This window comes from Salvelinus alpinus, chromosome 14 (genome assembly GCF_045679555.1).
Source record: "Salvelinus alpinus chromosome 14, SLU_Salpinus.1, whole genome shotgun sequence".
Lineage (NCBI taxonomy): Eukaryota > Metazoa > Chordata > Actinopteri > Salmoniformes > Salmonidae > Salvelinus > Salvelinus alpinus.
This window is the reverse complement of record NC_092099.1, coordinates 20656054-20727036: the sequence shown is the minus strand read 5'-3', so window position 1 is coordinate 20727036 and position 70983 is coordinate 20656054. Positions and strand designations below refer to the sequence as shown.

Sequence of the window (70983 nt, the reverse complement as noted above, 5' to 3'; positions counted from 1 at the left end):
ACATGTGTGATTTAATGAAAGTTTGATTTTATATAATTTTTTTAATTTGGCGCTCTACATTTCCCTGGCTATTGGCCAAGTGGGACGCTACCGTCCCGCTATCCCAGAGAGGTTTTAAACAACATGAATTACAAATTCATTCTCCTAACACTAGCTAGCTGGCTAATGTTAGCTAGTCAGATAACTTGCTAAATAGCGAATTTTGTAAATTAACTTTATGACAAAAAAATATGCACAAACGTTTGTCTCTAAATTAACTAACATATTCCTCTCAATTGTACATTTTTTGCTTGACTCGTTATGACGTTATAACAACTTACATCTGGTTCCACCGTAATGTTTTGTCAGCCATCTTTGTTGAAGAACGCCAAAAGGCAAGGGTGGCTCGCGTCAAAATTCGTCATTGGAGCCACTCGATATGATTGGTCATATAAAAACCTTGGGACCGAAATGCATAATGAGTGCTCTAACTCCCCCTTGTGATGGTCTGGAGCAATGAATCCATGACCCTGGGTACCTCTAAGTCCTGCAGTGCAAGCTCGCAACTTTTAAAGGAGGAACCACTGTACACACACATACGCACAACCCTAGAACATGAAAAACAAGTTTATCACCATGCGCCCACCCCTGACCATACGGTGTGAGGAACCAGTGAAACACAACTCTTCCACACCACCCCCTGATTACTGAAAACTTACAGGGTAACGGAGGTGTTCCTAGACCTTTGACTGGCCGTGCTGTAAGCCACCATCACCGTCTTGCTGATCCGCCCATGCTTGTGGAGCGTCACCAAGAGATTGTTCCGGAACTTCTGCCTGATGAAGGTATACAGCACAGGGTTGACAGCGCAGTGCATGAACGCCATCACCTCGGTGACATACAGTACCACACTCACCCTGTTCCGGAACTCACATGTCTCCTCGTCCAACTTGTCCACCGGCATGCTGATGTTGCGCGGCAGCCAGCATGCCACGAATGCCAGCACGACGGCCAGGATGACGCGCATGGCCTTGTGCTTCTGGCCGCCGTTCCGCACGCCACGGAACAGCGTCGCTGCAGTGCAGCTGTAGCAGACGACCATGGCCAACAGTGGCAGGAAGAAGCCCAGCACGTGGCGAATCACCCGCACACCCACCTGCCACCGGTCGCTGCACGCCGCGGACAGGTTCTCAAACTGTTGTTCTGCCCCTGAACAAGGCAGTTAACCCACTATTCCTAGGTCATCATTGTAAATAAGAATTTGTTCTTAACTGCCCTGCCTAGTTAAATAAAGGTTCAAATAAAAAAACAGATGGTCTGTTAATTGAGATCCTCTGGTTGGACAGCCTCCCGTTGGGAGCGCCACTGTCAACGAGAGAAGCCGCGCCCCCAGCCACACGTCTCCGCACACCAACCCCACCAGGTTAATATAGCTCGCCATCTTGTAGCAGGAAATGAGAATGTACAAATAGAAGTATTGTACATAGCCGCATGCTGTTTCACTTGCTAACAGTTGCAACATGTAATACTAGTAATACTACTACTGTTAGGCCTATATGTATTTTATATGGCTCTGTCTGTTTGTGTGACCTGGTGTTGTCATTTATGTCAACGTTGTCTGTAAATGTTTATTATAAATGTTGATTTGCTCAAGACCTGAATAATTGAACTCACATGTTGTATTGGACTGGGCTTCTTACTTAAGTCAAAAACCTCAAAACATGACCAAAGATTCAAAACAATGATAAGAAGTTATTGTTTCTGGCACGAGAACTGTCTCAAGAGGAGGAACTGGCAACCAATTCAACTTGTATTGTACAACAACTTCTCATCTGACATATGTCACAACACATCTTACTCTGTTCACAGACCCTACACATCATATTCTGTTCACTGACCCCAAACTCTGTGAACCTGGTTGATTTAAAAAACAGTTTATTGTCTGTCTACAGTTTTATCTACAGGGAGAACTCATTGCTGAATATGTGCTATGCTAAGGAGATTCTTATCTGACCACTGAAACTGAAATATTTGGTAATGATATGGCAAGATGTGTTTGTGTAACAGAGTAAGTCCCACTCAGCACCCCTCCCCTTTCCTCACTTTTAGAAAAACATGTTCATGTTTATAGTCATGAATAACTCCAGTTCAATCATTACAGGCTTAACTGAATGACAACAGAGACAGAATTCAATGTGACATTTTATTCAATAGTTAGGAGTAGGCCTCGTCTCTCAAGAATCCTCCTCAGAGCCAGATGCTGATGACAAGTTGCCCTATGCTGGGAGCTCTGTCAGAGTGACCATCGGGTTCTTGGTCACCTCCCTGACCAAAGCCCTTCACCCACAATTGCTCAATTTGGCCGGACGGCCAGCTCTAATAAGAGTCTTGGTGGTTCCAAACTTCTTCCTTTTAAGGATGATGGAGGCCACTGTGTTCTTGGGGACCTTCAATGCTGCAGAAATGTGTTGATACCCTTCCCCAGATCTGTGCCTCACCACAATCCTGTCTCAGAACTCTACGGACAATTACTTCGACCTCATGGCTTCGTTTTTTGCTCTGACATGCACTGTCAACAGTGGGACCTTATATAGACATAGAGGGGTCAGACATTTTCATGAGAAGACCAATTTTTCGGGATATCTCCTGGTCTAACAAACACCGCTGTAGCTTTGCCACCTTCCACCGCAGATACGGAAGGCAGATATACACTATATATACAAAAGTATGTGGACACCCCTTCAAATGAGTGGATTTAGCTATTTCAGGCACACCCGTTGCTGAAAGGTGGATAAAATCAAGCACACATTCATACAATCTCCATAGACAAACATTGGCAGTAGAATGGCCTTACTTAAAGCTAAATGACTTTCAATGTCACCTTTCCAATAAGTCAGTTCTTCAAATTTCTGCCCTGCTAGAGTTGCCCCAGTCAACTGTAAGTGCTGTTATTGTGAAGTGGAAATGTCCAGGAGTAACAACGGCTCAGCCGTGTGGTAGGCCACACAAGCTCACAGAGTGGGACAGTCGAGTGCTGAAGCGAGTAGCATGTAAAAATCATATGTCCTTGGTTGCAACACTCACTACCGAGTTCCAAACTGCCTCTGGAAGCAACGTTGGCCCAGGAACTGTTCGTCAGCAGCTTCATAAAATGGGTTTCCATGGCCGAGCAGCCGCACACAAGCCTAAGATCACCATGCGCAATGCCAAGCGTTGGCTGGAGTGGTGTAAAGCTTGAATTACGATTCACCATCTGGCAGTCCGACGAACGAATCTGGAGCTGTGTTGGAATACTCATACTAACCGCACTAACCGTACTATTTGTGACGTAATTGAGTATGTAGTGTGCTTATTGGTCAAAGTATGGATATAGTTAGTATGCCAAAAGTTCCCAGATGTTGTACTAAATTCACCAAAATACGAAGTATACAAGCAGTGGGCACTATTTCCGTGCTTTTAGGGCCCATAATGCAATTCTTCATAAAATGGGTGTGATTTGAAGAAAATGGCGTTAAATATGCAGGCGAAGTGGATAAAAATGCATTGCTTTAACTAATTATGGCAAATGTTTAGAAAATGTTGAGCAATGTAATAAAGTAATGACTTTTCAAATAAGTTGCGTTACACGTTATGTTGGCTGACAATTTGTTAGCTACGCTATCCTTACGAACAGCATAGCATTACAGTAAGTTAGTTAGTTACCATCCTAACGTTAGTTGACTCCTAATATATCAAACTTGCCAGGCAGTATATTAACTATACGCTAACTAACTAACTACCCAACATTTATTGATTTGATTATTCACGTCATTCTTAGCTACGTGGTATAGTCGTTGTGAGTTCTCAATGAACATTGTTAATTCTGGCTATCTACTCCAATTGCAGAGCACTCTCGTGTGCCAGAGCGCAGAATAACTGATGGATTTATGAATGCTCAACACCCGTTGAATATGTCCGGTGTCAGAAAAAACAAGCATCATTAAATTGTTGCCAGGAGCACAGTTACAGTCACCAACGCTGTGGATACCATGAAAACAGCCTAACCAGCTCTGCTAGGGCAAGTAAAATGGTCAGAGTGAAGTGTTCTCTCATTTGTGTCTGGAAGTAGATAGCAAGTTAGCCAGTTAGCTTGGGTGCTTGACTGCTGTTTTGAGGTCAGAATGCTTGGATCAACCCTACTCCTCGGCCAGAGCATTCAGTGTGCGCTCTGAACGCTCCAAGAGCGAATTTACAAATTAACAATCTGACAATGCTCTGGATTTACCAATGCCCAGAGCGCATTTTGGCACTCCAGATTGAATTTATGAACACACCCGAAATTGTACAATTTCTAGCTAGTCATTTGTATTGCTAACAAGCTAGCAAGAGGTTGCATAGCAACAGCATCAACTTCTGGTAGCCAGGAAAAGCTCAAGTACGCTCAACTGAAACAATACCCATTCGTTTACAGTATACTAAAATGAACTAATAGTATATAGTATGTAGTATACACTCCTCTTAAGGATCCGCCCCTTTTTTTCCATTTTCGCCTAAAATGACATACCCAAATCTAACTGCCTGTAGCTCAGGACCTGAAGCAAGGATACACAATTTCTTGATACCATTTGAAAGGAAACACTTTGGAGTTTGTGGAAATGAATGTAGGAGAATATAACACATTAGATCTGGTAAAATATAATACCTAGAAAAACCACCATGCGTTTTTTTGTATCATCATCTTTGAAATGCAAGAGAAAGGCCATAATGTATTATTCCAGCCCAGGCACAATTTAGATTTTGGCCACTAGATGGCAGCAGTGTATGTGCAAAGTTTTAGACTTATCCAATGAAACATTGTATTCTGTTCAAATGTTGTATCAAGACTGCCCAAATGTGCCTAATTAGTTTATTAACACATTTTCCTAAATTTTCCTCCTCAAACAATAGCATGGTGTTTTTTCACTGTAATAGCTACTGTAAATTGGACAGTGCAGTTAGATTAACAAGAATTTAAGCTTTCTGCCAATATCAGATATGTCTATGTCCTGGGAAATGTTCTTGCTACTTACAATCTCATGCCAATCGCATTAGCCTGCGTTAGCTCAACCGTACGGCGGGGCCCCCACTGATCCTGTAGAGGTATGTAGTATGCATTATGTTAGAATGTGTGTTTGAACACAGCTAGGGTTTAGCGGATGCCAGAAAAATGCTACCTGCCCGAATGCATAGTGCCAACTGTAAAGTTTGGTGAAGGAGGAATTATGGTCTGCAAATTCTCCAAAATTACATTGGAGGCGGCTTATGGAAGAGAAATGAACATTAAATTATCTGGCAACAGCTCTGGTGGACATTACTGCAGTCAGTATGCCAATTGTACGTTCCTTTAAATCTTGAGACACCTGTGGCATTGTGTTGTGTGACAGAACTGCACATTGTAGAGTGGCCTTTTATTGTCCCCAGCACAAATCAAATTGAATTTGTCACATGTGCCGAATACAACACCTTACCGTGAAATGCTTACTTACAAGCCCTTAACCAACAATACAGTTCAAGAAATAGAGTTGATAAAATATTTACTAAATAAACTAAAGTTTAAAAAATGTAATCAATCAAAAAGCAACACAATAAATGTACATAACAATAACAAGGCTATATACAGGGTGCCGCTACCAAGTCAATGTGCGGGGGTACAGGATAGTCCAGGTCATTTGTAAAGTGACTATGCATAGATAATAAACAGTGAGTGGCAGCAGTGTAAAAACAAGATAGTCCGGGTGGCCATTTGATTAGTTGTTCAGTAGTCTTATGGCTTGGGGGTACAAGCTGTTAAGGAGGTTTTTGGTCCTAGACTTGGCGCTCCGGTACAGCTTTCCATGTGGTAGCAGAGAGAACAGTCTATGACTTGGGTGACTGGAGTCTTTGACAATTTTTTGGGCCTTCTCTGACACCGCCTAGTATATACTGTAGGTCCTGGATGTCAGAAAGCCCTGCTTTTTCGGCCCTCCTTTACCTATAGTCCACGATCAGCTCCTTTGTCTTGCTCATATTGAGAGAGGTACACCTGTGATACAGTATGCACCTGTGTAATGATCACGCTGTTTAATCAGCTTCTTGATATACCACACCTGTCAGGTGGATGGATTATCTTGGCAAATGAGAAATGCTCACTAACGGGGATGAAAACAAATTTGTGCCCAAATTTGAGAGAAATATGTTTTTTTGTGCATATCAAAACATTTCTGGGATATTTTATTTCAGAGCATGAAACATGGGATTAACACTTTACATGTTGCATTTATATTTTTGCTCTGTATATTTTTGGGAGACCAAATTGCTGTCGCGCAGATGGTGGAGTACACATTGGGAGAGGTGGGAACAGCCAGAGTTACCAGAAGCGGTATGGTATTGGTTTATTGTGTATCAGAAGAACAAAAGGAATGTGCATTGTGGCTCTGAAAATTATGGGAGTATGAAGTGGAAAGCTTTGACTTTCTGAGCAGGACACAGATAAAATGTGTCTTCCCTGGTGTCTCGGTGGAAATTGAGGCTCAACGTCTTAATTAAACACTGCATACCAGGAGTAGAGGAGGCATGTTGCTTGAACTGTATGACGGATGGAAGGAGGAAGGCTGTGCTATTGCTATTTGATGAACAGTTTCTCCATACACATGTACATTTGGGGTATATGAGATACGCGGTGAGTTTTTGTGAACAGACCATTGCAATGTTGGCCAAGTGGCAAGTGTGTGCAGACTGAGTATACTGTAGGGAAAGGGGGATCCCTAGTCAGTTGTACAACTGAATGTATTCAACTGAAATGTGTCTTCCGCATTTAACCCAAAACCCTTTGAATCAGAAAGGTGCGGGGGGGCTGCCTTCATCGACATCCACGGGGAACAGTGGGTTAGCTGCCTTGCTTAGGGGCAGAACGACATATTTTTACCTTGTCAGCTCGGGGATTCAAACCAGCAACCTTCCTATTACTGGCCCAACGATCTAACCACTAGGATACCTACCTGTATATGTTGTTGAAGAGTCAGTGGATACACGGTCCTGCAGTTCAAATCAAATTATATTGGTCACGTACACATATTTAGAAGATGTTATTACGGATGTAATGAAATGCTTGTGTTCCAGTTGTGCCCTGTAAGGGTAAATGAGGTTGAAATAGCAAGAATCAGGGCTGCCCAGCAGGTCTTTTACAATATGTGGAGGCAGTGCAAATGTTTGAAAGAGTTAGTGGAAATGAGTAAGAAATGGCAATGGATGCCCTGCAGCCTACAGAAAATGTTATTAACCAGTTAAGGAATTTTAAAAAAACAACTAAGGTACATTTTGTTGCGTTTTTGCTCGGGTGATAGACAGTACATGCCAAACAAACAAGAAATCGATGAAACTGGATATAATTGCGAATGCAGTTTAAAGGTTTTTGGATCTCCAGGGCTTCATAGCCAAAACATTGCAGGGAACACTGTTTGAAGAAGTATGGGTAGCTGCAGCCCAATGTGGTGACAGTAGTAAAGGCAAGTGGGTGTATGGAAAGCGAATCGGCTAATTGGGCAGCTTTGTTGCCCACTCAAGACCTGTTTTACGTGGCTGATTGGGCTGCACCACGAGTCGATAAGCCGGCGACCAGTGCACCCGTTTCCACTAGACAGCATAGACACAAGTCAAAGCATAGACACAAGTCAAAGCATAGACACAAGTCAAAGCATAGACACAAGTCAAAGCATAGACACAAGGTAAAGCATAGACACAAGTCAAAGTGCCTGCCAACTTGAGATGCATTCTACTGGGTATCACAGTTGTCTTTCCAGCCTGGCTGTAGCTAACGTGGCAATTTTTTTCCCCTTCCATTATTTTATTTCACGTAGGATAGCAGCCTATACAACAAATAACGGCCTCACACTCTAGTACAGTAGGTGGCTGTGTATGCACTTTGAAGTTGGTTGCGATTCACCAATACAAATTTTAAGGAGAAGAAAATCCATACGTGAGTGATTGCCGTGAAAGAAACAAAGGCTGCGGTTCAAACTCATAAAAGACACACCCTCGTCCACTTACCCTCGCCTAATGCCCTTGTGGGAATCCCCGTCACCATCTTGGAATGCGGTCCAAACGATTAGCCAAGCAAGGGAAGTTTGCAACGTAAGCCCCTCAGCCCTCATTGCGAGTGTACAATTATGTTCACTCCGGGGCCTGAAACTCCCCATAATTCAATTCGCGACGATTGTACATCCGCTAAGAAAAGTCCACCAAAACTTAAAAGCAACATCAATGGAGAAGTCAACATACAAGTGTAAGTAAAAACAAATGTAAAAAGGTTAAAAAAATTATGCTACTAATGCAGATGATGGCACAAATACGTCTTGTAAAAGTAATGATGTTTTTGTTTGGTAAGCTTTTGGAAATTGTAGAAATAAAAAATGTTCCTTCTTCACAAGTTCCAGCTAGGCAGGCTAACGTTATTTAGCTATTTACTTTGCTATTAATGATTATATAGTTCATGTAAGTAGACATGCACTCATAATTGACTGTAGCGCATATAAAGCACCCACAAGCTACCGGTGGCTGAAAACACAATCATAGCGGGATGAACTTGACGAATTTCCAGGCAAGGACGGTCCACATAAAAATTATTCCTTCCTCCCTCCCTTGCCCCTTTTACTGCAAGTGTATATTCGTCAGACGTCATCAGAAGTGTCCTCTTAATTTGAGGGCTGAGGGGATAGGGTGTGTCTTTTAAGTGTTTGGACTGCAGCCAAAGTGTTAAACCAAGCGGGCTTGGTGACTAATTTGTTAAATTATAGTTTGTTAACTAGCTTATCATTATTATACAATTTTGTCAAGAAAGGTTGATGTTTTGTTTGTTTTTGTTTTGGAGCATGAAATCCGGTGGAGGTGGTTGAGCAACACTGAGCTGTGATTGGAGCAGAGATGGATGGAAAGGTAGGGGGGTTAGGACTTGAGGAGGACAGGATGGAGTGGAAATATGTGGAGTTAGAAAAGTGAGAGTAAAGCTTAAGAAGAAGCTCTCTTGTTGGAGGAGAGTAGTGATGAGGAAGGTTCGGTTCGCAGTGTTGTACTGAGAGAAGTGGAGCTCAAGATATTGGAGAAATTTAAGGACGAGGGTGGAGTCACGGCGGTGAATGAGATCGCATTGACTAGGGATTTGGACAGTAAAGTAGGAGAGGTTGTGTCTGCTAAAATTCTTCATGATGGAAGTTTGGTGATGGTGTGTATCAATGCTTAACAGTATGAGAAAGCACTCAAACTCAAGCAGGTATGTAAACATATGGTTGATAGTAGCATGCCGGATCAAACTGGATGGCAGTGGCTGAAGGGAGTTATTACAGGAGTTCCAGAAATTGATAACATGAAATAAATAAAAGACTACTTGAAGGGGCAAAGTGTCTTCAGATGACACGAGATAGGAAGAAGGTGGATAGCCTGTCAGTGCTACTAAACTTTGAGGATCTGGTATAGCCAGAAAAAGTTAAGCTTGGGTATAGGAGTTACTATGTGCAAGCTTATGTTCCGAAACCATTGCGTTGCTATAACTGTCAAAGGTCTGAAAAGGCAAAAGGACATTTGCGAAGTGTGGGGGAGAACATGCATATTGTGGAGACGGGGTCCAGTTAAAGTGCTGTAACTGTGGGGGTGTCCATAGTGTGGCATATGGGTGGTTGTGCAGTGATGAAAAGACAGGTGGAAGTGCAGCAAGTGAGGAGTGAGCGTAAAATCTCATATGCAGAAGCAGTTAATGTAACTCACACAGAAACACCCGGGGCACCTAGAAGAGCAGGTACTCCAGGGCAGATCGGGATGCCGGTTGGGGGCGTGATGTAGGGAACAGAATGGGGGAGAACACAAGACTGGTAGTAGACATGAGGAAGGTTGTTACATTTGTGACGGCAGCAATCAATTGCTCAGAAAAACGACAATCTAGTACTAAGAAGATACAGATCATAGTGGAGCAAGCAGTGAATTGTCTTGGGATCACAGGACTGATATGGGAAAATGTACAGGATGACCTCAATAAGATTGAGAATCAGTCCTGTCAGAAATAATGTATTGATTCATAATGGTGTTAATCCTTCAATGGAATGCGAGAAGTTTGATGGCTAATGGGAAAGCGTTCAAACAGTTTCTTGAGGAGTTACCAGACAAACCTAATGTAATATGTCTCCAGTAGACATGGCTTAAACCTACTCTAGATGTGGTTATACAAAGTTATGTTGCAGTCCATAGCGATACAGTGGCAGGGGGAGGGTGTGCTATCTTTATAAAGCAGGGGATCTCATATAGGAGTGTGGGAGACGGTGTTGAGCACGAGTATGTAGTGGTAGAGATGTGGTTGGGGGAATATGGTAATAGTGAAGTTTTACAACCTGTGTAAGACACTAGAGTTGATGGCCCTTGGGAATGTACAGTAGAAGATCAAGATAGGAGATGTGTAATGTGTTGTGGGGATTTTAATGCTCATAGTACGCTCTGGGAAGGGTTACAGACTGATGTAAATGGACAAGTGTTGGAGGAACTACTTGATGAAAAAGGGCTTGTGAATCTTAATGAAGATTAAGAACCAGGATTGGCCCAGTAACTGGGGGAACCAGGATTGGCCCAGTAACTGGAAATTAATGAATCTGCTCTGGATCTTACAATGATCACAAGTTCAAGGGCAGACAGATGTAGTTGGGAGGTTTTGGAGGAATCTACATGGGGTAGTGATCACTATACTATCATGTGTACTGTAGGATTGAGGGTGCAAGATTCAGTAAGAAATGGATTGAGGAGATTGATATTTGGGAAAGCAGAATGGGGTCAGTTTCAGGAGTTGAGTGTATGTGATCCAACTGTTAAACTGAGTGTTTCATAAAAATGTACACACATAATGTCTGAGGGACATAAACTGCACTCTGTTCGTGGAACGACCCATAGACCATTACAGCAGATTGATCCAATTGTGCAATTGAGGCAGGAAGTGAGAGGATGCAGTGGTCATTGAGGAATGAGGATGCAAGTAAACAAGGAGAAAAGATGGCAACATTTCAATGGAACACAGTTAGAGTCATGTTGGTGTGCTTTTGCAATACAGATCGCGGTCATAAATGGAGTCATTTTGCTCACATAACCACTTCTGTTTTGATAGATAAGACATTCATTATCAGATCATCACTTGACAAAGATCACAATTTTCCTGCTCATCTCAACTTGTTTTTTAGACATTGACAAAGTTCAGAACACCCTTATTTGAGCTGGTGGATCCTAATATAAGTTAAAATATGTTTTTAAATGTGTGCATCTTATTTATGAGTACAATAGCATTTTCTCTATTGTTGCAAGGGGAACACAAATACATCACACGTCTGTTGACAAATAAAAGTTGGAAGATGAAGATTTAATACACATTAGGCCTTGACATGTATGTTGCTTATACTTAGCAAGCATTGAAGCAACAATGCAACAATGCGGCAGGGTAGCCTAGTGGACTAGTAACCGAAAGGTTGCAAGATCAAATCCCTGAGCTGACCAGGTAAAAATCTGTCGTTCTGCCCCTGAACAAGGCAGTTAACCCACTGTCATTGGAAATAACAATTTGTTCTTATTAACTGACTTGCCTAGTTAAATAAAGGTAAAAATGAGAAAAAAACATTGGATTGGACCTAGGAAGTGAGAGATGCAGTGGTCATTGAGGAATGAGGATGCAAGTAAACAGAGCAAAAATATGGCAACATTTCAATGGAACACATTTAGAGTCATGTTGGTGTGCTTTTGCAATACAGATTGAGTCATTTCGCTCACGTAACTATTTCCCTCTGTTTCGGTAGATAAGACTTTCATTATCAGATCATCACTTGACAAATATCACAATGTTCCGGCTCTTCTCAAATAGTTATTTGTGGCATTGACAAAGAAAAGGTTGCAAGATGAAGATTTAATACACATTAGGCCTTGACATGTATGTTGTTTATACTTAGCAAGCATTGAAGCATCACATGAAAAACATTGGATTGGACCTATACAATAGAATCATCCATGCCCCCACCCTCTACCCCAGACCCCCCCCCCCCCCCCCCACACACACACACACACACACACACACACACACACACACACACACACACACACACACACCACAACATGAAGAAAAAGTTTCTCGCCATGCCCGCACCCCTGACCATACTGTGTGAGAAACCAGTAAAACTCACCCCTTCCACACCACCCCCTGATTACTGAAACCTTACAGGGTAACAGAGGTGTTCCTAGACCTTTGACTGGCCGTGCTGTTGACTGAGCCACTGCGGTACGCCACCATCAACCTCTTGCTGATCAGCCCATGCTTGTGGAGCACCACCAAGAGCTGGTTCCGGAACTTCTGCCCGATGAAGGCATATAGCACGGGGTTGACGGCGCAGTGCAGGAACGCCATCACCTCAGTCACATACAGCGCCACGCTCACCTTGTTCTGGAACTCACACGTCTCCTCGCCCAGCGAGCCGCTCCGCATCAGCGTGTCTACCAGCACGCTGATGTTGCGCGGCAGCCAGCATGCCACGAACGCCAGCACCACGGCCAGGATGACGCGCATGGCCTTGTGCTTCTGGCCGCCGTTGCGCACGCCACGGAACAGCGTCGCTGCAGTGCAGCTGTAGCAGACGACCATGACCGACAGTGGCAGGAAGAAGCCCAGCAGATGGCGAATCACCCGCACACCCACCCGCCACCGGTCGCTGCTCGCCGCAGTCAGGTTCTCAAAGCAGATGATCTGGCCTTCAAGATCCTCGGGTTGGATAGCCTCCCGTTGGAGTGCCACGGGCAACGAAAGTAGCCCCGCCCCCAGCCACACGGCTCCGCACACCAACCCCACCAGGTGGCGCCGCTGGGCCAGTGCCTGCGTGGCCTTCACGATAGCCAGGTAGCGGTCCACACTAATGCACGCTAACAGGAAAACCCCACAATAAAAGGCAGCATCCTGGAGGCCAGACAGGAACTTGCAGAGGAAGGTACCGAAAATCCAGTGGGAGTAGACATAGACGGCCCAGAAGGGGAGGGTCGAGGAGAAGAGGAGGTCAGCCATTGCTAGGTGCATCAGATAGACGTCTGTGGTGGTCCGGCCCCTGGCCATGCAGCATACCACGTAGATGACTACACTGTTACCCAGCACACTGAGGATGAACACAGCGATGTAGGTGATCATTAGACCAACACTGCTCAAGCCCAAGATAGAGACGTTACAAGGGACCCCCAGCTCGTCTATGGGAGGATAAGTGAAGTTGAGGAATTCAACGAAGAGAGAAAGGTCAACATCCATTTCTGGCATTTCCATGGGCTGCATGAAAAGAAAAAAAAAGTATATTGTAAACCCCACCAAAAATCCCTGTGTATTACATTTTGTGTTTAGCTATGTAGTTAGTGTTGCGTGTCTTTTTAGAATGACTAATTGTGCAATGAACTAGAGCTGGCCGATTTTGGACATCCATAACGCGATAAATTGCCTGAATTAATGCAATATGGATAAATAGAACAATACATTTATAGCATTAATGTGCACCACAGTTTTTTTAATCATTTAACTACCACTACTAGTTTGATGGTTGTAGCCATCAATTGTCCCATTAACAATCACCCTTATTAGCAAACTTATTTCATTTGAATTGTCCCAGCTCTACAATGTACTTGTTGTGTTATATGTTCAACTTACATACATTTGGCATAACCACAGGTGAAAAATATTATTTAATTGGAATGAAATTCAGGTTGAAATGAAATTAGTCTGACCCAGTTCAATAACTAATAAAGTAAAATCCTTACCTGGCTATACCTGTCCTCTTGACAGCTCAGAAAAGCAGCAGAAAACACTATCAGCAAGCAGAAGAGTGTCTGTCTCAGCGTCTCAGCACTTTTTTCTCTGAAACTAAAGCCTTTTCCTGTCTGTTACTCTCACACTAGACTTGAGTTCCTATTGTGTATACCTCAACGAACAGTTTGAGATCAACAGATCAACGCTTACTACACCAGAATAACTGCTTTGCTTCAGGAAAAGTGAGTGGCCATCGAACAGCAGTGCAATGTCATTCTGTAGGCTACATCACCCAATGCCATGACACATGGGAAGTAGACAGATCCACATAAGGTTTAGGCAAGCTACAGAGCTTATGATAGTGTGCCAAGGAGGTTGAGTAAAGAACTTCAGGTTGAGTAAGGGATGGCCTTTTCCAGTTTTTTCCATCATTCTGTCCCTTTCAATTTCAATCACTCAATGATCATTTCGATGCAGATTTCAGAATGCAGTGTCTATAATACGGTCACCTCATTGGTGATTAAATCTAAAAAAAAGTTACACAAGGTCATATAAAACTTGTAATATAAGAGCTGACATTACTCCTCACTTTACATGTGTAACAGTACTCTTCTTGCGTTGTGTACAATCAATCATCGACACGAACTTGTAGCACCAGTCATGGAGATTTATTCTGACAGAAACAGCACAAAATTGCACGTCATGCAATGCACGGCTCACCATCCAACTCTGCACTCACGCACGTTGGTTTGGTGCTTGTTCACTGGGCAATGTAGTTACCAAAATAATACAACAAATACAATATAATATTTGAACAATGTAACTGATAGAAACAGCACAAAATTGCACGTCATGCAATGCACGGCTCACCATCCAACTCTGCACTCACGCACTGTACAAAATATACGAACCCCCCCACCAGACACAGTAAGTTGCTAGCTAGTATTAGCTGGAATTCTCTACAACAAAATGCATAACAAATATGCACCAAAAAACGCTAAATTGTATGTGTGGTGTTCTAATAACATTTGCAAACAAATTTTTATAAATTGTACATTTAAATCATCACTTGGGAGTATAAAAATCACTTTTGACGTACAGTGCTTTGCAACCAACAACTTACCGCTGGTTTGGTGCTTGTTCACTGGGACGATTCTAACTGAAACATCCTCCCTCGTAAGCAAGCTACGCAAACCAGCCAATACGATGCCATGTTGAGGAGGTGAAGGCAAGACGAAACTAAAACCAAAAACCTATTGGCTTAACAATAAAGTGGCAAGGGCAATCAATATAACCCTGTTACACATAGAGTTGCACATAGGTTCTAAACAATATACTTCTATCTGATATACTTCAACATTGTGCTCTACTGCAGGGGGGTTAAAGTGGGACCCTGGGGTCCGTGGAGGTACTGCAGGGGGTCCGCAGCCAGATCTCAAAATATTATTTTATTTTTGTTACATTTCATTTTTAAAATAATATTACCAACAAAAGATTAAACAAATTCTGGCCAAGGAATCTGGTGGATTAAGTTTAGAGGGTGTAATGCAATACAATGTAATAAAGGTCCGACTCCGACAAAATGGCCAGAATTGGATCTCGCCAGCCACTGGCCCGACCAGTAACCTCACTGGCCCGACTAACCTCACTGGCCCGACCAGTAACCTCACTGGCCCGACCAGTAACCTCACTGGCCCGACCAGCATTTTTGCATTCCAGTTCAACATTTACCTGCTCTGTTGCAATCCACCAAAAGTCATGCTATCTGTACTACTATTGCGTCAAATCAGCCTCAAGTCCGTTGTGCAAGAGATGGTCGAGAGAGTAGAGGATGTGGCGCTTTAGAAGACAGGCCAAACTTGAGGGTGTGACACTTTGGGCAGAACATCAATGCCGCAGTTCCAAAAAATGAATGTCTGATGAAAAAATATAGAATCGTAAGCTAAGAAACATGGTACAAATGTGTAAAAAATTGTCCACTAACAGTATTCACATGAAGTGGCGAACCATCATTCATGTTTAGCGAACCACTTTTCTTGTCTTTAAAAAAAATGTAAAAAAAATGTGTGCATGTTATTTTGGCATTAATACAGGTCACATATCAGTTTTTAAACAATGTAAAAAAATATATATATATATATTTGAGAAAATAAAGCTGCATACAAACCATTTTGTTTCTTGAGTAAGGCAGCTCCAAAATACAGGTGTTTCAGCGAAAATACGGAGCGTAGGGGTTGGTAATGTTCTCTAGTTGTGCCATGATTGCCTCAGTGTTTTGTCACTCATGGGGGCACTACGTCACCGAAAAACTTACAGGTAGAGCTTGAAAATTCAAGCCTTTTGGGTGCTGCCATAGAGTTACATTAGAAGTGCCCATCCAAGAAGGCTCAAGGTCATTGGCAAACAATAAAATGATGTCAAATCATGTTATATCTACCGTAGCTTTGAGTGGACTGATCATGTCAACATTATACTTTCAAAATCTTAGCTAGCAAGCTAGCCGTCATCATCATGAATCAAGTCGACAATCTACTGGAAAGTAATTTTCAATTATGAAGAGAAATTATAGATAAAACATATCAGTGCTCATCGGCCATTGGACATAAACATTACACAACAAGTTAGAATTCAACAAGTGGTTTGGAATGAATCAGTGGCTAACCGCAAGCGTTGCAAAGCAATCACTAGCCTGCTATTCAGTGGAGTGTGTGTGTGGTCCAAGTCTGGGTATAAGGGTCTGTTTTCCAAGCTTAAAAGAATAAACATTCAATATTATGGGCCAGAAAAGGTTGAATACATTGGCCATGCTGTCGATCCAACATGACTTCTGATGGAATTTCAAGTCGGGAACTCGGGCCTCTTTCTAGAGCTCCGACCTGAAGATCACTGACGTCATGATTCGACTTTGTTTTTTTTCCGAGTTCCCAGTTGTCTGAAAGCACCATAAATCCAGAGAATGACAGACTTTGATGACAAAATTTGCCCAAGAAGAACCGCTGAGCCACCTTCCTCTTCAAGTGAGCACAGAACAACAAGGTGAGTCCAAAAATGTATTGTATGCTGCTGCATAAATGATGTAATATGCCAGGGAGATATGTATAATGTAGCTAAGAAAGTAATACCAAGTGTATGCTGTGTAGTAAGCTGTTAGTAGCCCATGTGCCTCACTCTAATAATTTGGTCCCTTTCCTCCTCCTAACTTAGCCTACTGTTCTGACTTGGTGGTGAACATGTAGCCTATAGCCTGTTTTAGAGAAATGTCGTCATTGAATATTGTTATCAATGTCTGCTTATTTGCCCCCTTGATTTATCTTACGCTTCTGACTTGGTGTACAGGGAGATTTTACTGTAAGAATGGCCTATGTTCTGAATTCTGTCGCTGTACATTTCAAAAGTGCTGAACAAATAGGTATGGGTCAATGATGTACAGTGCATTCGGAAAGTACTCAGACCCCTTGACTTTTTCAAAATTTTCTTACGTTACAGTCTTATTTTAAAATTGATTATATTGTTTTCCCCCCTCATCAATCTACACACAAAACTCCATAATGACAAAGCAAAAACATTTGAAAAGGGAAAATAATTAAATTTGAAATACTTTTTATATTCCCTTGAGTGTTACCTATACACTTTAAAAAAATGTTTTTTATATGATTAAATTGATCTACTAAAAAAAAGTCATTCGGTGCGACCATGAATAAAATAAAAAATATTCTGACCAATATTTCAAGCAAAGAGTAAAATATGAATATATACAGCAAAAAGTTTGGACACACCTACTCATTCCAGGGTTTTTCTTTATTTTCACTATTTTCTACACATGCAAAAAACTAGATGACGACTAGTTAACAGTTGTCATTTTGCGAATCAATACTAGAGACTATTGGTAAAATATAATTGAGTGAGGTTATTAAAACTTCTTAGGGATTGCCCCCTTTTTTTCAATTTTCGCCTAAAATGACCTACCCAAATCTATCTGCCTGTAGCTCAGGCCCTGAAGCAAGGATATGCATATTCTTGGTACCATTTGAAAGGAAACACATTGAAGTTCGTGAAAATGTGAATTGAATGTAGGAGAATATAACACATTAGATCTGGTAGAAGAAAATACAAAAAAAAAACTCTGGTGTCCACAAGATGGCAGCAGTGTATGTGCAAAGTTTCAGATGGATAACTTCAAGTATGAGCAAACTACAAGACATCTAGTGTGAAGTCACCCAGGTACATTTGGGCAAATCGTGAAGGAGACATTTACATACATTAGATTTTTCTGCAAGAATATTGACAAATCTGTATACTTGGACTTTGATTTAGCTTTTCCAGTATTAGTAAACATATTATAAGTTCATTTGCAAAACACCCAGTTTTCATAACTTCATAACTCTCCATATTCTTATAATTTTTGTCCAAAAGGAAAAGGCTTGCTGTCGCACAAGGTTAGCAGCTACATTTTGCGACATATACAGGTTTACCGTAAAGCCCAGCTCATTGGCTATCTAGCTAGCTTTGTTTGACCCCGATTGGTGCTTATTTTACAAAGATACAGTTGATCAAGTGAAGACCGCCCGCGTCATCGGCATGCCATGAAGGCGTCGCTCTCTGACCAATTTTGGTGTCCTATAGGATATACTACACCCCTAATGATATAGTGAAGTCTGGTTACGTTCTAGGATCTCTGAGGAATAAATACGAATGTGATTTGACTAGTTGAAACAACGTTTAGGGTTAGATTTTCACAGCTTAGTTTCTTTGCAAATTGAACGAGTTGAAATTCAAAATTGATTGTGTATGCTATATGGCCCTTTTTAGGATATGAAAAATGATTTGATCCAACAAAACGACACTTCATGTTATCTCTTGGACTCTTTGGATGAAAAATCAGAGCAATATTTCAGATTGTAAGTACACATTTCACCTTCAGAGTTGAATTTATCAAACCTATCGCGGTGAAAAAAGTGTTTTGTTGTTAGAAGCTATCGTCAAAAAATAGCATGGCATTTCTTCGCAGTAGTAGCTACTGTAAATTGGAGAGTGCAGTTAGATTAACAAGTATTTAATCTTTCAGCCGATATAAGACACTTATATGTACCGACATTTGTTGTTTCTCTAAAATCTGCGATCGTGACACAATGCGCTGCATGATTTACAACTGTCCCGCTGACGGGATGCCTATCCCTAGCTAACCCGTTACTCTTCTCTTAATACATGTTAGATACATGAGAGAAATAGTAGCTAGCTCGATATATACACTATATACACTCGATATATACACTATATATACACTATGGTTTTATTTGGCCCCCAAAGTTTTCTGAGGCAGTTTAAAATATATATTTTTTGTTGTTGTACATAAAAGACTGGAAAAACACCAGAAAATCAGCTCCAATTGATTTTTATTTAAGAATCTATTAACGTATTCCCATGCATAATAGACACCTGATCGTATATAAATGTAAACAAGGTTTGAATTATTTTTTTATTCAATAATATTTGTTCTGGCTTCTTCCAGTCAATTTGCAGTCTACAAATTATTTGTAATTGCATTCCGGCCCCCCAACCATCCCCTCAAGAAAATATTGGCACGCAGCTGAATCTAGTTGATGATCCCTGGGATAAAGGGAATGGATGACTCCCCTTTTCTCTGTATGTTTTTGTTCTCTTCACCAGGATAGTGAGATGGGGGGGTCCAGGCACCAAAAGAAAAGTACTATCCGGTGAAACACTTCAGTTTTCGCTGTGCTGTGGTTTTTGGTTCGTTAACTTAACCATTTATTTTTCTAAGCTGTGCTCACATTCTATACATGGTGCATTTCTTTATAATTTGTTCTATGAGGGGGTAGGCATGCTCAACATGGCCTTCCATGATGCAATCAAAGGCACTAGATCTAAATAAGAGGACTCTTAGTCCTTACACAATGCCAGTTTTTGCCCAGAGGCTGCTAAGGTTTTTGTCAACGATGTCCTCCATTTCTATAAGATGATGACGTACTTGGTTATGGTGGCTTTTAGTCTTGCGGCATGCCTACTTTGCATTTGCCTGTTTTTTTTGTGATTTTGACAGCTTCTTTTCCAGGAGCTGCATTCTCTTATTAACATAACATCTGTATGAGATTAACTTTGTGATATTTTTGTTTCAATGTGTGTGCAATTAATCACTGTGTGTGCATCTTTAATTGCTATGCACTTTGTGGTTGGCTTACTTATTTTTCTACTAAATCTGTTGCAGATTGAGGGGGTGGATTCATGCAATTTAATCTGGTAGGTACTGCCTCGGAGGAAAGTGTCTTCCGGAAAAGTATCATATGACTGAAATGTATTTTTATTGACAAAGATGGTCAATAATCAGAATAAAACACTCTTCAAAGTGCTCCTCGCACACAGCGTAACCCCCTTTCTTCAGGTCCTCAAAGGACTTCTGCAGACTGATGTCACTACGCCTGATGTTTCTCAGCCACCTGTTCCTCCTGAGTAATTACAAAAGTGTGTTAGGTTTAATCTCACATTTTATTGAATTCAGCTGGATGTTGGTCTATGCTTCAGGTCTCCTGTTTTATAGTTCATTTAGTAGTGTCGTGGTTTCTATAACATCTGTGGTAGAACATTGTAGTTTGTAGATAATAGTTTATGGTTATTGTCAGGACCCGGTGCGAGAAACAGTCACTAAATCGGCAGAACCCAGAAGATGAGGCAGACACAGCAGTACTAGAGATGGTGGTTTAATAAAAAATAGATATCTTCCAAAATACAAAGAAAATCCACAAAGTGGTAAAAACAGCAAGGGAAAAACAAACCTCAAAAGACTAATCCAAAATACAAAAGAACAAAACCAGAGAACCTCTGGAAAATCCAACAAGAGAAAAATATATGTTCATAACAAGGCTTGGGCTGGGGCTGGGTGCTAACATACAAACACTGAGCAAGGAACTGAGGAACACACAGGGATTAAATACTAACAAGGGAACGACATACAGGTGCAAACAATAATTAGAGCAAGGGAAAAACAAAAGGTACAAAAAAGGTGCAATGGGGACATCTAGTGACAAAAAAACCAGAACAGTCCTGGCCAAAACCTGACAGTTATGTCCTCTATCCCTGTTATTCACCCTGATTGTTTTTAATAGTACTCTACAGTTAATTTAAAAAGCAGCCAAGTTGTTTTTTCTCTCTGTATGTGTAAGAGGAGTGTGACGTAGACTCCAGAAGTCATAAGAAAGGCAGCCTTTCTTGCTACTCCTGTGACCAGTACCCAAATGAGGACCTTACATTCTTACTGATCGTGTCCTGCTATAGTTAGTAGTGTATATGGACTCATTCCTTAATTCTGCAGACATCTGGGGTCTACGCCACACTCCTCTTCAATCAAAATGGACACTCCTCTCTGTGAGACACCACCTTAATAAACATTGCCTGATTAGCAACATCCCCAATAACAGAGAACATATTATAGAATAAAGACCCACACTTGATCCTGTCCTATGAAACATTACAATAAAGACCCACACTTGATCCTGTCCTATGAAACATTACAATAAAGACCCACACTTTATCCTGTCCTATGAAACATTACAATAAAGACCCACACTTTATCCTGTCCTATGAAACATTACAATAAAGACCCACACTTTATCCTGTCCTATGAAACATTACAATAAAGACCCACACTTTATCCTGTCCTATGAAACATTACAATAAAGACCCACACTTTATCCTGTCCTATGAAACATTACAATAAAGACCCACACTTTATCCTGTCCTATGAAACATTACAATAAAGACCCACACTTTATCCTGTCCTATGAAACATTACAATAAAGACCCACACTTGATCCTGTCCTATGAAACATTACAATAAAGACCCACACGTTATCCTGTCCTATGAAACATTACAATAAAGACCCACACTTTATCCTGTCCTATGAAACATTACAATAAAGACCCACACTTTATCCTGTCCTATGAAACATTACAATAAAGACCCACACTTTATCCTATGAAACATTTTCAGCTGCTGCCCTCTTAAACCAGGCAGATGTGTTGAAGCTCTGCTCTAATACTACACATGGTGTATGTCTTTTTGTACCATTATCCTGTTGAGGGGGTGCATGCACAATGTGATCAAATGCTCTACTTTCATGGTTTTGATATGTTCTATATGTTTCACCATGTTAACAGGCATTTAATAACTGTACAACCTTTTGAGTTTTGTCTATTTTCTGAAGATGCATATAATTATAGTAGACTATATTTTGTGGTATTCTTACTTAATATGATCATAGGGCAACAGAACATAAGTAATTGCCTATACAATATTTTACAGACATCTACCATCATTTAAGAGGTACTTTATGGTGTTCTACAACTCGATAAATGACTTTGCAATGACCCAGTGTCACAAATGGCTTCTATTGATTGTGCAGCATACCCTGGGATGGCCTTGGATGTAATATGGCTGGGCACATTGGTAAACTAATGTTAGCTAGCCATGCTGCCTCATGCTAGTTGTGTTAAAACCAGCTGTAGATTTGTTTCATTACTGATATCGAGCATGTTTTATCTATCAGTGAACATTGCTTTGGTGAGTGATTCGATGGGTAGTCATGGATACAGCACTACTGATTACACAACCAACGACGTGTGCCTCACCGTGCGATAATTACTCCAAATGCATCTTTATTATTTATTACATACTGTAATGACCTGACAAGATCATAAAGGAACAATTGTCCAGACAGAGGGTTGAGTTTACCAATTGACGGTTTATTAACCCAACTTTACACAGGCTACTGTTTGGCCGTAGTGTTAGTAAAACGTTTATTGGAGACAGGAGATCAAGTAGAGACATAGGACGAGGTGGATTATTATATAATAAGGCCTTTTATTGATATGTAAAGATATCTTAGTAAATCGTGCATCACGGCTCCTTCTGTCTGACTCGTATAAAATCGTCGGAAGAGAGACCCTCTAAACAGTACATACAGATTATATAGGCAACAAGCAAAGTAGGTTGATCTTGTCGTCTGGCCTTCCGATTGGTCGATCTGGGTCGTGGGTGGTCCTGTTCGGCCTGATGTCGACATTCCATTGGCTTTTCACACAGTTCTTTGTCCTAGTCACATCCAAAGGCATCCTGCATGTGCGTTTGTTTTCACAGGCCCTATTCATGGGGGAGGGGATGTGTGTGTGGGTCTGACAAAGTAGTGGAGATGGGTGCATGTTGTGCCAAGAATAGCTTATGTTGAGAAGTGGTTAAAACAAGTTACCAGTATCTTATACAATTTCTTACAGTAGCCCACGCCAAATAAACGAAAGATACCCCACAAGCCAACCGTGACCTTCTCTTGGGAAGCCCAGACGTAAGAGAGAGAACAATGGCTAAACCTGGTCTTAACTTCCAATGCTCCATCCCCCTGCTTAACCACCCTCCACGCCACTCCGCCAAACACCAGGATGCCCGGCATCAGAACATTCCAGGCATCCCCGTGATTGGCAGATAGCAGGTTGATTGGCATGTCGGACCCCGCGAACACTGGTAAGTACAACACAACCCACTAATAGCCTACCACATAACACACCGCTGTCTGTGTGGGTCGCTACAATACCTTTCAACGTCTGTTGGAAACTGGAATTTTGCTCCCTTCCATTTTACAGTAAACAAGGTATTTATTGATGACATATGTTTCTTATTGTGAAAAAAAGTTGATTCACAGAAGGAGTACTAGTATTGAGGAAAACTTCCAAAGAAATCAATTTCTATCTTTTCCAGCCAAGTACGTATTTGTTTTTTGTGAATTAGCTAGCCAGCTAGATATCTACTTGGGACAAGCTAGCTAGCTACCGCCAAGAAGAGGATGAAGACCATTTGTGCCTTACTGAATATGCATGACGTTCATTAGGAAAACGGCCACTATCTAGTGCATTTTCTCCCACTGCCGGCAAACGCCAACCGGATGTCTCACATTTATACATCTGGGGAAATATCTGTCTCATCTATCTGTGTCAAAACTATTAAATAACACATATAGCCACCCTTTACCTTGATGACAGCTTTGCAAACTCTTGGCATTCTTTCAACCAGCTTCATGAGGTAGTTACCTGGAATGCATTTCAATTAACAGTTGTGCCTTGTTAAAAGTTAATTTGTGGAATTTATTTCCTTCTTGGGATAAAGGTGTTGTCACAAGGTAGGGTTGGTATACAGAAGATAGCCCTATTTGGTAAAAGACCAAGTCCATATTATGGCAAGAACAGCTCAAATAAGCAAAGAGAAACGACAGTGCATCATTACATTAAGACATGAAGGTCAGTCAGTCTGGAAAATTTCAAGAACTTTTAAAGTTTCTTCAAGTGCAGTCGCAAAAACCATCCAGAGCTATGATGAAACTGGCTTTCATGAGGACCGCCAGAGGAAAGGAAGACCCAGAGTTACCTCTGCTGCAGAGGATACGTTCATTACAGTTAACTGCACCTCAGATTGCAGCCCAAATAAATGTATTGCAGAGTTCAAGTAACAAACACATCTCAACATCAACAGTTCAGAGGAGACTGGCCTCCACAATCACCCGACCTCAATGGTTTTGGATGAGTTGTACCGCAGAGCGAAGGAAAAGTAGCCAACAAGTGCTCAGCATATGTGGGAACTCCTACAAGACTGTTGGAAAAGCATTCCGCATGAAGCTGGTTGAGAATGCCAAGAGTGTGCAAAGCTGTCATCAAGGCATCAAATATAAAATATATTTTGATTTGTTAATCACTTTTTTGATTACTACATGATTATATATGTGTTATTTCATAGTGTTGATATCTTCACTATTATTCTACAATGTAGAAAATAGTAAAAATAAAGAAAAACCCTGGAATGAGTAGGTGTCCAAACTTTTGACTGGTACTGTACATGGTCTCAAATATTCAACATTAAAGAAGTTATACGTTACAGTATAATATGTCTTTGTTTTTTCACTTTACACTGGATGACCCGTCAACTAAAACTTCTGTTAATGACAATGCCTCCATGCAACGTAAAATCAATTAGAGGAAGTTTCAGTACCACTAATGATTTAGTTACGGGGGTGAGCGATAGAAGTCATGGTTACCTGCAGGAAGTCCCCAGAGTGCTGTGCATAGAGGAGAGCCAAGGTACTTGGAACATAGTGGACTCCTGTATCCCATCTCTGTCAGCTAGGCAAAGACCAACTTCCCCACCACATAGTGACAGTGGAGAGAGGGATGGAGAAAGAGTAAAAGTACAAAAACTGCCAGAGTAATCAAATCTGTATTTCAAATAGACTATCTCAAAGTGTGCAGTTAGTGGTTTACAATATTGGCTATTTAGTTTGGAGTTTGATCACTCCCCCTCACCCCATCTCAATCAAGGGCCTCTTCCCCAGTGAGGGCCTTCCGTGTCTGTTCTCCCCCTGCCTCTCCATCCTCTGCCAATCCCTCGCAGTCATGCTGGTCTTTCAAGTCCTCATTCCATACTAACCCCTTGATAACTTAGCTAGCTAGCTACAATGCTCTTGGTTAAATCAAACATACTAACTTTTATACGTGGTTAAATATTAACTAGCTAGCTGCTAGCTGACGCTAACCTAGCATGCCTAATCAATAGCCTGATTTAATAACAGAATATTGAAATCATAGTTGATTAGTTAGGTTCTTGACTGAAAAACGTTCAATATTAATTTGAGAGCAGAGATTTTTGTTTTGTTTTGCAGAGATACTGTACTCTCACAAATACACTTCATTCCCACATGGATTTCACCTCTCTCACCAAAAAAGATTTGCTCTCGCAACTGTAATCGTTTACTATAATTTTATTACAGGTGAAAATTACACCAGTAGATTTTTTGCCCCTGGCCAAATGGGCCAATGAGTGGGAAAAAAGTTAACATTGGATACTGGTAAAATTATTAATCTACAAGTTATGCTCTTAACCTGGCAACATGGGCCTGGGAGGCTCACAGGGATATTGATATCCATAGTATTCCACCAATTATACATTTTTCAACTCAGTACTTATTGTAATTCCCCCCTTTTGTTGTTGTTGCATAGATGCACTGTAATTTAAGCTGTAAAACTGCAAAGTTCTCTCTGCCTCATGGTAAAATGTGTAGAATTCCAGGAAATTAGCTTGAAAACAGATTGGTTCTCTCCGATGCCAAGGGATGGGCCTTCCCAGGCCAGAGACTTGGTTTGTCTAGCCCTGCACTGCCAAAGTCATAGTAAAACTCCTTGTATGCTATTTTTATTTAACTCAAGTTGTGTTCTGATTATGAGGGGGTCCCCGATTCATTTGCTATCACAAAAGGGGTTCCTGGGGGTTAAATGCTCTGTGGGAGCTAAACTCCAGCCCTCCAGGTGGCGATATAACGCCTTATCCTGATTTCAGCTAACCCATTTCCTAACGAGGCAGAAGCTTCCTGCTTCTGGTTGTAAACAGAAAGGAGTTGCAGCTGGCTGTGGTCATCCACACTTTTACAGTAGCTGTATGTATTTACAATATAATATATGATAGAATCTCCGAGACTTGAAAAGAGGGACAGATGAAGGTGGAACAGATCTATAAATTGGAGTAGCAGAGTTTGGTGGTGTGTACAGTGTGTGTATGTATAGGCAGCAGCATGGCCAGTGGACAGCTGTACAGAGGGAGCGTTAATGTGTGTGTGTGTGTGTGTGTGTGTGTGTGTGTGTGTGTGTGTGTGTGTGTGTGTGTGTGTGTGTGTGTGTGTGTGTGTGTGTGTGTACAGGCGGCAGCATGGCCAGTGGACAGCTGTCTAGAGAAGAGGCGTTGGCGTGTGTGGGGTGCAGACACGCGTGTCACATATTGCTCTATGCAGACACAGAAGCTCAGCTGTTCGAAGAAATCCCCATCAGACACATCATACTGGTGAGAGAGCAGGATGTGTGCGTGCACGTGTTAGTAATCTCCACAACCAGAACCAAATCTCCTGGGCACACTGGTCGGTGGCCAGCTATATTTTGCCTGTCATGAGAGACTAGTGTTAGTTACTTCATTTATCTCCCTCCACAGATGCAGATGCGTTTCGATGGTCTGTTGGGTTTCCCTGGCGGGTGAGTGATGTCATACAGAGAATATTACTCTAGACTAGTGGAAGGGACGGATTGGGATTCAGAATACTGTATATGTGCTCTGACATCTGACCTTTGACCTCAGTCTCGTTGACCCGTCAGAAGAATCCCTAGAGGAGGGCCTGAGCAGGGAACTGTGGGAGGAGCTGGGCTTCTCACTGTCAGTCACCGTGGAGGATCATGTGTCTTCCTGCCACAACCCTTCCTCCTCTTCCTCTCACCTCATTACTCACTTCTATGCCCGGAGAATGGAAGAGAAAGAGATCAGGGAGGTCGAAAAGGCAGCTGCTAGCACAGCAACAGACCATGGCCATGAGGTAGCATTTGTGTGTACAGTATGTGTTCATTTGTCTTTCCGGCATTCCTTGCATCCTATCTCCCCGCTACCTTCTCAACCCCTCCTATCTTCCAGGTGATGGGGATGGTCCGAGTTCCTCTCTATACACTAAAGGGAGGAGGAGGAGGGCTTCCCTCGTTCTTGTCCCACTCCTTTATTGGGAACTCTCGATCTCAGCTGGAGGACGCTCTAGTGCGCTTCGGCCTGGTGACACCCGAGGAGCTACAGACAGCACTCACACACGCAGAGCAGAGGAGAAAACAACCTTGGGGGGGGGGCAGCCTAATCACACACACAATGTAAGAAATTACATTAAATATTACTATTTCCTGTTAGTATGTTACACACAGTTCTGTATTATCAAATTGTATAACTTACTCTATATACAGTTGAAGTCGGATGTTTACATACACCTTAGCCAAATACATTTAAACTCAGTTTTTCACAATTCCTGACATTTAATCCTAGTAAAAATTCCCTGTCTTAGGTCAGTTAGGATCACCATTTTATTTTAAGAATGTGAAATGTCAGAATAATAGTAGAGAGAATTATTTATTTCACCTTTTATTTCTTTCATCACATTCTCAGTGGGTCAGAAATGTACATACACTCAATTAGTATTTGGTAGCATTGCCTTTAAATAGTTTAACTTGGGTCAAATGTTTTGGGTAGCCTTCCACAAGCTTCCCACAATAAGTTGGGTGTATTTTGACCCATTCCTCCTGACAGAGCTGGTGTAGCTGGGTCAGGTTTGTTGGCCTCCTTGCTCGCACACACTTCTTCAGTTCTACACCACACATTTTCCATGGGATTGAGATCAGGGCTTTGTGATGGCCACTCCAATTCCTTGACTTTGTTGTCCTTAAGCCATTTTGCCACAACTTTGGAAGTATACTTGGGGTCATTGTCCATTTGGAAGACCCATTTGCGACCAAGCTTTAATTTCCTGACTGATGTCTTGAGATGTTGCTTCAATATATCTACATACTTTTCCTACCTTATGATGCCATCTATTTTGTGAAGTGCACCAGTCCCTCCTGCAGCAAAGCACCCCCACAACATGATGCTGCCACCCCGTGCTTCACAGTTGGGATGGTGTTCTTCGGCTTGCAAGCCTCCCATTTTTCCTCCAAACATAACGAAGGTCAGCATGGCCAAACAGTTAAATTTTTGTTTCATCAGACCAGAGGACATTTCTCCAAAAAGTATGATCTTTGTCCCCATGCGCAGTTGCAAACCGTAGTCTGGCTTTTTTATGGTGGTTTTGGAACAGTGGCTTCTTCCTTGCTGAGCGGCCTTTCAGGTTATGTCGATATAGGACTCGTTTTACTGTGGATATAGATACTTTTGTACCTGTTTCCTCCAGCATCTTCACAAGGTCCTTTGCTGTTGTTCTGGGATTTATTTGCACTTTTCGCACCAAAGTATGTTCATCTCGCTCAGGAACGTGTCTCCTTCCTGAGCGGTATGACGGCTGCGTGGTCCCATGGTATTTATACTTGCGTACTATTGTTTGTACAGATGAACGTGGTACCTTCAGGCGTTTGGAAATTGCTCCCAAGGATGAACCAGACTTGTGCAGGTCTACATTTTTTTTTCTGAGGTCTTGGCTGATTTATTTTTATTTTCCCATGATGTTAAGCAAAGAGGCACTGAATTTGAAGGTAGGCCTTGAAATACATCCACAGGTACACCTCCAGTTGACTCAAATTATGTCAATTAGCCTATCAGAAGCTTCTAAAGCCAAGCTGTTTAAAGGCACAGTCAACTTAGTGTATGTAAACTTCTGACCCACTGGAATTGTGATACAGTGAATTATACGTGAAATAATCTGTCTGTAAACAATTGTTGGAAAAATTACTTGTGTCATGCACAAAGTAGATGTCCTAACCGACTTGCCAAAACTATAGTTTAACAAGACATTTGTGGAGTGATTGAAAAATGAGTTTTAATGACTCCAACCTAAGTGTATGTAAACCTCCGACTTCAATCTATAGCCTCCATGTTAAATAATGTAATGTACACAATTAGCCAGTAGATGGCGGACAGAACAAGGTAACTCCTGGGCCTGGTTTCCCAAAGGCATCTTAAGGCTAATAAGTTCATCGTTAGAACCTTCGTAGGAGCATTGTTAAATCTCCGAGCTGTTTCCCCAAATCCATAGTTATTTACATTGCACTTTTAAACACTCGTAATTTAACGCCTGCTTAAGACCACTCGTAGAACAGCTAAGTGGGTCATTAGAGGTTGTTTGCCCTTCCGTGTCACTTTATACAAAAGATCTCTGCTAAACATCGAATCACATGGTTTATCCACCTCTGTGACTGCCGATAACTTCAGAAAGAAGTTGACTTCAAATACAAAGTTGCCAATGTCTTTGCAATTGATACAAACAAGCAATGTACAGAGTATACCAAACATTAGGAACACCTTCCAAATATTGAGTCCCCCCCCTCCTTTAGGTGGTGGGACCATTCTTGATACACACAGGAAATTGTTGAGCATTAAAAACCCAGCAACATTGCAGTTCTTGACATAAACCGGTGCACCTTGCACCTACTACCATACCCCGTTCAAAGGCACTTAAATATTTTGTCTTGCCCATTCAACCTTTGAATGGCACACATACAGTGGCTTGCCTTACAACCTGGAATTAAAATAGATTTTTGCGGGATTTGTATCATTTGATTTACACAACATGCCTACCACTTTGAAGATACAAAATATTTTTGGTGAAACAAACAAGAAATCACACACACACAAAAACTTGAGCATGCATAACTATTCACCCCCACCCCCCCCATCAAAGTTAATACTTTGTGGAAACACATTTTGCAGCCATTACAGCTGCAAGTCTCTTGGGGTATGTCTCTATAAGCTTGGCACATCTAGCCAGTGGGATTTTTGCCCATTCTTCAAGGCAAAACTGCTCCAGCATCTTCAAGTTGGATGGGTTCCACAGATTCTCAATTGGATTGAGGTCTGGGATTTGACTAGGCCATTCCAAGACATTTAAATGTTTCCCCATAAACCAGTCGACTGTTGCTTTAGCAGTATGCTTAGGGTCATTGTCCTGCTGGAAAGTGAACCTCCGACCCAGTCTCAAATCTCTGGAAGACCGAAACAGGTTTCCCTCAAGACTTTTTCTATATTTAGCGCCATCCATCATTCCTTCAATTCTGACCAGTTTCCCAGTCCCTGCCGATGGAAAAACATCACCACAGCATGATACTGCCACCACCATGCTTCACTGTGGGGATGATATTCTCAGGGTGATGAGAGGTGTTGGGTTTGCGCCAGACATAGCGTTTTCCTTGATGGCCAAAAAGCTACATTTTAGTCACATCTGACCAGAGAACGTTCTTCCATATGTTTGGGGAGTCTCACATGCCTTTTGGCGAACACCAAATGTGTTTGCTTATTTTTTTTCTTTAAGCAATGGCTTTTTTCTGGCCACTCTTCCGTAAAGTCCAGCTCTGTGGAGTGTACGGCTTAAAGTGGTCCTATGGACAGATACTCCAATCTCAGCTGTGGAGCTTTGCAGGTCCTTTAGGGTTATCTTTGGTCTCTTTGTTGCCTCTCTGATTAATGCCTGGTCCGTGAGTTTTGGTGGGCGGCCCTCTCTTGGCAGGTTTGTTGTGGTGCCATATTCTTTCCATTTTTGAATAATGGATTTAATGGTACTCTGCGGGATGTTCAAAGTTTCTGATATTTTTTTATAACCCAACCCTGATCTGCACTTCTCCGCAACTTTGTCCCTGACCTGTTTGGAGAGCTCCTTGGTCTTCATGGTGCCGCTTGCTTGGTGGTGCCCCTGCTTAGTGGTGTTGCAGACTCTGGGGCCTTTCAGAACAAGTGTATATATACTGAGATCATGTGACACTTAGATTGCACACAGGAGGACTTTATTTAACTAATTATGTGACTTCTGAAGGTAATTGGTTGCACCAGATCTTATTTAGGTGCTTCATAGTAAAAGGGGTGAATACATACGCACGCACCACTTTACCGTTTTTTATTTTTGTATAATTTTTTTTAAACAAGTATTTTTTTTTCACTTCACCAATTTGGACTATTTTGTGTATGTCCATTTCATGAAATACAAATAAAAATCAATTTAAATGACAGGTTGTAATGCAACAAAATAGAGAACGCCAAGGGGGATATATACTTTTGCAAGGCACTGTACACAATTCATGTCTCAAGGCCAAAAAAATAATTCTTTAACCTGTCTCCTCCCCTTCATCTACACTGATTGAAGTGTATTTAACAAATGACCATAGCTTTCACCTGGTCAGTCTTATGTCATGGAAAGAGCAGGTGTGCTTTATGTTTTGTCCACGAAGATGCTTCAAATGAATACCAGGATGACTGCTTTAAAATATAAATACAGGCTATAGGTCTATTTCAATCATATTGAAATACATTTCATGTTCAATCAATTGAGTTCTATTTTTCTACTTGTAGGTTAATGTCTGTAATTTGTCTCAATATAGTTCATGATGTGTAGCCTAACGTGCGCAATGACTAGCCAAATTTTCATTTAGTGCATTATAGAGTAAGCATTAGAATTAGCCACCTGAATATTTGCAGCCATAGGTGATATCTTTCTAGGAGCTGATCCATTGTCGGTATTGAGGAATAATTATAATATTAAGGTAAGATTTGAATGGAAAAAGCTGATCCGAGAGCAGCATTGCCTTTCTTTCAATCCTATCAGTATCGACACATGCCTGAGCCAACGTTGTAGGAATGATGCAACGTTGGCCAGTGGCGCAGTGGTCTAACACACTGCATCTCAGTGCAAGAGGCATCACTGCAGTACCTAGTTTGAATCCAGGCTGCATCACATCCGGCCGTGATTGGGAGTCCCTTAGGGCGGTGCACAATTGGCCCAGCGTCGTCCGGGTTTGGCCGGCATTGTAAATAAGAATGTTCTTAACTGACTTGCCAAGTTAAAAAGGTTAAATACATTTAAAAAATAAACACTCATAAGCCTAAATTCAATCACTATCGGGAGACCGGGCCTTGGTCAAGAAAGGCAGAGAAAAGTGCCTGCTCTGTATTAACACGGTGCACTAGAGCCAGCAGTGGAGGAGTACTGAGAAAAGGTTTACATTAAATTCCTCCACACTTTGAAAGACAACAGCAGTGAGTGTCAACACTCTGAAATGCTGCAGATCTGCAACAGTGGAGAGATCCTTCTCCAAGCTGAATTTGACTACGCCTCATCTTGGTGGTCAAAATGGAGAGTCGTAAAGAAAGGGCGAGGGGCTGGGATTGTTTGTGTGTTTAGCGCTAGAATGAAAAAATAAAAGACAATTGTACAATTTAGTGGTTTTATTAGTCAAACTCTGCAGCCAAATCAGCATCTGTGGAATATCCACTGATGTTTGTAGTGTGTAAAAAAACAATAACAAATGTACCCTCATACTGTAAGTCAGTGCAGCCATTGGTGGGTCCTAGAGCTCATCATGTTCATAGACATTGTATTCCTTCACCGTTATCAATCCATCTCTATCGTGGTCACTCTTCTGGAACACATCATTCACCATTCTCTCATAGAAGGAGTCTTCACGAGGTTTACTACCATCTCTCTCATACTCCACCTTGAAGTAGAATGTCATCTACAAAACAACAAACAAAACATGGGTTAGTCCTCCTCTGAACAATGGACAATGTAATTGAAGACATGATGCATGACCACCCCAGACTAACATTGTTCAGAAGGCTGTCTTCTTCCGTTTCTTTGCTCAGACTTGTGAATATAGATGAACTAGCATACCTCATCCCTAGTGAGAACCTTGTCGTCATCCAGGTCTATATCTCTGAAGGACTCCAGGCTGCGTGGCCCTTTGGACACGGAGTAGAGCTCCACTTCGAAGATCAATGTAGCATTGGGTGGGACAGGACCTAGTAAACCAGACCAATTGTTAAGTTTTATTTCTTATTCTTTATTTTTACTGCATTGTTGGTTAGGGCTTGTAAGTAAGCATTTCACTGTATGGTCTACATCTGTTGTATTCGGCGCATGTGACAAACAAAATTTGATTTCATTTGAAATACATTACAGCAAAATTCTCCCCAAAGTGAAAACAAAATAGTAACATCCAAACACAATGGCAACACTCTTTGGACTGACTCACACAGAAACACAACTGCAAACATTTAATACTGTAATGACATCAATGTTTTCAGACGGAATAACTTCATATCCAATTTGACATTTCTAGTTTATTCGCTATAGTAATTAATCCATGTCTTTCTCCTTTCCAGCAGTCATAAATGTTAATATAATAGTTCATGCCATGGCCATACCAAGAAACATGCAAAATATTTCAACACACGGCATGCATTCATGGTAGCTACTCCCTCTACAAGAAAATTGATACAATAAAGAGTGGACCAGTTGTAATCCTAATCACATTCCAAGCCACCACTGTTCAAGATTTGAAACATGCATGCAAAGCTGCTGTTTGAGTATCAGTTGTATGCTGTGAAAGCACCATATGCCCAACATGCTTACATGCCAAGAGGAAGCAGTGCAGTGCACACTGTCAGGGGAGGAAATCCTTCAAAAACACTGCTGTGGAAATAAGACACAATAAGCAAAAATGAAGAAATAGGTGTTAGTTCAAGAAGATTGAATGAATGTCCCTTGAAATTGTATTAAAGTTGTGAATTATTTATGTAAAATGTTGGCTTTAATATGATATATTATTACATTTCATATCACATGAAACCACACAAATCCATATATGGATTTGTGTGGTTTCATATATATTAGGGAGGTGTGCCCCTTTCTGTCCAAGGAGGTAATTTTGGACCATATTTCTGTCCATGAAGGCCAGGGGACTGCTTTTGGCTCAAGAGGTAAAGGTTCTGTATGGCCTCACATTAATGGCTCAAATATTGCACATATGATTATTCTACCCCCATCTTACCTTTTCCTTTTTCTCCAAAGGCTAGCCCAGGTGGAACAGTGACTTTGCGTTTCTCCCCAGCACACATGTCATTCAATGCCATGTCCAGGCCCTTGATGATTTGTCCGACTCCCAACACAAACCACTGAGGATGTCCAGCTTTGTCTGAGCGGCTGAAACACAAACAGGAAAATGGATAGATGCATTAGGTGCACTCAACTCATGGTACAGTAGGTCTACATAACACAGTATTGAGTTTGTCACTGTCTTACCATGGTATTGTCCTGAAATAATAGGCACATTCATTAACTTTTAATGAGCCATGGGCTTATCTGCTTAATTTGAGAGGTTACATGTCAGGGCCATCCCAAAGTGGATGGGTTGTCTTTTGGTCTAGAAATCCAGGATTGTGGCTTTACACTGTCACTGGATATCTGTCTACAAGCTTTTGATAGAATAATTATGCATTTACCAGCTCATGTCTGTTGTCATTGATGGATCTGATCAGTAGAAAATTATTACAAATTGTTTTATCAAATAGTTTACTACCAAAATCGAGCCTTTCCTGGCTCCCTCATTATAAAACTCACATGGTGTGCAAATCCATTTGTTTTAACAAAAGTATTACATTGTTGATGCCATTTTATATGTAAATCTGGGACACTTACCTACAGTAGAACTGAGAACCGTCTTTAGCAAGATACCCATCGTAGTGTGCATTCATTAGGTCTCCCTTTTTGCTCTTTTTTGAGCAGTCCTCTGGCGTGAATAACACCTCTATCTTCACATCATCGATTGAGGCAACTGCAACTGTAACATCAACAACGACATTATAAATCTGTAGACATAAAAATAAGTAAAGCACAAGAGATTTTGGCAGCAGCATCATCATCATGTCAACAAACTGTATGCGTGGCACCAAAGTTTCGCTAGGAGCGCAAAAAACGTCACTTCTGGTATGCAAGTGACGACCTTCTTCTTCTTCTTCTTCTTCTACTATGGTATAATGGCGGTCCGTAAACGTGCATGCCGCCACCTACTGTTTTGGAGTGTACGATCAATCAGGGTTTGCCTAATAGAGCCCCACAATTGTGTCATAATATCCATAAAACCTAGCGGTCAACAGAGAAATGGTTCCAATCGTTTTTCCACCATAAATTTTTCGCATAGGGGATTTTAGAAAAACTTAAAATAAGGACTGTGTTTCGTGTAGGCTTACCCTGCGTGACATTATAATAAGCATGTAAATCTCTCTCGGACATGGTTACTTGTATCAATATATTGGTCTCTATTTACTCTCAGTTTCAAAAATGCTAATTACCTTCAAAGTAGACATTATGAAAAACTACAAATCCCTGAAAGCTCCTGCACATCTTCTTTAGTTGACACCTTTGCTAACAGGTATTGTGTCAATTTAAAACTTGTACAAGACAATACACTGAATTGTCCATTTAAAGAAATGTAGCCAATTTATCAATTTAGCTAACATGAGATAGTTAATCCATAGATTCTTACCTTTGCCTCGATTCAGCTGTATCATCCAAATCATCATGGCATTTGTAGTTCTTTATGATAGTTACATTAGCAGATAATTAGCGTCTAATTTTTTTTTTGGGGGGGGGGAAATACAGGCGAATATATTGAAAAAGTCACCTTGTCCTACAGAGATTTACATGGTCACCAAAACATCAGGCCACGGTAAGACTACATGAAACAGACCTCATTTTAGGTGTTTATAAAATCCCATATGGAAAAAATGAATGGTGGGAAAACGATTGGAACCATTTCCCTGTTTGACCGCTAGGTTTTAATGGGTATTATGACTCATACTGTGGTACTCTATTCTGTAATACTAAACAAATAAATCCCTATTAACTACCCTCCCTCATCCCCAAAACCCTCCCAGCCACTTCAAATGTTCCCTCTATCATGCTGAGACATTCCATCCTTAGGATTATTCAACTTTTCAAAAATCATGTCGACAGTAACATCTGTTACCCTTAATAACTCTCTTGCCATCTCCACAAAAATCTTTAACCTGGCATTTATGCTTTCCACAATCCGAGTCCTGTTGATAACCTTTCCAATGAAAGCTATGAAGTAAGTGTTTTTTACTATAAAGTGTCCTTTGACGCAGCACATTTATGGGAGCAAGATTTCTGAACAGGTCTCGAAACCAAGTCAGGACTAGTAGAAGCACCAGTTCTGACAGTAGGTCCACTTACTACAGGAGCAGCCATGGTAGCTCCATCAGTCCACCTAATAGTTCCACCAATCTCTCTTACAGCCTCTGCATATGAGACAACATGAGTGATTATATATCTCTAGGCCTGCCTAGCCTCTCTCTGCCCTTACAAAAATGAATTTATTGTTGCAAACTTCCCGCAAGTTTGTGGCAAATTTTCTACAAACTACATTGTGTGCCACAAAATGTTTCCAGAAGTGGTACATTTGCAGCAAACCTTTGGCAACAATAATATGTATTGCAGCTAATGGCAAACAGTTTGCCAGAGATTTTTTTCTGACAAACAAATCTCTCGAGATTCTATTTTAATCTGTGGTAAACCTGTGGCAACAATATGTATTGCTACTAGTGGCAAAGAGTTTAACAGAAGTTGTTTCTGGTGAACACACAAGTTCCAACACCAGTAACAGTTGACTACCAGTCAAGAGGAGAAGAAAAATCAGTTGAAAATGGAAACCAAGTAATCTACCTAGCTCCAAAGTTGTCCGGTGAGTGTCTAACTTATTGATTTAAGGTCCTAATAAACGTTAACTTTTGTTGGCTAGTTGATGCCTGGTTAGAAATGTCATGTTTTATGGGATAGAGTGAAACACATGTTGTTGCTGTATCAGTTTCAGCCAATCTGTCAGTGCCACTGACTGGCTAGCTGGTTCACTTTAGCTATCATATTTTTGCATATTTAATTGGATAGCTAGCTATCAAACTAATGATTTTCTGGATATTTTAAACACAGCTTTTTTGTTGATGACATTGCTGTCTTTTAATACCAATATGCATGTCAATATGCTACCTTAGCTTTTCAGTAAATTATCATGTTAGTAAGCACAACAACTAAGGTACCAACAGAGACGGTCCTGACCTCCCTGGGGCCCTAAGCAAAATTCTGCTAATCAATCAATTTTATTTTATATAGCCCTTCGTACATCAGCTAATATCTCGAAGTGCTGTACAGACACGCAGCCTAAAACCCCAAACAGCTAGTAATGCAGGTGTAGAAGCACGGTGGCTAGGAAAAACTCCCTAGAAAGGCCAAAACCTAGGAAGAAACCTAGAGAGGAACCAGGCTATGAGGGGTGGCCAGTCCTCTTCTGGCTGTGCCGGGTGGAGATTATAACAGAACTATGCCAAGATGTTCAAAAATGTTCATAAGTCACAAGCATGGTCAAATAATAATCATGAATAATTTTCAGTTGGCTTTTCATAGCCGATCATCAAGAGTTGAAAAACAACAGGTCTGGGACAGGTGGCGGTTCCATAACCGCAGGCAGAACAGCTGAAACTGGAATAGCAGCAAGGCCAGGCGGACTGGGGACAGCAAGGAGTCACCACGGGCGGCAGTCCCGACGCATGGTCCTAGGGCCCAGGTCCTCCGAGAGAAAGAAAGAGAGAAGGAGAAAATTAGAGAGAGCCAAGATTTTCAAAATTTCCATAAATGACAAGCATGGTCAAATAATAATCAGGAATAAATCTCAGTTGGCTTTTCATAGCCGATCATTAAGAGTTGAAAACAGCAGGTCTGGGACAGGTAGGGGTTCCATAACCGCAGGCAGAACAGTTGAAACTGGAATAGCAGCAAGGCCAGGCGGACTGGGGACAGCAAGGAGTCACCACGGCCGGTAGTCCCGACGTATGGTCCTAGGGCTCAGGTCCTCCGAGAGAAAGAAAGAGAGAAGGAGAAAATTAGAGAGAGCCAAGATTTTCAAAATGTTCATAAATGACAAGCATGGTCAAATAATAATCAGGAATAAATCTCAGTTGGCTTTTCATAGCCGATCATTAAGAGTTGAAAACAGCAGGTCTGGGACAGGTAGGGGTTCCGTAACCACAGGCAGAACAGTTGAAACTGGAATAGCAGCAAGGCCAGGCGGACTGGGGACAGCAAGGTGTCATCATGCCCGGTAGTCCTGACGTATGGTCCTAGGGCTCAGGTTCACAGAGAGAAAGAGAGAACGAGAGAATTAGAGAGAGCATACTTAAATTCACACAGGACACTGGATAAGACAGGAGAAGTACTCCAGGTAACCAACTGACCCTAGCCCCCCGACACAAACTACTGCAGCATAAATACTGGAGGCTGAGACAGGAGCGGTCAGGAGACACTGTGGCCCCATCCGAAGAAACCCCCGGACAGGGCCAAATAGGAAGGATATAACCCCACCCACTTTGCCAAAGCACAGCCCCCGCACCACTAGAGGGAAATCCTCAACCACCAACTTACAATCCTGAGACAAGGCCGAGTATAGCCCACAAAGGTCTCCACCACAGCACAAACCAAGGGGGGGCGCCAACCCAGACAGGAAGATCACGTCAGTAACTCAACCCACTCAAGTGACGCACCCCTCCTAGGGACGGCATGAAAGAGCACCAGCAAGCCAGTGACTCAGCCCCTGTAACAGGGTTAGAGGCAGAGAATCCCAGTGGAGAGAGGGGAACCGGCCTGGCAGAGACAGCAAGGGCGGTTCGTTGCTCCAGAGCCTTTCCGTTCACCTTCACACTCCTGGGCCAGGCTACACTCAATCATATGACCTACTGAAGAGATAAGTCTTCAGTAAAGACTTAAAGGTTGAGACCGAGTCTGCGTCTCTCACATGGGTAGGCAGACTGTTCCATAAAAATGGAGATCTATAGGAGAAAGCCCTGCCTCCCGCTGTTTGCTTAGAAATTCTAGGGACAATTAGGAGGCCTGCGTCTTGTGACCGTAGCGTACGTATTGGTATGTACGGCAGGACCAACTCGGAAAGATAGGTAGGAGCAAGCCCATGTAACGCTTTACAGGTTAACAGTAAAACCTTGAAATCAGCCCTTGCCTTAACAGGAAGCCAGTGTAGGGAAGCTAGCACTGGACTAATATGATCAAATTTCTTGGTTCTAGTCAGGATTCTAGCAGCCGTATTTAGCACTAACTGAAGTTTATTTAGTGCTTTATCCGGGTAGCCGGAAAGTAGAGCATTGCAGTAGTCTAACCTAGAAGTAACAAATGCATGGATTAATTTTTCTGCATCATTTTTGGACAGAAAATTTCTGATTTTTGCAATGTTACGTAGATGGAAAAAAGCTGTCCTTGAAACAGTCTTGATATGTTCGTCAAAAGAGAGATCAGGGTCAAGAGTAACGCCGAGGTCCTTCACAGTTTTATTTGAGACGACTTTACAACCATCAAGATGAATTGTCAGATTTAACAGAAGATCTCTTTGTTTCTTGGGACCTAGAACAAGCATCTCTGTTTTGTCCGAGTTTAAAAGTAGAAAGTTTTCAGCCATCCACTTCCTTATGTCTGAAACACAGGCTTCTAGCGAGGGCAATTTTGGGGCTTCACCATGTTTCATTGAAATGTACAGCTGTGTGTCATCCGCATAGCAGTGAAAGTTAACATTATGTTTTCGAATAACATCCCCAAGAGGTAAAATATATAGTGAAAACAATAGTGGTCCTAAAACGGAACCTTGAGGAACACCGAAATGTACAGTTGATTTGTCAGAGGACAGACCATTCACAGAGACAAACTGATATCTTTCCGACAGGTAAGATCTAAACCAGGCCAGAACTTGTCCGTGTAGACCAATTTGGGTTTCCAGTCTCTCCAAAAGAATGTGGTGATCGATGGTGTCAAAGGCAGCACTAAGGTCTAGTAGCACGAGGACAGATGCAGAGCCTCGGTCTGACGCCATTAAAAGGTCATTTACCACCTTCACAAGTGCAGTCTCAGTGCTATGATGGGGTCTAAAACCAGACTGAAGCATTTCGTATACATTATTTGTCTTCAGAAAGGCAGTGAGTTGCTGCGCAACAGCTTTTTCTAAAATCTTTGAGAGGAATGGAAGATTCGATATAGGCCGATAGTTTTTTATATTTTCCGGGTCAAGGTTTGGCTTTTTCAAGAGAGGCTTTATCACTGCCACTTTTAGTGAGTTTGGTACACATCCGGTGGATAGAGAGCTGTTTATTATGTTCAACATAGGAGGGCCAAGCACAGGAAGCAGCTCCTTCAGCAGTTTAGTAGGAATAGGATCCAGTATGCAGCTTGAAGGTTTAGAGGCCATGATTATTTTCATCATTGTGTCAAGAGATATAGTACTAAAACACTTAAGTGTCTCTCCCGATCCCAGGCCCTCGCAGAGCTGTGCAGATCCAGGACAGCTAAGCCCTGGAGGAATACGCAGATTCAAAGAGGAGTCCGTAATTTGCTTTCTAATGGTCATGATCTTTTCCTCAAAGAAGTTCATGAATTTATTACTGCTGAAGTGAAAGCCATCCTCTCTTGGGGAATGCTGCTTTTTAGTTAGTTTCGCAACAGTATCAAAAATAAATTTTGGATTGTTCTTATTTTCCTCGATTAAGTTGGAAAAGTAGGATGAGCGAGCAGCAGTGAGGGCTCTTCGGTACTGCACGGTACTGTCTTTCCAAGCTAGTCGGAAGACTTCCAGTTTGGTGTGGCGCCATTTCCGTTCCAATTTCCTGGAAGCTTGCTTCAAAGCTCGGGTATTTTCTGTATACCAGGGAGCTAGTTTCTTATGACAAATGTTTTTCGTTTTTAGGGGTGCAACTGCATCTAGGGTATTGCGCAAGGTTAAATTGAGTTCCTCAGTTAGGTGGTTAACTGATTTTTGTCCTCTGACGTCCTTGGGTAGGCAGAAGGAGTCTGGAAGGGCATCAAGGAATTTTTGTGTTGTCTGAGAATTTATAGCACGACTTTTGATGCTCCTTGGTTGGGGTCTGAGCAGATTATTTGTTGCGATTGCAAACGTAATAAAATGGTGGTCCGATAGTCCAGGATTATGTGGAAAAACATTAAGATCTACAACATTTATTCCATGGGACAAAACTAGGTCCAGAGTATGACTGTGGCAGTGAGTAGGTCCAGAGACATGTTGGACAAAACCCACTGAGTCGATAATGGCTCCGAAAGACTTTTGGAGTGGGTCTGTGGACTTCTCCATGTGAATATTAAAATCACCAAAAATTAGAATATGATCTGCTATGACTACAAGGTCTGATAGGAATTCAGGAAACTCAGAGAGGAACGCTGTATATGGCCCAGGAGGCCTGTAAACAGTAGCTATAAAAAGTGATTGAGTAGGCTGCATAGATTTCATGACTAGAAGCTCAAAAGACGAAAACGCCATTTTTTTTTTTGTAAATTGAAATTTGCTATCGTAAATGTTAGCAACACCTCCGCCTTTGCGGGATGCACGGGGGATATGGTCACTAGTGTAACCAGGAGGTGAGGCCTCATTTAACACAGTAAATTCATCAGGCTTAAGCCATGTTTCAGTCAGGCCAATCACATCAAGATTATGATCAGTGATTAGTTCATTGACTATGACTGCCTTTGAAGTGAGGGATCTAACATTAAGTAACCCTATTTTGAGATGTGAGGTATCACGATCTCTTTCAATGATGGCAGGAATGGAGGAGGTCTTTATCCTAATAAGATTGCTAAGGCGAACACCGCCATGTTTAGTTTTGCCCAACCTAGGTCGAGGCACAGACACAGTCTCAATGGGTATGGCTGAGCTGACTACACTGACTGTGCTATTGGCAGACTCCACTAAGCTGGCAGGTTGGCTAACAGCCTGCTGCCTGGCCTGCACCCTATTTCATTGTGGGGCTAGAGGAGTTAGAGCCCTGTCTATGTTGGTAGATAAGATGAGAGCACCCCTCCAGCTAGGATGGAGTCCGTCACTCCTCAGCAGGTCAGGCTTGGTCCTGTTTGTGGGTGAGTCCCAGAAAGAGGGCCAATTATCTACAAATTCTATCTTTTGGGAGGGGCAGAAAACAGTTTTCAACCAGCGATTGAGTGCTGAGACTCTGCTGTAGAGCTCGTCACTCCCCCTAACTGGGAGGGGGCCAGAGATAATTACTCGATGCCGACACATCTTTCTAGCTGATTTACACGCTGAAGCTATGTTGCACTTGGTGACCTCTGACTGTTTCATCCTAACATCGTTGGTGCCGACGTGGATAACAATATCTCTATACTCTCTACACTCGCCAGATTTAGCTTTAGCCAGCACCATCTTTAGATTAGCCTTAACGTCGGTAGCCCTGCCCCCTGGTAAACAGTGTATGATCGCTGGGTGATTCGCTTTAAGTCTAATACTGCGGGTAATGGAGTCGCCAATGACTAGGGTTTTCAATTTGTCAGAGCTAATGGTGGGAGCCTTCGGCGTCTCAGACCCCGTAACGGGAGGAGTAGAGACAAGAGAAGACTCAGACTCAGACTCCGACTCGCTACATAATGGGGAGAACCGGTTGAAAGTTTCTGTCGGCTGAATGAGCGACACCGGTTGAGCATTCCAACAGCATTTCCCTCCAGAAGCCATGAGAAAGTTGTCCGGCTGCGGGGACTGTGCGGGGGGATTTATACTAACGTTACTATCTGTACTTACTGGTGGCACAGACGCTGTTTCTTCCTTTCCTACACTGAAATTACCCTTGCCTAACGATTGCGTCTGAAGCTGGGCTTGTAGCACAGCTATTCTCGCCGTAAGGCGATCGTTCTCCTGTATATTATGAGTACAGCGACTGCAATTAGAAGACATCATGTTAATGTTACTACTTAGCTTCGGCTGTTGAAGGTGTTGACGAACCATGTCCAGATAAAGCGTCCGGAGTGAAAAAGTTGAATGAGGGAAAAAAGTTGCGATGGAAAAAAACTAAAAATATAAACGGTAATTAAAAACAAAAACAAAACAAAAAAACGTAAAGTTGTCAGCTAGCAAAGTAAAGTTGGCAGCAAAACTAAGGGGCCCTCCTACCTGACCCTTGAGCCATGTAAACCATTTGCCATTTCCACACAGTCACACCTGAGACTCCAGTGCTTCCACTACAATCCTCCCTCCTTTAAAACTGTTTTCTCCATCTGTCGGTCTAAGAATAAGTCAACCTATACAGGACAGAATGAGGTATAAACAAACAATATTTATTGAATGAAATATTTCCGATAGAATCTTAAGATAAGTGAATATTAACATTAACATAAATAAGAAATTGTAGAAAATATAAAATGTAGAAAATAATAAAATATAACACTGAGCTTTGGCTCTGCTGCCTGGTAATTAGTCCCAGTCGTCACAATATTATACAATTAGCTGTGTCTATACAATGTAAACATAGGCTTATAGGCTATAGCTACAGCTATATGTCTCAAAATAGTCAAATAAAACCTATAAAGCTGTGTGATTACAGAAAGTATGTCACATAGTTAGTTAAGCAGTCATTTACACAAATTCACTTTTGCCATAGAATATTAAATGTTACTAAGTGGGTAAACATTTTAATGTTTGGTGGTGACTAATGTCAGGTGTACAGTCCAAGATAATGGAGAAGTACTTTGAGTCTCTTACTTGTGTCACTATTGCTTCCAGAATCTTGTCACTCACAATCTGTATCAGCTCATTCTGTGTGCGTTTCCACAGGTAATGAACATGTCTCTCCATCTTTAATTTTGCTGAGATTACTTTCCATAACGGTGTCAAATTTTGCCAGTAATTCAACCTCTTTTAGGAAGTTTCCATTATCTGGTTGGAATAGTTTGTCTGATGAACCCATGAATACTAGGTTTCTTTCAGCCAGAGACTGGGTGATACTTATTAAATGTGTAAGGCCATCCCACCATCTTTTTCTTTCAGCCTCCAAAATTGTCATTTGTATCTGGTCAAGAGCCTGTCCCCGACTTAGAAGCAGATCAAGTTCTCTCCACTTAATCATAATGTTTGTGTGTTCAGCACTACCCTCATTGTGTTTCAGAATGGCATTGATATTTGACCAGTCATTCACACCTTCCTTTATTATTTTGTAGTCTTTTGTAGAAAAGAGCTTACAGCAAAAACAATACACAGCGTTGTTTTTGATTGAGTATGAATGCCACCTCCTGGTAATCTTTTTCACATTTGACAGCTGTCTCTGTAATAAGCCTGAATGGAAACCTATTCTAGACTTGTCTTTAGGGAAAGAAAAACCCAGTCCTGGTTTGAATGGACATCTGCGCACTAACTAAGACCTCATAACGTCTGATAAGACTGGGGGCCAATCTGATGGGTCATTTGGTGGAACAGCAACTGTTCTATTAGTATCTGATTCTTGCTGTACACCTCTGGTTGTGCTAGTACTGGCTGAGACTGCCTGTACTTCACCTGGGTCTGTGTTAGTACTTGCTGAAGACGGCTGTATTGGGTCTGTGTTAGGATTTGCTGAAGCCAGCTGTACTGGGTCTGTGTTAGTACTTGCTGAAGCTGCCAGTACTGGGTCTGTGTTAGTATTTGCTGAAGCCGGCTGTACTGGGTCTGGTTTTGTCTTGCCGTGAAGCGGGCAAGACAAAACCTATTCCCCCTCAGGAGACTGAAAAGATTTGGCATGGGTCCTCAGATCCTCAAAAGATTCTACAGCTACACCATCGAGATCATCCTGACTGGTTGCATCACTGCCTGGTATGGCAACTGCTCAGCCTCCGACCGCATGGCACTACAGACGGTAGTGCGAACGGCCCAGTACATCACTGGGGCAAAGCTTCCTTCCATCCAGGTCCTCGATACCAGGCGGTGTCAAAGGAAGGCCCTAAAAATTGTCAAAGACTCCAGCCACCCTAGTCATAGACTGTTCTCTCTGCTACCACACGGCAAGTGGTACCAGAGCACCAAGTCTAGGACCAAGAGGCTGCTAAACAGCTTCTACCCCCAAGCCATAAGACTCCTGAACATCTAGTCAAATGGCTACCCAGACTATTCACATTTCCCCCCCCCCCTCTCTCCACACCATTGCCGCTCTCTGTTGTCATCTATGCATAGTCACTTGAATTAACTCTACCTACATGTACATACTACCTCAACTAACCGGTGCCCCCGCATATTGACTCTGTACCGACAACCCCCTGTGTATATTGTTATTTTATTTTTTACTGCTGCTCTTTAATTACTTGTTACTTTTATCTCTTATTCTTATCCGTATTTTTTGAAACTGCACTGTTGGTTAGGGGCTCGTAAGTAAGCATTTCACTGTAAGGTCTACACCTGTTGTATTCGGCGCATGTGACTAATAACATTTGATTTGATTTGATTTAAACAGCAAAATACATGTATTTTAATTAAATACATTACAAGTACATCACAAGTATTTTGTAGTTTATTTTGATGCATTGATCTTTATGGAACTTTGTATCAGTATTTTGTCATTTTTGCCCATCCCAGAGAATAGATTTGAATGAGCAGAAATAGTGGCAAACTGTGACTATTGAAACTAGGCTTTCAGTGAGGGGAAAAACACTTTTTTGTCTTATCAAACTCCAAAATCAAGAAAATAACTGAAACATACAGCATAGCATCACTTATGTTTGGGACTTGATACAGAATTCTAAAGTCTGGTTCGGTACAGGACAGGATCAACAGTCCACAGGATCAAATCAAATTGATTTATATAGCCCTTACATCAGCTGATATCTCAAAGTGCTGTACAGAAACCCAGCCTAAAACCCCAAACAGCAAGCAATGCAGGTGTAGAAGCACAGTGGCTAGGAAAAACTCCCTAGAAAGCCCAAAACCTAGGAAGAAACCTAGAGAGGAACCAGGCTATGAGGGGTGGCCAGTCCTCTTCTGGCTGTGCCGGGTGGAGATTATAACAGAACATGGCCAAGATGTTCAAATGTTCATAAATGACCAGCATGGTCAAATAATAATAATCACAGTAGTTGTCGAGGGTGCAACAAGTCAGAACCTCAGGAGTAAATGTCAATTGGCTTTTCATAGCCGATCATTAAGAGTATCTCTACCGCTCCTGCTGTCTCTAGAGAGTTGAAAACAGCAGGTCTGGGACAGGTAGCACGTCCGGTGAACAGGTCAGGGTTCCGTAGCCGCATGCAGAACAGTTGAAACTGGAGCAGCAGCACGGCCAGGTGGACTGGGGACAGCAAGGAGTCATCAGGCCAGGTAGTCCTGAGGCAGGGTCCTAGGGCTCAGGTCCTCCGAGAGAGAGAAAGAAAGAGAGAAAGAAAGAGAGAATTAGAGAGAGCATACTTAAATTCACACAGGACACCGGATAAGACAGGAGAAGTACTCCAGATATAACAGACTGACCCTAGCCCCCTGACACATAAACTACTGCAGCATAAATACTGGAGGCTGAGGCAGGAGGGGTCAGGAGACACTGTGGCCCCATCCGATGATACCCCCGGACAGGGCCAAACAGGCAGGATATAACCCCACCCACTTTGCCTAAGCACAGCCCCCACACCACTAGAGGGATAGCTTCAACCACCAACTTACCATCCTGAGACAAGGCCGAGCATAGCCCACAAAGATCTCCGCCATGGCACAACCCAAGGGGGGCGCCAACCCAAACAGGAATGGGCAGTAGGCCTAGGCTACACGATTAGGCTAATTATTTAGTAAGCAGTTTTATAGAATCTTTATATTTCCCCTTAGCTCATCCTTCTCCCAACAGTTGCCTGCCCAGCTGATAAAGGCCCATCTAAACCTACACATAAACTATAAAGGCTATAAAAACTAATTTCATACATATGCAGAAATGTATCTTCTGCCTTTCTCATCAACCTCCAACACATACTTTGAGGCAGATTCTCCTGAATGGAGATCAATTTGGGGTTAGGGTAATGTGGGGTATCTAGCCCACCGGGTTAACTGCTCCCACCGGTGTAATTCTCACAGAAACCACTTTATGTCACCCCCACAAAACATTCAACACATTCCCTGGCTGCCACTACTCTTGCTCAACTAAAAATGTTATCTGTCTCTTCTAAATTTTTAAGTCACTCAAACAAATTGATTCTGAGGTAAGTTGATCAAATGTTTCGTCATTTAGAAAAGTAATATACAGTATACAGTGCCTTCAGAAAGTATTCACAACCCTTGACTTTTTCAATATTTTGTTGTGTTACAGCTGGAATTTAAATAAATTATTATTATATATTTTTTTTAAATCTAAGCTCGATGTCCACGCCCCCTCGGAAATCAATTAGCATAATAATCTGTTTTTTTTGCATTGGATGCGTCTCAATCCACCGCATTTGTCGCACTTCCGCATCTGCAGTGAAAGGTGACAGAGCTAGAGTGATGTTTGTCAGACCATGAGGCATCACGAAAATCGGTCTTCTTACAAAATCATCTGTAGCGTCAGAACAGTTTGGCCTACGAACTATTATGACCCCTCTGTGGAAAGGTGAGACTGCTTAAGAACGCCCACAGGCCTCACAAGACTCGTCTGAAGGTCCCAGGTACCAGTTCAAAAAATTAGTGGAAGTATATATGGAGACTGTTTAGTGCCAAAAATAAGGGGTTAAATACATGTAAAAATATATATATATTTCCAGATTTTTCGTATATCTCTCAGATATAGGACAGACACTTCAGAACAAACTCCCTTTTAGATTTTTTGGGGGGACTATCGGTTGTTCGATGTCGTGAATCTGTTATTCAATGTGTCCGCATGGGCCAAAAATAATTTTTCATCAAATAATTTTTTTCTATTTTTACTGCTACTTCAAGGGGTCTTAAAATTCTAAATCAAATAGCTAAATAATCCTTGGTATGACCTTCTTAAAACAATTCCATATAGCTTAGTAGAACCCCCTCCAGTTTAGACAGGGTTTAGACACTTATGGGTTAACTTGAGATTCACTTGAGATTGTTTTGTCACTGGCCAACACATAATACCCCATAATACATAATAATACCCCATAATGTAAAGTTTTACAAATAAATAAAAATTGTAAAGCTGAAATGTCTTGAGTCAATAAGTATTCAACCCCTTTGCTATGGGAAGCCTAAATAAATTCAGGAGTCAAAATTAGCTTAACAAGTCAAATAATAAATTGCATGGATTTTTGATTTACCCTGTACCCCACACATACAGTATGATTATCTATTAAGATCCCTCAGTCAAGCAGTGCATTTCAAACACAGATTCAACCACAAAGATCAGGGAGGTTTTCCAATGCTTAGACTCGCAAAGAAGGGCTCATATTAGTAGAAAAATTAAAGACATTGAATATCCCCTTGAGCATGATGAAGTTAATTACACTTTGGATGGTGTATCACTACAAAGTACAGTCATTCTTCCTCACTCAGTTGCTGGAAAAGAAGGAAACCACTCAGGGATTTCACACTGAGGACAATGGTGACGTTAAAACAGTTAAAGAGTTTAATTGCTGAAGTAGAACTGACAAAAAATGTGGCAAAGAAATTAACTTTGTGTCCTGAATACAAAGCGTTATGTTTCGAGCAAATCCAACATAACACATCACTGAGTACCACTCTTCATATTTTCAAGTATGGTGGTGGCTGTATAATGTTATGGGTATGCTTGTCATCAGCAAGGACTATGGAGTTTTTAAAGATACAAATAAACAGAATAGAGCTAAGCACAGGCAAAATCCTGATTCAGACTGCTTTCCAACAGACACTGGGAGAAAAATGAACCTTTCAGCAGTACAATAATCTAAAACACAATCTACACTGCAGTTGCTTACCAAGACGACATTGAATGTTCCTGAGTGTTCCTGAGCCACCTAGTGGCCAATATTTAAATTGCACCTGGGCTGGAATAATACATTATGGCCTTTCTCCTGCATTTCAAAGATGATTGTATTATCTTGTACCAGATCTAATGTGTTATATTCTCCTACATTCCTTTCACATTTCCACAAACTTAAAAGTGTTTCCTTTCAAATGGTAACAAGAAAATGCATATCCTTGCTTCAGGGCCTGAGCTACAGGCAGTTAGATTTGGGTATGTCATTTTAGGCGAAAATTGAAAAAAGGGCATATCCTTAAGAGGTTTAATTGAGTTACACAGACATTTTTTATACTTTAAGATTATTTGGACATGATTTGGCGTGAAAATGAGAAGCGGTACCTTTCATCAAAACTCATCATAGTGAGGATATTAATAGTGAGATGTGCAATGCCATTTTGTTTCAAAATTGTATTTATTTCATTAAAATAAGACACCTACAGTAGACTTTAGCTTTTAAGAGTTAATTACAACAACAACAAAAAAATCAAGATTTAATTTGTAAACTAAATTTTAACACATTCATCTCCGGGGGGGCAGTTACCCCATGGGGGGGCATTTTGGAAAAACACCCCTTTTCTAAAAACAACATTTTGTTAAATAACAACAAAAGTGTAAACTGTAGACACCTATTTCCCTTCATAGTTTGTCTGCCTAAGCATAACCATCACCCACATACCACATTTTATCCAAATGTTGCTTTTTTTGTGTCAGCAATTGGACATTGTTCTTAGGGGGAGCTACTTACCCCACGTTACCCCAAGTGCCTTGCTCGACAGGCACAAAGGCAGTTGTTCTATGAGGGAATAGGGCTCATCTCAGCTCTCCAAACTGGCTTCCTCTACTCCTTTTCTTTGTCTGCACTTATAAAATAAATTGAGATGTAAAAGCAACTCCCCATTTGCTTACTACCATATTCTAATATTCATCCATCCTGTTTTTTCGTTTTAGGATTTGTGCCAGTTCTGCGAATAGACAAGGAGAGGAAACCACTTCAGACTATTGAGATGCACTCATTGATTCAATGCTCGGACTCATTTTAGACTGTGTGTATGCAATCCCTTCCACAGCAGCAGTGTCTCGAACTCCGAAATGGTCTGGCAGTCGTGGGCACTCGAGAAATGACGTCAATGCAAACTTCTCTGAAATTCTATCTGAAATAGACGCGTTCAATATTACTTGCCCCATATAATTGTGATTACTATTGAACACTTATTTATTTTTTTGTCGGTGTGACTTTAAACGATAGTTTATTCACCCGATGACAGTCATCGCCAATTGGACACCTAAATGATGGACTCAAGAAGATAGGCTACATTCTACAAGCGGTCTATCCTCGAACAACTTTGAAACTTTGAAACAATAATTTTGGTAAGAAAATATCTCTGTCTATTTGTTTTTTTCTTCTTCTTAATAATATATTTATTTGTGTTCACAGGAATAACAAGCTTAGATATGTCCCTTCGGTGTTTCTTTACCATTTTAAGTTGAATATAGAAAATAACAATGTAATGTGTGGTTACAAGAAGAAACGTTTCTAAGGACATGATAGGTTTTGTCAGAGCTGCGGCAATAAAACAGCTTATTATTCTCTAGTCATATATTTCTCTCGAGCAATGTATGTCTGGTCTGAGCACAGTTATACAGTTACAGGCTACCATTTATATATAATTGTATAGGCTACAGGGAATAGTGAAGTCATGTCTCCTGCTGTAGAGGCAGTAGCCAAATGGGCTATTATATATTTTCCAAGTCTTTCATATACCCTAGCCCTAACAAAATATAAGAGCTTGAACATCATACTCCGTCACTGTAAAAACAAGTCTTTAGGATGTGAACACATAGCTCAACATTTTTCTGTAACACATTTTCAACATGTCAAGGCATTTAGAATATCAATGAAAATGAGTCACAGTGTTTGGATTGTAATCACAAGTAAATACCAGAACATGTTAACTCACTGTAAAGCTTTTTACCACATGAACATGTTTATTCAGCACAAGGCGTTTAGGTGTTAAACACAAGACACTTGGGTTGCTGTTCGAAGGCTGTATTTGAACATTTCCCAGTATGCCTTTTGAGTGAATGTGAGAGATATCAACCCATGCCTGTGTTTGTTAGTGACAGAGACATCATTGTTGCATTCAATACTTTAGTATGTAATCATTCACAACCTTCAATAACTGCTATTTTGATTTCACAACCAAGACCATTTAAACTGGAACAACTATCTCAGGAACAGGTGCAATAAATCCCTTACAGATTGGATTAGTTTAGAAAAATTGTACAGTATAAGATTAATCAATCAATGTGCTTGAGGAAAGATAGATGTAAAAAAAACTATCAACCTGCAACAAAGCATGCTGGGAAATATGATATTGAGGCCCCTCCAACATCTTTTTGGCTCAGAGTTCATGGAAATTAACTTAACACAGTCGAGTAACAACACCATGCGTTTTTAAAAGATTTCTTGAATCAAATGTCCTGTTCGGTTGTGCTGAAATGTAGGTAAGGTGACAGACATGCCGAATAAATGCCTTATCAGCTTATTAGTTTATTGTCTTAGCCTGTCATAACCCAAAATGTTGTATTACTCCATTGTTTATGTTTTTGTTGTCTTCTCTAACAAAAAAAGATACAGCTTCAAAATGTGTTTAAAACTATCATTGCAATCTTATGGACATGCCAGCCCATCTCCCATAGCTTGCCAAAATTGTCTGGGTCAGACATTTTTATTACACATTGTTCCTTTAATTCTGGTGGGGGTGAAAAACTGTTTCAGTCATCTCTCTCCCCCTCCCTCTCCCCCTCCCCCCATCCCCAGGGAGATGGCGAGTGACGACCAGGTGGCCATCTTGACAGACGACGAGGAGGATCAGAAGAGGAAGTATGTCATGGCAGAACCCTTCAACACCCTGTCCAAAACCTTGGATCAGATAGCAGCAGGTGCGGGCCCCACCGCTGCCTCCCAAGGTCCAGCATCACCCCCGACAGACACACCTGCCACCCCCAGCAATGACTGCCTGGAGAGGAACTGCGTGCAGATCGACAACCACTTACTCATCTCCAAGGTCTTCTACTTCTTCTTCTATGCGGCCTATGGGTCCCTGCACCCGTTGCTGTCTGTCTACTACAAGCAACTGGGCATGACGCCCAGCCAGAGCGGCCTGCTGGTCGGGATTCGGTACTTCATAGAATTCTGCAGCGCCCCCTTTTGGGGGGTGGTGGCGGACCGCTTCAAGAAGGGCAAGGTGTTGCTGCTGTTCTCCGTCTTCTGCTGGTTGGTGTTCAACAGCGGCATCGGCTTCATCAAGCCTGCCTCCATGACCTGCGTGGAAAGGAAACCTACAGTCGTGTCCCCCACCAGTCCCGCCCAGATCGGTCCGTCGGCCAATCACAGCAGGAACCGCAGGGGTGCGAGTGGAGACTTTTTCCCCCTCCCTTTTGTATCAGACTCAGTTAGCGGTCCCCTGCACAGGTATGTGAGGAGCGATGGTGGTAATATCACTGGACCCAGTACTGTCACAGGACCTGTGCCTTCCTCCACCATCTCCACAACAATGTTGACATCTTCCCCCTCCACCACCACCACCACCAAAACAAAAACAACAACAAAAACAGTAGCAACAACAACAGCCGGCTCAAAACCTGCCTCAAATCTGACCATGACCAAACCAACCACCACAACCACCACTACCAAAGTCTATGACATCATCTCCAACCACGACCAGGTGCAAACCATCTTCCTCCTGATCCTGCTGGTCATCATCATCGGCGAGTTCTTCAGTGCTCCAGCCGTGACCATCGTGGACACGCGCACCCTGCAGTACCTGGGCCCCCACCGGGACCGCTATGGTCTGCAGAGGATGTGGGGCTCTCTGGGCTGGGGCCTGGCAATGCTGTGCGTGGGCATCTGGATCGACCACACCCACATCAAGCTCTTCATCCAGGGCACCGGCTGCATCGTGCCTGACTACAAGAACTACCAGATAGCCTTTATTGTCTTTGGAGTCCTGATGGCCGTTGCTTTTATAGTGTCTACTCAGTTCTACTTTGAGAGTAGTACTAGTGACCATCGGCCAATGGAGGCACAGGTGGAGGAGGATAAGAGACAGGATATGGAATCTTCTCAAACGTCCAGTGGCGTTTCATCTCCCGAAGGGCATACGGTGGAATCGTTAGAATCTCAAAGTTCCATCAGCCAGCGGTTCCTTTACTGGGACCTCCTTCGGCTGCTGTGCAGTGTACAATACGGCTCAGTGCTCTTCGTGGCCTGGTTCATGGGATTCGGCTACGGCTTCGTGTTCACTTTCCTCTACTGGCACCTGGAGGACCTGAAGGGGACCACCACGCTTTTTGGAGTCTGCTCGGTGCTGAGCCACATCTCGGAGCTGGTAGCCTACTTCACCAGCCACAAGCTCATCGAGCTCATCGGCCATATAAGGTATATCAAGGGGGCATGGGTCAAAAGCAATAGACTGGTCCCAGATCTGTTTGTGTTTCTGTACGTCTTGTCAACTCCTGCGTGACAATAACCCTAGAAGTTGACTAGACAGCACAAACTGATCTGGAACCAGGCAACAAAAGCAAGGCCAAAATTAGATTATTCTGGTATAGTTTGTATGCAAAGTCACAATATTATTTTATTTCTTTCAGTTTGATTGAATTACACATAATAGCTCACCCTTCTTGGAGATTTGATGGGATTTAGGCTTATCAGAAAGGATCATTTGTTCAGACTTTACACTTGTTTACTTTTTGTCAGTGAACTTAAACAACCTCAAGCATTCAGTGAATTCAGTGAATCGACAATCTATGTGAATTTCCTGCCCTGTCCCTGTGGGAACCTGACCAGTAAGCTGAGTGCTAGAGTGACACAATGAGTGAGTGGAGTGTAAGGGAGTTTCAGTGGTGATGCAGTAGCCTGCTAACGGAAGACGTAGGTGTGCTACATAGGCTATAGCAGACCCCCCAACAGCCTCAAACAAACATACGGTCAATTCATAGGATGACAGACATTGGGAGAGCTCTGCTCTGATACATTTCTAAGAGGGAGACCTACTCCCTCCAGCTAGTATGATCTCTTTCTCTCTCTCTCTCTTTCTAAATTGTGATTTATTGTCTGTTTGGATTGGAGAGAGAGAGCGAAAGGAAGGGAGAGGAGGGAAAGGCAGGAACCCAAATGTTGACTAAGTGGGCATTGCCCAAATTGGCACACAGTTTGCAGAATGGACAAGCTGTTTTTTCTAGACATTTGCTATTTTCCAATTCAAAAGCTTTAAATGCAGTGTTTTGCTTAAGGGGAAGGAAAGAAACATTGGTAAACAGGAAGACCCATCCTGAGAGCTCTGAGAGGGTTTTTTGTCAGTTCTTCCGTCTCCCGTCTGCCCTGTGATATTTCTCAGGCGGGTGACACTTGCCAAATCACCCACGCCTATCTATGAACAGGATGAATCATTTGTAATAACAAGGGTTAGCCAAGGGCTGGTCTCCCAGTACAAAGCTACAATGTGCCGCTTATGTTATTCAAATATGGTTGTTTTAAGTGCAGCCAGAGCAGTTTCCTAGACAATGGGAAAGTCTCTAACCATTGCATTCATATTATCAACAAACTATAGATAAACTAACTATGGATTAGTTTGTAAAAAGCACTGTACGCAGTACTAATACATGTGTAAAAACAACTAACATTTACACCAATATTTATACTTCTTACAATATTTATACTTCTTACATTGTAGAGAATGAATGGACAGTGCTGTGCTGAATCGATGGAGGAGAGCTCTGCTCTTCTCCCACAGAGTTCCACTGTGTGTGTGGTGTGTGTGTCTGGACTCTGTCAGATCTTTGTTTGATGGCCTGGTTTCTGCCTGGCCTGCTGGCAGGGCCTGTGGAAGCCTTTTGTTCCTCTGGGGACGTGTGTGCGTATAACCCAATCCTGTCCATTACTTCAGCATGAGGCTCTCCATTGATCTCCTGAACTAAATGCCTGTGCGGATCGATTGGTGAGCACAGAAACACTGTGCAGGGGATTTTCATATTAGGCTGTTATTCAAATTGCCTGTCTCACGTTAAGATTTGCATGGGTATCTCTCCATGTCTGAGATGTACATGGGGCCTAAGACTATGTGGAGATAAATACTGAAATAGTCGTTGCTGTCTGTCTGTTTGTGTCTGTGTATGGTAACACATCGACCAGTTAGATGACTGCTGTGTGTATGAGTCTGTGCATGCCTCCTTTCCTGTCCAGCTCTAGTCTCTGTGCAGCAGTTATCTGGTCCTTGTGACTGGTCCTAGTGTTGTCAGACACAGCCTGCCCCGGGGTTAGAATGACTCACTGTATGACGCAGGCTTAAAGAGCCACACACACCCAGCTCGAAAATAGCTCATGAGAGAAAAAGCCTAAAACAGTACCTATAGCATTGTATGTCCAAGGTCAATATATGTAAAATATGCATACAGTATGTAAACTGGAATTCTTAAATGTGTCAGTATATTTGCATTATTTTTTTGTAGTTGTAATGTGTTCATGCCCACACATACACTGAGTATACACAACACACACTCTATTTCCATGCCATAGACTGACCAGGTGAATCCAGGTGAAAGCTATGATCCCTTATTGATGTCACTTGTTGAATCCCCTTCAATCAGTAGATGAAGAGTAGGAGACAGGTTAATGAAGGATTTTTAAGCCTTGAGACACTTGAGACATTGATTGTGTATATGTGCCATTCAGAGGTTGAATGGGCAAGACAAAAGATTGAAGTGCCTTTGAACAGGGTATTGGTAGTAGGTGCCATGCGCCTTTGTTTGTGTCAAGAACTGCAACACTGCTGGGTTTTTCATGCTCAACAGTTTCCCGTGTGTATCAAGAATGGTCCACCACCGAAAGGGCATCCAGCCAACTTGACACAACTGTGGGAAGCATTGGAGTCAACATGGGCCAGCATCCCTGTGGAACACTTTTGACACCTTGTAGAGTACATGCCCCGACGAATTGAAGCTGTTCTGAGGGCAAAAAAGGGGGGAGGGTGCAACTCAATATTAGGAAGGTGTTCCTAATGTTTGGTATACTCAGTGTATGTAACAGCACATTTATGGGGGGGAAAAGGGGAGTATGGTGAATCAGGTCAAGGGTTTGATTGGACAGGATGTTGTCATAGGAGACGGGCACCAAACATCCAACAGTGTGGGAATGAAGGACATAGAAGTCTGTTCAGAATGATATAGAAGTCTGTTCAGAATGATATAGAAGTCTGTTCAGAATGATACAGAAGTCTGTTCAGAATGATACAGAAGTCTGTTCAGAATGATACAGAAGTCTGTTCAGAATGATATAGAAGTCTGTTCAGAATGATACAGAAGTCTGTTCAGAATGATACAGAAGTCTGTTCAGAATGATACAGAAGTCTGTTCAGAATGATATAGAAGTCTGTTCAGAATGATACAGAAGTCTGTTCAGAATGATACAGAAGTCTGTTCAGAATGATACAGAAGTCTGTTCAGAATGATACAGAAGTCTGTTCAGAATGATACAGAAGTCTGTTCAGGAACAGTTCGGGTTTAACCTCTAAGCTTTGGCCTTACTTTCACCTGCAACTCCGTTGATATGTAATAACTTGCTATAGCTTTAGGATAGTTTTAGGGTTATGTTGGGGAGTGGTGGATGGTTAGTTAATCAAAGAGGTGAAAGTTCATCATCTATAAACCATCTGTAGTGGACTATTGAAATAGTGTTATCTGACCTTCTCCTCCTCCCCTTTTCCTCCCCAGGGTGCTGTACATCGGGCTGGCCTGCAACACGGCCCGCTATCTGTACATCTCCTACCTGGAGAACGCCTGGGTTGTCCTGCCCATGGAGGTCCTTCAAGGTGAGGCTACACCGGGTCTCGGGCCTCATGGCACTGCAACGCATGCGATATCTGTTGACTTAGCTTAGCATAAGTGTTGACATTAGATTGAAAGGAGGAGGAAGTAGTGTTTGGACTGGGAGCCCTCAGTGCACTTAGGTTGTTGCCATGTTGCCTCTCAGAGTTCATTTCAGGAAAGGATAGCTTCCCTCAATGACAAGAAAAGCTTGTCCTTCGCCTGGAAAACGCCCCTTTCCTCCGCATCTAGATTACTCTGATAGCCACATTTAGGCCATGAATTACAACGTTGCAGCTATACACGAATAAGTAACATTGAAGGATGCTTATAATGATTGTAATCATTCACTAGAGGCGTAACAACACCAAATAACTATGTTTAGAGAAACTTAGAGACACACACAATCTCATTTCAAAATCTAGTAGTAGTATGACAGTAACAAACAAGACAAACAAATGATGGCCGTAGCTCTGGTCTGGGAGGATAGTGACGATATGGGCTAGCTAAAGAGCTGAATAGGGGGCGAGGCAAGCCAGACAGGCCTAAGGAGGGTATGGTAGCAGGTTTGATTGCTTTGTCCTATTATTGGTAGCTATACAATGAGAAAATGAGGCGTGTTGGATGTAAACTGGCTAGTTGAGCCAGTTCAAACATGACACACCCAAGCGAGTGTTAATGACGATGGTTAAGTCCACTCTCTCTCGCCTGTCACCTGCCACGAACACACACAGGACATGTCTTCCCTTTGACATCAATTAGAAAATGTCTCCCAAAATGTATTTTCTTTCCCTCCCAAATAGTCTGGTGTTGTATACAGCTTTTAATGAAAACAAATTACAGTTTAACGGGTCTGTTTGTTTGTTTCTGGTTATATACAAAAATGTGAAAGGGACTTCATTTAAATGTTTGTTTGTTCTACAGATGTTTCTTTTCATGACCTACTACTGTATATCCCTGGGGAGGTTTAATGATATTAAATTAACAAGCCAATAACTTGGCCTAATCATATTACTCCCTGCCCTGACCTAGTGTAATGATGTATGTGTATTTGTGGATGTGCCTGAGTGTGTGTTTCTCTCTTTCACTCAGTCTCTCTGTATCTCTGTCTATCTAGGTGTGACCCATGCCTCAGTGTGGGCAGCGTGTATCTCCTACCTGAGTGCTGCTGTGCCTCCAGAGCTGAGGACCTCTGCCCAGGGTATCCTCCAGGGCCTGCACCTGGGGCTGGGCCGGGGCTGTGGGGCCATGGTGGGGGGAGTGTTTGTCAACTTCTTTGGTAAGAGCCACTGTGATGAAAAAACCCCAGCTGGATTGTATCGAAGTTGTATTGAATTGAATTGCGTATCTCCCAGTTCAACCAATGAGAGATGGAACTGTTGGTGTCACTCGTTAAAGGTACAATTTGTTAAATGGTCATTAATTGAAATGACCATTGAGAAGAGCAGTCATTATTGCAGATTACAGATTACAGCTTCAACGGTGACTTCTACATGACCAACTCACAGTCATAGTGGTCACACATGCCTTTTCAAAATGTTTTACAACGCCTCCCCTCCTTATAAAGATGCCCTGTCCTCTGTGGTTTTCATAAGATAATCCAGGTCTTAACTCTTAATAAACTACCACCAGTCCCATCTAAATCATAAGGATAGGAATTATATGGTCTGGAATGCATTTGGCTGCACTCTCAGAATAACAATGCTGTGTGTCTCTCTCTATGCCCTGAAATGTTTTTTTGGGGGGGTAAAATATATCCCTTACAGTGCTGAAATTGATATATTTTTTCAGTTTCAGTGTTATATGAAAAGCAATGAGTGAAATACATAAAAGTATTTGAAGATTGTTTCCAAAGCCTAGGGCCCTCAAACTCAATGCTGGACCTCGAAGCCAGTTCCACTGCATTCTTTCATTGTTCCCCTCTAATCAGGAACTGATTTAGACCTGGGACACCAGATACGTGCAATTAATTATCAGGTAGAACAGAAAACCAGCAGGCTTCGGATCTCGTAGGGTAAGAGTTGAATACCCCTGTTCTAGGGAGTAAGGGCTAGGGGTTGATTTGGAATTAAGAAATACTGTGAACACTTTTGTCTATTTGGGATATGGTTTAGGAGCAGCCCACACCTTCAGAGGGATAGGAATCGCCTCCCTCGTCATCCTCCTCCTCTTCGCTCTCATCCAATGGCTGGCTGTGCAGAGTGGGGAGAAAAGTATGTGTTAATAAAGTTGATCCTATCCTACCCTGTCTGCTTCAGGCTGTGCCTCTGCATGAGCTTACAGAAAAATAGCATTTGCTGCACCTATTATGCCCCTTAATGGAGAAGTGACTGGCTCCCAATGTGGCAAGCATACCATGTACTACCACTAACTCTAACTCCAGTTTTTCTATCAGCAACTGAGATATTCATAGACATTAGAATGCTGAATGAATCATGTTTAGGATGTTAATAATAGGGGTAGTTGTTAACCCAGACATCTTAGCAGAATAAGCATTTTTAATCGTTATGAAAAATGTTGCTTACGTTGTTTTCCAGATACCAAAATGCTGGCGGAGAACATTCCCGTCCCCTCCAGTCCTGTTCCCATAGCAACCATTGATGTTATCCAATCAGATAACGTCGCCGCAACAACGCCACCACCAAGGAAGACCAAGCACCAGGAGGACCAGGAGGACATGAGCAAGCCCGCCTGGGTGGTGTCCGCCTCGCCCTGGGTCTCCCTGGCCTTCGCCCTGCACCAGATCAGAGAGATCGCTGTCCTGGCCAGGAGCAGCCCTGCCAAAAACCATCAGCCGCTCGAGGTAGGTAGACAGGGTGGCAGCTCGTGGGGTTTAGGCATAGACTTCTAGGTTCAGGCTGTGATTTGAGGCTGGGCCCAAAGGCGCATGTCACTGGGCAGAGAATGGAACAGTAGGTGGTTTATGTGGAAAACAAGTGGTTTATCTAGGGATTTGTGCATGTTCCAGCCAAGGTTCCATGTTGTATGATGTCCTCCTGAGAATTGTATTTTTTTATGTCATGTGTTCCATTTTGAAGAAAGGTGAGAATATAATACCTGCCTTTAGAACTGTATTTTATGAGGGTATTTTTACATATCTGTGCCATGTACTATACTTACAGTATTACAAATAACTATGATGCAACACTTTACCCTTGCCCTGTTTGGTAGGAGATCAATGAGATCAGCACAGATGAACCAACAGAGGAAACCTCCCAGTCCTCATCTCAAGACCCCCCCAGCAGGTCCCCACAGACGGGACCCCCCCTACCTGACCAGGATCCCCCTATGCCTGCTGACCAACCACCCCTCCCCACTGGCCACACACAGTAAAGGGGGAACACATTGCACATTTTGAGGAACTGTCCCAAAATGTTTTCCAAGCAACACCACCAACCGACAGAGTCAAGGGCTGGCGGAAGTCCAGTTATTAAAAGAGTGAAGAGTATGGTTTTACAGACTGGACAGAAGAAAAATACAGGCCAAAATGAGAGGTTATATTTGTCCTCTTAGCAGAGGACTTAACCAGTGCCTTTAGGGATATGAGGAAAAGCTCTTGCCTTGAAGTAGCTACTGTTGCACTTTTAAATGGATGTAAAAATGTTAAGTTATTTTTTTAAACTTGGAAATCTGGATATTAGGTTTGATTGAATAGGGTTCTATTTATCTCAATGGCCCTCAAACTGATCAAGTGCCTGAGCCTCGTCATAGGTTGGTGATTCACACTCATGCAGAAGTGACACACTCAATCTAAATAGCTATGTGTGTAATGGCTGCTTACATAGAGTTTAGGGGCACGTTCAATAGGAAAACGTTGTGGAATGTTGCAGATAGAAATGTTATGATTGGAACTGACAGAAAGTCAGAGAGACATGTTTGTTCTACATACTAGGCTATATCTGGAACAAGTTGCTCTCCTGAATGTGGCCCTGCTATTACATGTAAATGTTTACTGTGTCGAGTCTGACTATCAACCACTGATGCCGTGGGAAAAATACTTATTTCAAAAAGGTTTATGAAGTGATCATGTCAGATCTGATATCCACCAGGCTTTCAGGGTCTGTAATGTCTATTTAACTATTACTCCATTAGTTATGGAGATCTCCCCTCTGTGAATGTATTTTCACATGCATATTTGTCTAATGCCTGGCCAAAATTTCACAAACATAAAATATTGAACCACAGTCTTATTTAGACAGAAATTGCAAATATGTCAAACTGCTTTCCTCCAGGACTATCTAAAACTGTTCAGATGTTGTAATGACCAGACCATTTTACATGACATGGCTTGTCTGCTATGTAGCCTAAGCCTATTTATTTTAAATCAGGCAACCTTTACTACTCTCAGTGCTCTGTGGCCTTTTTGTATCTCTTTAAGGTGAAACATCAGTTCACAATACAATGTCACTGGAAAAAGATGGGCTTATTTATTAATTAATTGAAACAAACCTTAAAAAGAATCATCCTTGGATCATAATACCCCAAATCATCATTCCCAAAATACAAAAACATTAAAAAATGATGTTTGATATAAAATTACAATAAACTTTCTTTTTTTTCTCTGGCCTGCAGGAGAAAAACATTGCTTTTGACAGATTTGGTCCAATCAAAATCTCCCTTCGATGTTTACAGCATGTGATCGGCTGTTCTGGCTGTCAAAGGCGGCAGTTTCCTAAGCAGCCAAGTGGGGGCGGTAGATAGTAGTTGACTGGATTCCACAGCCAAGAAGAGAGTACGTGAGAGTTTGTTACAGTGACCCAGCAGGGAAGCAGGTCTCAAAACCCCAGGCACTTACCACACGCAGGAGGAGGAAAAAACGATGTACTCGTGATTGTTGCTGGTTTACCTGAGAGCTGTAAACATGAGTTCAAAGTCATTCTTGTGATTCCTGCAATTATGATGCAGAGTTTTGGATTCGAGATGGAGAATTCTGCTTTGATTTCATTTGCAGTGTAGAGTGGGAACCCCAAAGTCAGATTAACTCAAGGCACCCCCTTAAAAATATACATATATCTCTGAGCCAGGATAGGATAGGCACACCAAGACCCCCGTCTCCTCTTAGGTGGAATTATGATTCACAATCACTCGGACTAGATTTATAGTGGGATTCTATTTGGGACATATGATGAAGCTTAATTTATACTCCTAGCTGTTAATGTGTTTTATGTCGATTCATTCTGTATGAAGATGTTGATCAATCATTCAATCGAGTTCATAAATCACTTAAAATATTTTTTGCCAGCATGTTCGACCCCAAAGATCAACCTGAGTGGTATTGCCCCCTAGTGTTAACTGGCCATATTAGGAACCAACCTGTCCACTACAGAGGTTTAAAATCTGATCTTAGAACAGCTCCATGTCCTCCTCCTCAACGTCCTCGATGACATGGGGCTCTGAAGGCGGGGTGAAGGCGGCAGGGGCGGGAGGATAGGGAGGGTAGAAAGGGGCGGAATAGGGTGGGGGCTGCCAGGGGGCGGAGCTGTCCGGACGGGGCATGGTGGTGGGGGTGGTTGGTGTGTAGAGTGGGAGGGGGCTAGGTGTAGGCGGAGCCCTGACGGAGCTGTCCATCTCGTCTTCGCTGAGGTCCTCGTCAGCGCCCAGCCCCAGCACCCTGTGCTGGGCGGAGGTGAAGAGCATGTCCTCGTTGTTGGCTGCACCCGGGCCGTACTGCTGTCCGTGATTCTGCTGCTCCCCCGGGGTCACGTGGCCGCCGTCCGTCAGGAAGGCTGCAAACCTAGAAATGTCATTTAGCAGAGAGTTGAGTTATTCACCAGCACTCCGTTCAGTCAAGCTCTCATCATCTGGGTGCTTTTAGAGCAGAAAGTTCAGAATATTTGTGTGTCAGTCTCATACTGTTGTGATGTTTTAAATGCAGGGAGCTATTCTTATCCGTATTTTTTGAAACTGCACTGTCGGTTAGGGGTTCGTAAGTAAGCATTTCACTGTAAGGTCTACACCTGTTGTATTCGGCGAATGTGACTAATACAATATGATTTGATTTGGATCCTGATGACAAGATGTGTCCTACTTTAGTTAGGATGTGAGTAGTGTAGTTCACGTGTTTGTCCCGTACCGTTGTGGGGAGCGTAGTCGGAGGACCATTTCCCAGGCAGGGAAGCCAGGCGTAGTGCAGAGCCTCCTGAGCTCCTCAAGGGAGGCTGTGGTGTGCACCTCCCCCTGCTCTCTGTACTCCTCATCTGTGAGGAGGCGTACCTGGGGCTTCCTGCTACGCCCAAACACACGCAAGAGAGAGGAAAGGAGACGCCCTGTTAGCCTGGGGGAGAGAGGGAGGGCAGCCATCAATCAAACACACAACTTTGGATCAAAAGCATCTGCTAAAAAGCCTATACTATTAATCTCCATTACCCAAATCCACCTTAGTAGTATATCTAATGTCAAACCACAAATTGACTGTGTACCTGCATGTCGCCAGCAGCAGTCTGTAGGCATAGGGCAGAGCCTTGAGCACCAGCAGGATGCCCAGGAGTAGGTAGGAAGCCTGGGGGTAGGTCACTCCGTAGTACATGAGGCCCATGGCCAGGCACTGGAGCCCCCAGGTCAGTAGGGACAGGGTGAGCTCGCTGCTGATGGGCCCGTGCTTGTAGCAAACCGCCCAGCTGATCAGGCCCGTTACTACCAGGTAGCCTGGAAATAGAGAAAATTATGAAGTGATGGAAAGAGGAAGAGAGGGAGAGAGAAATGGAGAGATCTGTTGGTTCTATGTGATTATGATATTTTTATAGAGAAAGCAACATAAGCAAAGACACAGAAACAAAAACGTAACCGGTTAAGATGAAATACTCCAATTGAAAGCCCTGTGTAATTGGAACAGTGGAACGCAGTGGATTTGAGGCATGCCAGTAAGGGTGAAAAGAACACATTTGAAAGCTAATCCACCCAAAGCCCTTTTGTTTCCAAGCACAGAAATCAATGTTCCAGCAGCATTGCCGCACGCTCTTAATCCTAACGTGCCTGCGGATTCAACCATTTTCAACCCAGTGTGTGCATAGAGAGAGGGCAAATTGATTTGGCAGAAAATCCACTCCATTGAGGAGTGTGGAGAGGCAGTCAGTAACTGTAGGCTACTTCACCACTCCACATCCACTTGGCCCTCTTATTATGACAGACTCCTGGGAGTGAATGACTCAGAGTGGACACTGACCCATCCTCATTAGTCATGAATATATTACGGTATCATGTCTGTAGTGAGAGCATATCATTTATCAGGGGCCTTCATGTAAACAGTGTTCATACTGGGTTCAAATGTGCAAGGCCTCGCAAAGACAGAATTTCAATGTAGGCTAAATGCTTCCTACTGCTAACTGAACAGTTCAAGTCTTAGTTACTGACCTTATTTTAAGCAACAATCTCTTAACTAAACCAACTCACCCAAGGCATGTCTCCAGTAGAGCGTCGTGATGTCTTCCCAGTGGTTGAACAGCGTCTGGTATCCCAGGTAGGACAGGCCGGAGCCAGCACCAAACAGCGTGATGAACATGGCCCTCTGGAGGTGACACAGGCAGGTAATATAACAAGGTAAACCTAATTCATCTGAGCCACCCAAAGGACTCTTTCTCTATTGAATAACTCTCTCCAAATGTTAGATTCTACAGTTAAAGACATCTCTCTTTAGGATAAGCCAGGCCAGAGTGACACGTTTGGGGTCTGGCCATCTGATTTTACAGGCACGGTGGAGGCTATGTCCAAAAGGGCAAGTTCTGAGGGGGCTGGGGTGGTAGGCTAATCCCCGGTTATGGAGGGCATATCTCCTAGCTAAGAATAAGTATATGTTTGGTCCAGGAAAGGGTGTCTCCCATCACATTAAACTAAAACTAATTTCAATCAATCACCCTGATTAATCATTTGGATCAAGTCTTTAGGCAGTGCAATGACCTTTTATATACAGTGAGCTCCTTGGAACAGTGAGCTCCTTGGGACACTTGGGACAGTGTCAAATGTTTTGGATCTGTACTCTGGACTTGAAATTATACAATAACTATGAGGTTGAAGTGCCGACTGTCATTAATGTAGATATATTTAGAAACATATTATATTCTTAATTACAATAAAAGTACATCCAAAATGACAATACATTATTTACCATTAATTTATATTGGGCACAAAATAATCTGAAACACAACCAAAACAAACAGCAAACGCATCCAACAAGTTTGTAGAGTCACAAGCTTGATGTAATCATTACGTGCTAGGAATATGGCACCAAATATGAAACAATCTTTACCACTTTAATACACATAAGTGAATTTGGCTCACAAGAATCTGCCGATCTGTCCTTGAGCATGACTAGCTAAATTATAAGGCCATTCAGAGAAGCACTCATGACTCCATTCTAAGCACACCAAAATAACGATCTGCTTCTATGAATTTGCCTTGTGATAACCTAACACTGTAAGGTCGTATTTTATTCTTTAGCTAATCATGTTGGCAATATAAAAAACGTTCAAATTATGCCCACCTGACCCAGATGCGTTTTCACGATACAGAAACATAGGTTCATTGTGTTCAGGACAACCCAGGGTATAACACCATGCCAGCTTGTAACTGTACATCAAACATAGTGATCATAAACGTTTATACAGTATGTTACATGAGTGTTATTATATGGAAAAGTGAAGTGCACATTTGGACTCACGGGTGTTTTGCTTGCTTGAATAATAAAAAGCATGAGCTGGTGCACACCCAAAGAAAGTTGGTAGAGGTGCTGAATAACAGCGAGCAAACTATAGGCTGTAGAAAAGTATGGAGAGTTGCACGAGCTATATACAAGCTTACAGTAATTTATTAGTTTAAAATGTTTCAGCGTCACTGTGCCTTCTTCAGGTTGTATATTACATGAGTTTAATGATATGGAAAAGTGAAGTGCACGAGTGTTTGGCTTGCTTGCATGAGATCAAAGCGGTATTTATTATAATCCTTAATGTCTTTCTATATACATTGAGTCCTCGTAATTTACAGCATTTGCTTCACTCAGACAACAAAACAAATTCAAAAGTTGCCAAATTTGCAGGAGGGATGGATCAACTTCTGTCAAAAACCCATACAGAGCTGTTAAGTGGAGACCCTGAGCTCTGACGTCATGTATAGAATGTTACTGTACAGCCACTACATGCACGTGTAAAGGGCTATGGTAAAACAAAGCAGGAAAATTAAGTAGAGTGCATTGACCGTACTGATTAGCAAAGCTTGTCAAATTGAAATGTGGGGCTCCTTTTATAATTAGCCTAAAGCAATAACAGCTTGAGCCTAAAGGTGATTCTTACCGGTATAGCGTTTTTCAGGATCAACAGCAGAAAGACAACAATGGAGAGAACTCCCACTAAGATTCCTGAGGAATAAAAAAACAAAGAACTCCTGCCAAAAAAGAAAAATATACATTATTGTTTTCTGTAGTACCACTATTCAACCTAGAATAGCTCAATCACAGGATCAATTCAGTTGTAGAACTACAGTGCCTTCGGAAAGTATTCAGAACCCTGAACTTATTCCACATTTTGTTACGTTACAGCCTTATTCTAAAATGTATAAAACAAAAATAAATCCTCATCAATCTACACACAATACCCCATAATGACAGAGCAAAAACAGATTTTTTGAAAACATAAATATCACATTTACATAAGTATTCTGACCCTTTACTCAGTACTTTGTTGAAGCACCTTTGGCAGCGATTACAGCATTGAGTCTTCTTGGGTATGACACTACAAGCTTGGCACACCTGTATTTGGGGAGTTTCTCCCATTCTTCTCTGCAGATCCTCTCAAGCTCTGTCAGGTTGGATGGGGTGCGTTGCTACACAGCTATTTTCAGGTCTCTCCAGAAATGTTTGATCGGGTTCAAGTCTGGGCTCTGGCTGGGCCAGAGACTTGTCAGAGACTTGTCCCGAAGACACTCCTGCGTTGTCTTGGCTGTGTGCTTTGAGTCGTCATCCTGTTAGAAGGTGAACCTTCACCCCCAGTCTGAGGTTCTGAGTGCTCTGGAGCAGGTTTTCATCAAGGATCTCTCTGTACTTTGCTCCGTTCATCTTTGCCTCGATCCTGACTAGTCTCCCAGTCCCTGCCGCTGAAAAACATCCCCACAGCATGATGCTGCCACCAACATGCTTCACCGTAGAGATGGTGCCAGGTTTCCTCCAGACGTGACGCTTGGCATTCAGACCAAAGAGTTCAATCTTGGTTTCATCAAACCAGAGAATCTTGTTTCTCATGGTCAGAGAGCCTTTAAGTGCCTTTTGGCATACTACAAGCAGGCTGTCGTGTGCCTTTTAGTGAGGAGTGGCTTCCATCTGGCCACTCTACCATAAAAGCCTGATTGGGGGAGTGCTGCAGAGATGGGAGAATCTTCCAGAAGGATAACCATCTCCACAGAGCAACTCTGGAGCTCTCGCAGAGTGACCATCGGGTTCTTGGTCACCACCCTGACCAAGGCCTTTCTCCCCCGATTGCTCAGTTTGGCCGGACGGCCAGCTCTAGGAAGAGTCTTGGTGGTTCCAAACTTCTTCCATTTAAGAATGATGGGGGCCACTGTGTTCTTGGGGCCCTTCAATGCTGCAAACATTTTTTGGTACCCTTCCCCAGATCTTTGCCTCAACACAATCCGGTCTCTGAGCTCTACAGACAATTTCTTCGACCTCATCAATCAATCAATCAAATTCATTTATAAAGCCCTTTTTACATCAGCCGGTGTCATAAAGTTCTACACAGAAACCCAGCCTAAAACCCCAAACAGCAAGCAATGCAGGTGTAGAAGCACAGTGGCTAGGAAAAACTCCCTAGAAAGGCCAAAACCTAGGAAGAAACCTAGAGAGGAACCAGGCTCTGAGGGGTGGCCAGTCCTCTTCTGGCTGTGCCGGATGGAGATTATAACAGTACATGGCCAAGATGTTCAAACGTTCATAGATGACCAGCAGGGTCAAATAATAATAATCACAGTGGTTGTAGAGGGTGCAACATATCAGCACCTCAGGAGTAAATGTCAGTTGGCTTTTCATAGCCGATCATTCAGAGTTAGAGACTGAAGGTGCGGTAGAGAGAGAGGGTCGAAAACAGCAGGTGCGGGACAAGGTAGCACGTCCGGTGATCAGGTCAGGGTTCCATAGCCGCAGACCGAACAGTTGAAACTGGAGCAGCAGCACGACCAGGTGGACTGGGGACAGCAAGGAGTCATCAGGCCAGGTAGTCCTGAGGCATGGTTCTAGGGCTCAGGTCCTCCGAGAGAAGAGAAAGAGACCTCATGGCATGGTTTTTGCTCTTACATGCACTGTCAACTGTAGGACCTTATATAGACAGGTGTGTGCCTTTTCAAATCATGTCCAATCAATTGAATTTACCACAGGTGGACTCAATCAAGTTGTAGAAACATCTCATGGATGATCAATGGAAACAGGATGCACCTGAGCTCAATTTTGGGTCTCATTTCAAAGGTAAATACGGCATTTCTGTTTTGCTATTTTTTGCAAACATTTCTAAAAATCTGTTTTCGCTTTGTCATGATGGGGTATTGTATGTAGATTGCTGAAGATTTGTATTTATTTCATCCATTTTAGAATAAGGCTGTAAGGTAACAAAATGTGGATAAAGTCAAGGGGTCTGAATACTTTCCGAAGGCCCTGTATATGTGGCCTACTGGATGGTTCTTCTTCTGCTACTGAAATATTCACATTTTTAAAGGAGCAGTGCATTCAAAAACGTGATTTTTCCTGTGTTTTATATATATTTACACACTATGAGGTTGGAATAATACTGAAATTGTGAAAATTATTATAACGCACTTTTAATGTAAGAGCTGTTTGAAAAGACCACCTGAAATTTCAGCTTGTTTGGCTGGGTGGGTTTTTGTTATAATTTAATAGACCAATAACTAAGAGAGCTTGCCCTCCTCTGCTAATAACAGATAGTTTTCAGGATGCACATCCCTCCCATAAGGCTCCTCCAATTAGGCCCATCTCTCAGACCACTCCCAGACAGTCCTAGCAAAATTATTGCTTCAGAAATTGCATTTAGCTGAGAAGCTATTTTTGTTCATTTTTATCACAGTAAGGTACTAAATTGTTACCCAGAAATGTTTTGATGTTGAGATAAAAATGTCTGCATTGGACCTTAAAGTCTCACACTGCATGTTTACCAGGACAATAGGATTGAGAGCTACTAAATATAACTAACACACACACAGCGTGAGAATGGTAAAACCTTACCTACACAAAGCCCCAGCAAAGTAGAAGAGGGCGAGGCCACATGCAAAGAGTCCAAATCGTATTTTATTTAACCCTGTAAGTAAAGAGTATGGCTGTTAATAATCATTCTGAACTTTAGACCAAACCGGTAGGTTAACTGCAATAACTAACAACAACAATAATAAGATAATCTCACGTTTGCCCCTGACATGTAGAGAGTGCTCAGAATTGGCCCTCGGGGTCTTCACCATGAAGCACACATCCTCCTGTTCCAGTGGGATGTCCAAGCTCTTCTCCCTGGCCACACTGGGGCTGGGAGGCCAATAGTGGTTGACCAGGCACCGGGACAACGTGAGGAAGTGGCCTGGCTCGTAGCAGTTCCTGGTCCCCTCCATGGGGTACACAATGTAGACCCCTTCTTCACCTGTCACACGCACCTTGAAGAAGAGTCAGATAGATGCATTATATGAGCAATGTTTGGTTTGTTGCTGTTACAACATAGTAACGACAACTATCATGTAATTGCAGTAACTTGGCTAATTTATTGTATGGGAGCATATAGACACACAAAAAGTGTCTCGTGTTTGGTGTACACATGTGTATCAACAGTTAATCATGAGCTGTTGTGAAGCAAGCACCCATGGTATACCTACAAGACATGTGTAGCTTTCTTACCTGAAAGGTGGACCAGATGTCTTTCCATTTGATCACTGTGCCAGAACTGTAACAGAAACATCTTGTTCCAAAATGGGTGGTGTTTTGATTTTCTTTAAGATATGTGCAGTCTGGAAGAATACAACAATAGCTTGTTAATCAGACATAGTAGCTATATTTAATGTGAAATTAGTAAGCTAGTTAGTTTACTAATGGCTAGTACGTTACCTAGCTAAAATGGTTAGTAGCTAGCTAGCTAAGTAAATTCACAAGATTATTGCTCTTCGTGGACTAGCTAATGTTAATGGATAATTTAGCTAACGTATGTAGTTGGCTAACGTTACTACTAGCAAACGTTGCTCTGAATTAATTGACAGACCAATCATACAGTAATATGGATGTTACACAAAATAAACCGACTAGTTAGCTAAATAGCCAACTAGCTAGCTACGTTACCTAAGAACAATAGTGGATAGGGGGGAAAAATACTGTCGTTAGCAAGATAGGCTAGCTAACGTCACAGTCATTACTTAGCTACAACATTCACCTGCGTCTGAAAAGCCAAGGCTTCCTTCAACTTGTACACATACGACATTTGCCAGTACAGCTAAAATGGATAAAATTGATATATCGGAGCAAAGATTCATCATTCCTAGTTGTTGTTAGCAAGCAAGCTATTGTTGTTTACTGTACTTTCAAATTCGGTGGTTACGAATTAGACCAAAGTAAACGATATTGATAAACATATCAAGTTTTTCTCTGGTGAACAAACTATCTACATGTATGTTTTTTGAATATATATTTATATGCTTTGATGTTGTTTTACAATTATTTAACAGCTAGAGCTTGCATCACGTACTTTCAGTTGTAGTTCACGCAACCGTGATTGATTGCTTTAGCCTTGATCAGTATCTGCATTGAAACTGAAAGCGTGACAAGAATGAGCGTGTTTAGGCAATTTCTGGCTAAATAATACGTGTTGCAAGAAATAATCAAGTTATTATTTTATCAATAATAACACCATTGCCTGGGATAGTTTGATAATTTCCGACTTCCGAGTACCTTTGGGTGCCCCCTGTGGTTCCCCCTCGTGGATCCTTAAGGTAGATGTGAAAGCCATTTTTTTTATTTCACCTTTATTTAACCAGGGAGGCTAGTTGAGAACAAGTTCATTTACAACTGCGAACTGGCCAAGATAAAGCAAAGCAGTGCGACACAAACAACACACAGAGTTACACATGGAATAAACAAACATGCAGTCTATAATACAATAGAAAAAAGTCTATATACAGTGTGTGCAAATGAGGTAGGATAAGGGAGGTAAGGCAATAAATGGGCCATATTGGCGAAATAATTACAATATAGCAATTAAACACTGGAGTGATAGATGTCCAG

The 70983-nt window shown here is 42.1% G+C and overlaps 5 protein-coding genes and 1 pseudogene across 8 annotated transcripts; 2 read left to right on the top strand and 4 right to left on the bottom strand.

Annotated features, from left to right (window-relative positions):
• Window positions 1–694: 694 nt before the first annotated feature.
• Window positions 695–1420, bottom strand: LOC139538224 (C-X-C chemokine receptor type 2-like; annotated as a pseudogene).
• A 10639-nt stretch (window positions 1421–12059) lies between these two features.
• LOC139538590 (C-X-C chemokine receptor type 1-like) lies at window positions 12060–14033 on the bottom strand. The gene is made up of 2 exons (XM_071340783.1): window positions 13774–14033; window positions 12060–13291 (listed from the first exon to the last, which is right to left on the bottom strand). The coding sequence occupies exon 2, from the start codon at window positions 13286–13288 to the stop codon at window positions 12203–12205; it is 1086 nt and encodes a 361-aa protein (XP_071196884.1). The 5' UTR covers window positions 13289–13291; window positions 13774–14033; the 3' UTR covers window positions 12060–12202.
• Window positions 14034–26174: 12141 nt separating this feature from the next.
• On the top strand, window positions 26175–27520 carry LOC139538589 (U8 snoRNA-decapping enzyme). Of its 2 annotated transcripts, none has more exons than XM_071340782.1 (5): window positions 26175–26244; window positions 26506–26645; window positions 26790–26830; window positions 26934–27165; window positions 27261–27520. In XM_071340782.1, the coding sequence occupies exons 2-5, from the start codon at window positions 26514–26516 to the stop codon at window positions 27486–27488; spliced, it is 633 nt and encodes a 210-aa protein (XP_071196883.1). In that variant the 5' UTR covers window positions 26175–26244; window positions 26506–26513; the 3' UTR covers window positions 27489–27520. The 2 variants fall into 2 exon arrangements, with proteins under 2 accessions (XP_071196883.1, XP_071196882.1); XM_071340781.1 differs by having other exon boundaries at window positions 26175–26346.
• A 4990-nt stretch (window positions 27521–32510) lies between these two features.
• Window positions 32511–35059, bottom strand: fkbp7 (FKBP prolyl isomerase 7). The gene is made up of 4 exons (XM_071340780.1): window positions 34777–35059; window positions 34130–34281; window positions 32971–33098; window positions 32511–32812 (listed from the first exon to the last, which is right to left on the bottom strand). Exons 1-4 carry the CDS (start codon window positions 35001–35003, stop codon window positions 32648–32650), a joined length of 672 nt encoding a protein of 223 aa, XP_071196881.1. The 5' UTR covers window positions 35004–35059; the 3' UTR covers window positions 32511–32647.
• A 14782-nt stretch (window positions 35060–49841) lies between these two features.
• On the top strand, window positions 49842–61309 carry mfsd6b (major facilitator superfamily domain containing 6b). The gene is made up of 7 exons (XM_071340775.1): window positions 49842–50246; window positions 51700–53319; window positions 56652–56749; window positions 57862–58023; window positions 58859–58957; window positions 59282–59547; window positions 59916–61309. The coding sequence occupies exons 2-7, from the start codon at window positions 51704–51706 to the stop codon at window positions 60075–60077; spliced, it is 2403 nt and encodes an 800-aa protein (XP_071196876.1). The 5' UTR covers window positions 49842–50246; window positions 51700–51703; the 3' UTR covers window positions 60078–61309.
• On the bottom strand, window positions 61149–70320 carry nemp2 (nuclear envelope integral membrane protein 2). 3 transcript variants are annotated; one of them, XM_071340778.1, is made up of 9 exons: window positions 70136–70320; window positions 69610–69719; window positions 69131–69371; window positions 68956–69028; window positions 66026–66116; window positions 64134–64248; window positions 63164–63389; window positions 62818–62970; window positions 61149–62478 (listed from the first exon to the last, which is right to left on the bottom strand). In XM_071340778.1, exons 1-9 carry the CDS (start codon window positions 70236–70238, stop codon window positions 62088–62090), a joined length of 1503 nt encoding a protein of 500 aa, XP_071196879.1. In that variant the 5' UTR covers window positions 70239–70320; the 3' UTR covers window positions 61149–62087. The 3 variants fall into 3 exon arrangements, with proteins under 3 accessions (XP_071196879.1, XP_071196880.1, XP_071196877.1); XM_071340779.1 differs by having other exon boundaries at window positions 62818–62967; XM_071340776.1 differs by having other exon boundaries at window positions 62818–63018; window positions 70136–70319.
• Between the last annotated feature and the right edge of the window lie 663 nt (window positions 70321–70983).

Coding starts and splice junctions, on each gene's coding strand:
- LOC139538590 (XM_071340783.1), bottom strand. CDS start 13,288: ATGGAAATGCCAGAAATGGATGTTGACCTTTCTCTCTTCGTTGAATTC.
- mfsd6b (XM_071340775.1), top strand. CDS start 51,704: ATGGCGAGTGACGACCAGGTGGCCATCTTGACAGACGACGAGGAGGAT. Junction 56,750..57,861: donor GCCCATGGAGGTCCTTCAAG/GTGAGGCTACAC, acceptor CTGTCTATCTAG/GTGTGACCCATGCCTCAGTG. Junction 58,024..58,858: donor AGTGTTTGTCAACTTCTTTG/GTAAGAGCCACT, acceptor GATATGGTTTAG/GAGCAGCCCACACCTTCAGA.
- fkbp7 (XM_071340780.1), bottom strand. CDS start 35,003: ATGATGATGATGCTGCTGCCAAAATCTCTTGTGCTTTACTTATTTTTA. Junction 34,282..34,776: donor GGTTCTCAGTTCTACTGTAG/GTAAGTGTCCCA, acceptor TTTGTGTTTCAG/CCGCTCAGACAAAGCTGGAC. Junction 32,813..32,970: donor AGGTTCTCACTAGGGATGAG/GTATGCTAGTTC, acceptor GTTGTTTTGTAG/ATGACATTCTACTTCAAGGT.
- nemp2 (XM_071340776.1), bottom strand. CDS start 70,238: ATGATGAATCTTTGCTCCGATATATCAATTTTATCCATTTTAGCTGTA. Junction 69,372..69,609: donor ACATCTGGTCCACCTTTCAG/GTAAGAAAGCTA, acceptor CTCTTCTTCAAG/GTGCGTGTGACAGGTGAAGA. Junction 64,249..66,025: donor TCCTGAAAAACGCTATACCG/GTAAGAATCACC, acceptor TGTCACCTCCAG/AGGGCCATGTTCATCACGCT.
- LOC139538589 (XM_071340782.1), top strand. CDS start 26,514: ATGGCCAGTGGACAGCTGTCTAGAGAAGAGGCGTTGGCGTGTGTGGGG. Junction 26,646..26,789: donor CCATCAGACACATCATACTG/GTGAGAGAGCAG, acceptor CTCCCTCCACAG/ATGCAGATGCGTTTCGATGG. Junction 26,831..26,933: donor CTGTTGGGTTTCCCTGGCGG/GTGAGTGATGTC, acceptor CTTTGACCTCAG/TCTCGTTGACCCGTCAGAAG.